This window comes from Miscanthus floridulus, chromosome 15 (genome assembly GCF_019320115.1).
Source record: "Miscanthus floridulus cultivar M001 chromosome 15, ASM1932011v1, whole genome shotgun sequence".
Taxonomy (NCBI): domain Eukaryota; kingdom Viridiplantae; phylum Streptophyta; class Magnoliopsida; order Poales; family Poaceae; genus Miscanthus; species Miscanthus floridulus.
The window spans coordinates 80,253,075-80,323,102 of NC_089594.1; the positions used below are offsets into that span (position 1 = coordinate 80,253,075).

General features: G+C 48.2%; 3 protein-coding genes, 1 long non-coding RNA gene and 2 pseudogenes across 4 annotated transcripts; 2 read left to right on the plus strand and 4 right to left on the minus strand.

Annotated features, from left to right (window-relative positions):
* Positions 1 to 1,268: 1,268 nt before the first annotated feature.
* LOC136507754 (uncharacterized) lies at positions 1,269 to 16,408 on the minus strand (annotated as a pseudogene).
* On the minus strand, positions 4,422 to 5,471 carry LOC136509399 (phospholipase A1-Igamma1, chloroplastic-like). Its single transcript, XM_066504208.1, has one exon. It carries the CDS (start codon positions 5,469 to 5,471, stop codon positions 4,422 to 4,424), a length of 1,050 nt encoding a protein of 349 aa, XP_066360305.1.
* Positions 16,409 to 18,760: 2,352 nt separating the features above from the next.
* On the minus strand, positions 18,761 to 19,810 carry LOC136507755 (phospholipase A1-Igamma1, chloroplastic-like). The gene has a single exon (XM_066502379.1). The coding sequence runs from the start codon at positions 19,808 to 19,810 to the stop codon at positions 18,761 to 18,763; it is 1,050 nt and encodes a 349-aa protein (XP_066358476.1).
* A 6,002-nt stretch (positions 19,811 to 25,812) lies between these two features.
* On the minus strand, positions 25,813 to 27,148 carry LOC136506667 (uncharacterized). Its single transcript, XR_010771693.1, has 3 exons — positions 27,038 to 27,148; positions 26,727 to 26,839; positions 25,813 to 26,284 (listed from the first exon to the last, which is right to left on the minus strand). It is a non-coding gene; the product is annotated as an uncharacterized lncRNA (long non-coding RNA).
* A 10,027-nt stretch (positions 27,149 to 37,175) lies between these two features.
* LOC136507756 (tyrosine decarboxylase-like) lies at positions 37,176 to 46,463 on the plus strand (annotated as a pseudogene).
* Positions 46,464 to 63,466: 17,003 nt separating this feature from the next.
* LOC136509431 (uncharacterized) lies at positions 63,467 to 66,540 on the plus strand. The gene is made up of 3 exons (XM_066504233.1): positions 63,467 to 64,200; positions 64,281 to 65,517; positions 65,605 to 66,540. The coding sequence occupies exons 1-3, from the start codon at positions 63,872 to 63,874 to the stop codon at positions 65,779 to 65,781; spliced, it is 1,743 nt and encodes a 580-aa protein (XP_066360330.1). The 5' UTR covers positions 63,467 to 63,871; the 3' UTR covers positions 65,782 to 66,540.
* Positions 66,541 to 70,028: the final 3,488 nt, after the last annotated feature.

Consider the following 70,028-nt stretch of genomic DNA (forward strand, 5'->3'; position numbering starts at 1 on the left):
GTGGGTTCACACTTGCTACTCTCTATTCACTAATGAGGTCCTTAATCTTGGATTCTCAAATCTCAATCACCTCACTAGGCTCTTGCTCTCCCTTGCACTCCAAATGTGTTACTCAGTTGAACAAATGGGCAAGAGACCTCCCTTAGACGAGTGTAGTAAGTATTTATACCCCCTCATTCAAAACATAACGTTTGGAGGCTGAGTCATCACTTTACGGGCTGACCAGATGCACCGGTCAAGGTGACCAGATGCTCTGGTCAGTTATACCTGCCACTGTGTCAGAAAGAGCCATTAAGTTCTAACCGGACTCTGACCAGCGTCCGATCAGCATCAACCGGACGTGTCCGGTCAAGAAAAAACCTTTGTGGAACCTTACTGGAGTTGACCGGACGCAGGCACCCCAGCGTCCGGTTAGTACCCCCTGGACGCATCTGGTCAAGCAAAAGCCTCTCCAGAACCTCTCTAGAGTTGATCGGACGTAGGTACCCCAGCGTCCGGTGCTGCTCCACTCAGCGTATGGTCTATACCAGATGACTGCAGTTGATAAAATGAACTGACCGGACTCACCATCCAGTGTTCGGTCACAACCAGACCAGTGTCCGGTCAGTCATTTGATCCTCCATTCACTTCTAACTCGAAATCCTATGTGAATGAAGTTGACTCCAATTGATCTTAGGGCTATTCCTGAGCTACCTAGTGCTAGATTTGACAAGTGTGAATCACACCTAACCCACTAGACTCACCTAGGTCAAGCTACTAGTCCATACCCCCTTTAATAATATGGCCAAAGGAAAACAAAGTCCTAAACTACTCTAAGTGTCTCTCCAACACCAACGACACTTAGAACTAGTCCGTCCTTAACCTTGTCGTCCATCCTTTGAAAACTAAAACGATTTCCATCCTCAGAGGCATGACAACCATGATTGCCCAATTAATTTCCATTACCATGACCTAACTCAAATTGCCTCTACAAAATACACGTTAGTCATAGTAATCTCGTGTCATCATTAATCACCGAAACCCAACTAGGGGCCTAGATGCTTTCACATTTCATGTGTTGTGCGTATTGAATTATGTAATGCACTACTTAGTTAGGTTTTATTTGCAGTACATGAACTAGTTTCACTAACTCCGCAACATTAAACTGAATATTATGACCACAAATAATGAAAACAACAAAATAATGAAAAGTCCAATACTAGGGATCAGTAAACAATACAATAATACTAGAAGTGCATACCGACAAACTAAATAACACAGTACATGACCTAAGTACGTCCATACTTAAAGTGCATTACACGACAACACAATGAAAAGCATAGAACTAGCAAGTCGTGGAGACTACTAAGTGCAACGAGGCCACTTTCCCTTCCTCAGGGCATCGGGATTCTCCTTCATCGCTTCTTTCGCTCGGCGCGCATGCTCAAGCTTCTTCTTCCTCTCCTCCCTATACACAGCAACACGCGTCCTTTCTTCCTTTCTTTGTGCTCCTTTTCTGTAGCCTCCTCTCTGCGTCTCTTCTCCATCATCTCATTGTCCTCAACCTCCCACTTTAACAGTTTCTACATCCACTCCTTCTCTTCTTGCTTGATCTTATTGTCGATTCACTGCTCAAAATTACAGAGCGGTGAAGGGATCTGCAATACATTCAAATGTTACACACCAAATAAACTACGCATAACTACATATGACACAAAATAATTATTACACATCAATTTCTCACCATCTTGTTAATGTGGCGCTGACGAAGTGTAGGATCAAACACAAAATTGGCACACATTCAATACCTCTGCCTATACATGTCCTCTTCATCGGACTTGGCTACCTTGCAGGACTCACCGCAAAAGGACATGGGCACCGGAACACCACTAGGCAGAGGCAATGGGTTGAAGACATTTCTAGTCATCTGGCCATAACTACAATTCAACCAATTTCGTTCTAAAAACCGAAAGCAATAAACATTAAACCCTAAACCTAGGGTTTTCCATTTGATGGACAACAATGAACCCATAATATATCAAGATGCGCTGAGGTTACCTTGGCTTGCTAGTTTTTTCACGTCTTGGCATCCTACGGTTGAATAATACAAATATTAAAAATTACATAAAACCCTAAGTAATGACGATTCTTCGGTTGCAAAATACAACTAATATATACCGAATCGATGCGAAAAAAATTAGGAGGGGAGCGAGGATACCTTGCTCTCGAAGATCTATGGATCAAATGTAAGTTTCCAAGGTCCAATATATCGATTATTGAGGTAGGGCGAAGTGGGGAGAGTAAAAACCCGAGAGGGAGGAGGAAGAAAAGGAAGAAGCCTCGGCTAGGAAAGGGGGCACTGGTTTTAAACAGCATAACGGCGCCATAGATCTTGGCGCCATGCTCAGCACCAAAGGCTACGACGCCAAGCTCGGTGCCAAAGTCTACGACGTCGTTGTGGCTGCCATGTCACCGCCACGTCTACGTCGACGTCGACGTGGCCCCAAGACCTAGGCGCCAATTACAATAGCGCCGAGGTGAGGGTCTAGATTTTGAAAGCATATCTCCATATGCATATTTGTGAAAAACTTTCAAAAAAGGGCCAAAAAAACAAAAAAGATGACCAGACGCACCACCTATGCAGCTCGTCGCGGAACGCACCACACGACCGATGATGTCGCGGTGCCCAGATAGGCTCGATGGTGGCAGGCGACGTAGTCGACCGAGTGCCGCTGGCCCTTTTCTAAATACATAACTTTTGCTATGTCATTTTGATGATAAGTGGTAGATAGTAGCTATTTGCTAATAACTACTCCATCCATTTCAATTTAGATGTCATTTTAGCTTTTCTAAATACGTAACTTTTACTATGTATATAGACATATTACATATTTAGGTGCATAATAAAACTATGTATCTGAAAAAGCCAAAATAACCTATAATTTGAAACAGAGAGTTGTATCTCTTTTGAATCTAAACATATATAAATAGTAGACTAATTAATTATTAGTCAGACCTTTAGATAATAACTATCTCACTGGTTGAGTCAGATAATAACAGCTAATATGTGTAGAAATAACTAACACCCTCCCACTCCCACCACTATCATCATCTTTTTTAATGGTACACATAGGTAAAACCCTCCCCCTTCTCTTCCCCAACCTTCTCATCGCTGGCGCATGACGAGCTCTTATGCGGCTGCAACGACGGCAGCATCCAGGAGATCGACCTGGCGAGCGGCAGGCTGGGCGCGCATGATCCAGCTGTTCAGCCCGGCAGCAAACCGATCCTGGGCAAGGCGAGCTCCGTCTACGCGCTGCAGAGTGCAGACCCACGACGGGCTGCTCTACACCGGCAGCACGCCGTCGTCGTCCGTGGACGGTGGCGCGTCCGTCAAGGTGTGGAGCTGCGCCAACTACGGCCTCGTCGGCAACGACGGTGGAGGCGCGGTCACTGGTTGTCAGCGCGGACCTCGTCTACATCGCCTCCAGGGCCGTCGCCGTGGTCATCTGGTCCAGGGACAAGCTCGCCAGGATAGGCACACTGCAGGGGGCGTCCCCGGGTGCCACTCCCAGTGCATGGCAGTCGACGCCGATGGTGATGTCCTCGTCGCCGGGACATCGGACGATAGGATCGCAATATCCGGTGCACACAAATTCTTGCATTTGGTTCGTGCTCAACTGAACTAACAAACGTCGATCGGTAGTTCGGTACTCACATTGGCATTTTTCTAGTTTGTGCTACAGGCGACGCATAAGAATTATTGGGTATACGGTATACCTTGTAGAGAATAATGAATCCAAACACCCTCCAACTAATAGATAGTTAATTATTAGCTAACTAACTGTTAGCAGATAATAATGAATCTAAACAGGCCCTAAAGTTTGCCAGCCGATAGCTGGGGGGCCGCCCGGCCTGCCTACAAGGTAGGTCCGCCCCTGCTTCATCGTGATATTAGTGGAGATGAGATATCCAAACTTGTGCCGGCCTGATACTAGTAATTGAAAGCACATAGCTAACTCCCGTTGACATCGTCTTGATTCGCTGTTTAACCATGTTGGCCGCATATATATGTTGACTTTTTTTTCCGAAGCAGTTGATGTTTGTTTTTTATGGCAAGTGTGTGCATTAATATATTCCTGCTGTCTTCCATGATCTGTTGTGTTTGTTCATAAATTCCACCAGCTATTTCTACAGAAGTCAAGTCGCAAGTACTCCCACAGATCTTATAAAAACTTTCGATTATTACTGTCATCAAGGGACTTAATTGAAATTCACACAAGATTACACACCGGATTTCGGAGGAGGATAAAAAAGGGAAATAATTCAATGAAGAACGCATGGGATGCAAGCCCAGAAAATTAAACAAATCGGCCGGATTTAACACTCAAACACGAATAAAATGAACCACTGCATTTCGCGATCGACGGTCAAGATCGTCGCTAGCTCGGAAGAGTCAAATTCAGCTGGTGATCGAGCTCGGCCTCAGGGAGCGGGAGGAACTGGTCGGCCGGCACCGGCGGCGGGTCCTGCACCTGCACCTGCACCGGCCTCTCATGGTAGTCCGAGTCTAGGATACGCAGGTACTCCTTGAGGCTGTGGAAATGCCACGAGACGAGCAATGTAAGGAATGGTACGGGAACGACGCGCTCTGAATGAAGCAGGCGCACGTCGCTGCCGGCGTCCGCGTACCCAAAGGAAGTCGGCGGCAGCGACGGCACGACGTCCCGATCGACGATGACGCGGTGCACCTTGACGCCGCGCGGCCCGACGAGCTCGTCGCAGAACGCCTGGTTGCCCACGCGGGGGGCACCGAAGGTCACGGCTCTGACGACCACCCCGGCCAGCGCCTCGTGGGCGGCGGCGTCCCACGCGGTGAGCGTGGCCAGCGCGCCGCCGAGGCTGTGACCGGTGGCTGTCACGTGGATCTTGTCACCGGGGCACTTGTTTCTCAAGTACGTCACCAGCCGCCTGAGCTCGGCGAGGACATGGTCTTTCGCGCTGCCATGGTTATTCTTGCACGCGTCGGAGTCGCAGCTGGTCGCGTACAAGCTCTGGATCCCGTTCTCCACCAGCACCAGCTTGTTGCTTTCCTCGCCATGGATCGGTTGGAGGTTCACCTCCAAGTCCTTGAACAGCTCGTCCAGTGCCGAGGTGCCGCGCCACACGACCACGATCTCCCGGTACTGGTAGCCGAGGACGCGGTCGCGCTCGGCCTTATCGGCGACCGCGACGTAGCCGATCCAGTGCTGCTGGTGCTCGACGGGAACGATGTTGACGGCGGCGTAGAGGAATGCGGTGGCAACGTAGCCGTGGTCTCCGAGGCCGAGGGCGGGCAGCATGCGGTCGACGGAATAGCGGCACCTGCCATGGTCGTAGGCGTCGTAGGCAGCCTTGGCGAGGTAGCAGTACTTGAGGTCCGTATCTTGTGTGCCTGCTGGACCGGACGTGTTTAGATGCTCGCGTTGGCAAGCTAAGCGGGCGGCAAACATGCTGTGTGTGTTTGTGTGAAGGTCTAACTAGCTACGACTAGTGCATGCAACAACTTTGCATTGGTGAATGGTGCACTGCGCAGCGCCTGCCGCCTAGCTATTTATGCACTGCTGCTGCACCACATGCATGACTCCGATCCATTGATGAGAGACAGGCGGGATGCATTCGATCCATTCTCAAATTGAGATAGTTTAAAGCTCCGTTCGGTCAGAGCCGTTCCAGGTCGTTCCGGGCCGGAACTGTTCCCATGTTACGCACTGGCGGAGACATGAATTATATATAGCAGGGCCGGACAATCAAATACATATAATATAACATAAATTTCAATATATCTATATATGCATATAGAGTTCGATCATATATTGAAACACCAAAATCTCTATTAAATAAATAATTATACATGTTGCGACAATTTTGTGATGAAAAATATAACTATAAGCATGAATGGTTAAAGGAACTAACATGTTTCATTTAAGTTTTGTTCTGCGCGTCTGAATCACATCGAAAGTCATCAATAAGAGTTTCATTTAAACATTAGCTACGCCTGTTCGGCTGATCAGATTTTCGATGATTTCGAATGATTCAATAGTATTTTATGAGAAAGAATAAGCTGAAACGAGCTGAGAACTGAGCAGCCGAATGGAGGTGCCTTTACGGCCTGGCGGCGGGGCGGGTGTGGCGGCAGGATCGTGAATCGCAAATCGTGATCGGCCCTCGGATGGCCAGACTTTAGACGGTTGGGCTATCTAGTCTTTACCGTATACGTACATACACCAGTACATGGGCTTGGACGTTTTTTTGGGCCATATGCAGCACAGAAGTACTAGTTTTTGGCACCAAACATTGGGTGGGGCCATGGCCCCCGCCTGCCTCCGCCACTGATTGTTACGTAAATTACCGAAGGAAGACTCTGGCTGGGAATTGTTCTGAACGAACCGAACGTGGCCGAAGGGATATGAGCTAGCTATTTCAATTCAACATGATTTACACATATGTGTGTGGTCATATTAATTAAAAATTGCATAAAATAAATAGTATTTGATGTAAAATTTGGTACTCAAAATAAGTTACAGACAATATATATAAGCTTTCAAAGGTAATTGCAAAACGGATGAATACAACGTAGCCTGCGAGAGGGAGAGATGCAGGAACGATTAGAGAGGTGGCCGAGACTTAGGGTTAGGGAGTTAGGATAGGAGAGGGCGTAGGTGTTTGGGCCTAGCAAGTTTTCAGCCCCAAAAAAGGAACGAAGTGTTTGGGCTGGCAGTGACGTGGCTCCATCTGGAAGAGTCACCGATAACATTGGCCATTATCAGTGACGCGTCTAGTTGGGAGGAGTCTTTGATAATTTATCATTAAAGACGTGTTTTGTTTCCTGGCCATTGGCAACAACTAACCAGTGACGCGTTTTGTTTACCCACGTCAGTAATGTTACATCAGTGACACATGTCAATTGCGAGTCACTAATTAATGTGTGTCCTTTGTGCTATTTTGGCATAGTGCAACAAGATATTAATATAAAATATCCTTCGTAAATATCTAGTTCAAATCCAAATGGTCACATTAGAAGATATATTTTCTATCATGGCTTGGCTCATTTGCAATCTATAAATAGCTCTTCATTGTTTTGATCCCCAAGAAGCAGGAATCATGGCTCGGTGGTAGAAACCACTCCTACAGATGGACCATCTGGTGGCCCTATTCAAATCGGGAATCTGTGCCATTCATCCGTTTTGATCAAATTCGGGCCATTCATCCATTCATAGCCCTAGCCACTCAGCGCCAGGTAAAAACCATTGGCCCTACCGTTGCCTATGTTCCACCTTTGAGTTCGATCTCTCTCCATCAACAATGACTTCTGCCTTTGCATTCCCCTTGTTGCATGCCTTCCTACACCACTGGCCTGTAGTAACACGCCCTCCCAGCTCAGTGTCTTTGCATCCATGCACCTTCGCCTTGCTATTGTTAGCATCATCGCTGAAGAGCTACCCCTCCATTAGCACTGCCCCTCCTTCCTCAACTTCAATGGTCAGAAGTTGTTACTTGTTGAGCCTAATTTGATTCATGATCATGACCCTATGACTCCTTTTCATGCTCTTGGTCAATTTCCCAAACCCTAGAATCATTCTAATATGAATTTGACTTGGTGACCGTCCTTGGTGGAGTTCATGTGAGGTGGCTCCAGAAGTTATACATGATCTTGAAAACCCATCATGTTGAAGTGGCAAACGGGTATTCACTAGTAGATGGGGAGCTTAACCAAGTCTTGGTGACTCTTGGTGCTCCAACATGGAGTAGTGGTTGTGGCAACAACCCGATTTCATGGGAAAACGTCCGGTTGTCTTATTGTCTTTTTACTTACTTGATTTACATTTGAATTGATTGCAAGTTTATTATGTGATAATTAGGATTCTTATTGTGCTTAGCTTAGGTTTCATACCTGTATATCTAAGGACCTTACTCTTAGTGTGATTCTTAGTTAAGGATGTGATGAGTGTGATGGCCCTAAGGACTCATTAGATTGTTTTCTGTAGAAGAACTTATGAGCCAAGGTGCTATGGGTTAAGGGTTTCCATAGGCTAAGGTTGTTATGGTTTTTTGAAACCCAATTCACCTTCATATGAGCCACTGGGTCCTACTGTGCTATAAGTCCTTGTAAGACCATTAAGAAGTTTCTTCTATCGATCTTGTGTCTAAATTACATTACAACATTGATTGTTTCCTAGAATTGATAGTATTATACCGCCACATTAGATGCGGCGCCCCCAAGGTGCGGTGCGGCCGGCATGAACGCGCGGCCAGCCCCCAGGCACAGCGGGGTATGTCCTCTTCTAGGAATCGTCCTTACACATGTTGTGTTATATATATAGCAGTATAGCACACTCGATTAAACCAATTCTAGACAGCCTTACTTGCAATAGGTTATCCCAGTGCCTGCAATAAAATAAAATAAGACATAATGTAGCTAGCACTGCATGTGCCAGTGGTAGCGTAGTACTCAAGTGTCCCATAACATACCTCCCCACCAATAATACGAAGGCCGTGGACCTCGACTAATCCAAAGCATTCTTTAGGTTAAAGGTACGGTATGGTGAACTAATTGATGCCGTCCTAAAAATATAGGATCCAAAAATGTATTATTCACAACTTTTATCCAGTGCTAGATAAATTTCACATATGAGGAATCCACTAGTTTATTGCTATTCACTACCATAGAACATGCCATCGCTGCTGAACTATCATTGCCGGTTGCTTTGAACCGACAATGATAATGTGCACTGTCTGTTCGTGGCTTCAATAGTCAATTAATAGATAGATTTAACTGTCAGTTCGTAGCTTCAATCGATAGTGATAGACTGTTTTGCATAAAGAATTCATATCTTTTTCACACGAGGTTAGATCAAGATAAACTTTAAACCTAAATTGTAGAGTTCAAAGAGATCTAAAACTTTTTAGTTAACAACCTTTTAATTTGAGATGGCTTTCATGTCCAAAATATTGAATATATGTTCTTAGATCGGATTTGAGATGGTTAGCAATATCGAATGAAGATAAAGTCAACATCAAATCATCGTAGTACTCGACGAGATCTACAACCTGCAATTAACAACTTTTTCATTTGAAATAGTTTAGAGTTTTATGTAATATAAGATTCAAAATTACGCACATGAAAGAATAACATCATTTGTATAATCACAAGTGTTCCATAGCTCAGCTGGTGTGGATGTTTTTGAGAGAATGTTGAGGTGTTGAGTTTGAATGTTGAAACATATATTTTGTGCATTTTTTTATCACTTATCACTGGGTGATGTTGTAGTCCGGCGTAGTGATTATCAAAAATACCACTTCTTCTATACTTATTATGAGTCATGCGGTGCGAATTGAGCATAGCTCAATTGGTTAGGATACCTATGGTGTAACCTGTGCATGTAGGTTCAAGTTCTCGACTTACACGGCTACTCCTTCACTTGCAATGTGTTATCCCATTGGCCACATTAAAAATAAAATTAAAACGTAATCTAGCTAGTACTGCATGTGCAGCAGTACTTAAGTTTCCCATAATAAACTTCCCGGCCAAGCAATAGGAAGGATGTGGACCATGACTAATCCAGTTTCGCGCGTTAGGTTAGTGGTACGGTACGATGAACTACTTGATACCGTCCTCACAAGTGTATTTTTCTCAACTTGGTCAGTGCCAGATAGACTTCAAATATATACGAATCCACCAGTTCAGTTATGCCCTCGAAAACACCATTATTTCTTCAGTATTATTGTAGTCCATCCATGCGACTTTAATTTGATTGGCAAGGAGGAGGATAGGTGATACATAGGTGGTGGCGCTTTATGCGTGGCAGAGAGGAGGCTGGTATGACTGAGGGATTATATAGAGTTAGTAGGAGGAATCAGTCTGGATCCATCATTTTCTTTTGCTTGTCAGTACAATGATGATGAGATTCCTATGTTTGATGCAATTTGGCCATGTGTCAAGCAAGCTTTAATCAGAAATTATCAACAACTTGGCAAAGGTTAAACATGTGTCTGCTCCTGTGTGATTACAGTGCAGTATGACGCACTTGATGGTTGATGCTCCCTCCAGCAGCTGGAAATTAACATTCAGATTTTAAACAGGAGTAAACTGTCATCATTTCGATTTTGTATACCGCGTGTTATTTGTAGGAGCATTCTGTTTTGTTGCTAGTAGGAGCTGTCCAAGACCAAGAGTACTCAATTGAGCGCATCGTGTATATATGTAAAGATGATATCAACGACACGTTGGTATTAGTACACCAGCTTAATAATAATTTACTTGTTGGTTTAGCTTGAAGTGGATCTGCTGCATGCTTCACTCGCTGCCGAAAATACAGAACAGTTTTGTAGACAGTCGGACCCTTCTTTCTATAGCGGCTCTAATTATGGCCGCCCGTGGACCTGAAGATGGATTGGGCCTTCTCAGGACATGGCCACCTGTGAAAATATGCTCCTGCGGCCAATTGCATCAAAGCTACCAAACCCACCCAGACGTGTTAGTGAATTACTTCTATAATATGGATGCTCATGTAATAAGAAATATTCCTTTGAGTTCATGTCGGCAAGATGATTTTTGGGCATGGCACTACGAAAGATGTGGTATATTTTCTGTTAAATCTGCTTACAGAATGCTTGTTCATCGATAGGAATCAAATACAAGATTGGCTTGATGAAAGAGTAGAGAGCTCGGACACTGAAGGTGCTAAAAGGAGATGGAAATTATTCTGGAAGGTCAAGGTACCATAAAAAATTCATATTTTTGCTTGGAGATTAGCCCATAATTCTTTTAACAACTGGTGAAGTCCTTAAAGAAAGGTCAATGAGTGAACAAAGTGGGTGCAAATTATGTGGTGCTACCATTGACTCGTGGCGTCATGCTCTTTTCTATTGTACAATGTCAAGATGCGTTTGAGCTCTAGTAGATGAGGATCTAACTGAACATATTGCAGCAACTGAATTGATAATCCAAAGACATGGCTTTTTTATGCAGGAAACTTTACCTGCAAAAGAATTTCAAAAACTTCTAATCATATGTTGGGCAATCTTGGGGGCCCGGAGAAAGGCGTTACATGAGGATATATTCCAAAGCCCATTATCAATATTCAGCTTTATTACAAAAATATCTTGAAGATCTTAAACTGGCTGGATTGATTGAGGACAATGAAACAACCAAGTTAACAAGAAACAAGCAACCGGCTTCTAAATGGATATCTCCACCTGAAGCTTTCTTGAAGTTTAATGTTGATGGTGTGGTGGCGCGATCTGGAGATAAGGGGACTGTTGGAATCATTTGTCGGGATAGTGTGGGGAATTATGTTGCTGCAAGTGCTATGGTCATTGATGGTTTAACTGATCCGTCGTCTTTAGAAGCTCTGGCTTGTAATGAAGCAACTTCCTTGCCATGGACATGGATGTGCGCAAATGTGTAATAGCTTTAGATTGCCTAGAAGTGATTATGAATCTTCAGAAGCAAAATTTGTGCGCTTATTCCTCGGTCTTGAAGGAAATTAAAACCAGGAGCACTTTGTTTCAGGAAGTCGTTTTCAAGCACGAAGGTAGAGAATCAAATTGTGAGACCTGTGGCAGAACCATCTAATCTAATGCCTCCCAGAAGTGCTTGCCTTTTATTAGACACTAAGCACTCGAAGAAGAACATTAAATTACTCGGTTCCGTCGGGCGCACCCCAGGGGAGAACCCAAAAATCCACATTTTTGCCATCAGGATCATAAATGAGAGAATAAAGCTTACATCATTCTGAACCATTTCTTACATCACTTTTAAAATAACATCAGAGTATAACATTTATTAATATAACAGCGGAATGAAATCATATTATCAGAGTTATGAATAATTTAATTGAACAGCGAAATATAAATATGTGATCAGAATTACTGCGGAAATGAATATCTAATCATGACACGATGAAGTATTGATATATAAACTACGACAACAGATTATGAAACTTTCATTTATAAAAGCATTTGGTGAGAGTGATAAATAACAACTACGATCGCAGCGTAAAGGAATCATCGCTGAGCCCACCAGGAGGTATCCACACACAAGGGTCAGCTCTAGCATCTACCTGTCACATGCAACAGGGGGAATAAAACTCTGAGTACTCAATTGTACTCAGCAAGACTTATCTGACAGGAGGAAAGAAAAGACTCCAAGGATATGCAAGGCTATCTGGCTTGTGGGTTTATTACATTTGCAGGAAGCATTACTAAGCGTGTGTCCTTATATTCGTTTTTTATTAATAGCCGCATTGGTTCGTTAACTAACCATTCTATGTAAGCACATGTGCTACTTTCAAGCAGGTGGTAAGCAATCAGATTTCCTTTTTCCATATTTCCTCTTCAGTTCTTACTACGATGCTAAACCGTAGACAAGCCGTATCGGATTTTTCGGCGATTCGCGAATCAATGCGTCCAGCTGGGTACCCCAAAAACACACGCCCCGTTTGAACCCCAGGCACAAACAGGACCAACCCATCACTCTCCTGTCCCAGGTGTCCAAGTCCCCGTCCAAACTAGGACTCCAAGCCCCCGCCCCTGAGTCCCGAACTCAGTGCGGTGCAAGGACCTCCTCCACCAAAAAGAAACCCTAACAGTCGGTCCGGAAAGAGCCGGATCCGCGTCAAGAGAGCAACAAGTCTTCCAAGCGCCCATACACAAGTATGTGCTCGGGATAATAAGTCTGTGACCTGCCTAGAGTCTTATGCAACGATCGGTCCTTAACCGACCAGACAGGGAAAACAGTGTAACCAAGCTATGCCCCGCGTCTACGGCAACACAACCTCTTACACCCACCAATACCCAAACCATATCCCAGTCCGGTCACCATTTTTCCTTTCCACCATTTATATTTTTCAAGTGATAGTAATATATTTTCTATATCTCGCGAGTGACAGGCAATCACTCGACTTCTACCGGGGTCCTGTAGCATAGCAATCTACACGATCCTATCATACTTGTAAGACTCATAGGATAAAGATATATTATATATATGCAGGTGGGTTTCATTCAACTCCTTAAAACTTAATGCACAAATATAATTTAAACCGTAGAAAAGTAGGGATTATGCATCGGGGCTTGCCTGGGTAAGATATTAAAAAGTTAGTGTCTGCATCTTCAGATCATCCACCATCAGCTAAATAACAAGCTCATTGCATCATCTCCTGGAGAGAATACCAGTACACCACCTTCGGATTCCCAATCATACTTCAATTGATCCGTTGACCCATCATCGTACCTATATGATATGCATTGATGCAAATGCATAGATGTAAATAATCAACGATAGCCGAAATGTTTAGAAATCCGATCACGCCTCACCAGCTAACGAACTCGCTCTAACAACGTACGTACTTAGGCTACATATCCATGTTGTCACATCAGGCGTTATTTCCCAGAAATATTTTAGTTACATAAACCTAAGTTATTTCTTTATTCTATTCTATCAATTTAATCTTTATTTGCAATAGGACATCATTATCTATTTAGCAAATTAATTATTTCAGAGCTACAAAATTACAGTGAGTACCTAATATTGCTAGGAGCCTACTGTACAAATTTTAATTCAACAATATTACCGATCTATCACAACAAATCCTACCAGTTTTTACTTTTACATATTAAGTACCTTAAATTAATTATATAACTTCTAAGAAATATAAACTATAAACAAATCACTAACAGGTAGCTCATAATTTTAGGAACTCAACAAAGCTGGTTTGAAATTTTTATGATTTTTCAACACTTTATTTTCATTTCTGAAAGGCACTGAATTAATAAAACCAAAACAAGCACAGACAAGCTTGGCGGCACTCGGCCCGTAGGCATGCGTGGGCCCTCAGCAGCTAGGCACGCCCAGTCCATCACTAGTCTGGACCAGGCGAACGCGCACAGCGGCCCACGCGCAGGGTGAGCGCCCAACGCGAGCGCACCCTACCGCCCAAGCGGGCGGCACCAGACCAGCTCAGCGCGGCGCAACGGTCCAGCGGACCGCGTCCATGGCGGGGCACTGAGCAGGCCAGCCCAAGCGCGCGGACATGGTGTCCCAGCAACGCCCGTCCCACGTGGCCAAACATGGGCAGCCGTCTTTTGTGTGAACCCCTACATTTTCCTCAAAATTACTCCCCAAGATAGAGATGCACTATTCACTTGAGTCTCGTAGTTTAGCAATAAGACCCTGTATAAAACTGCATCTTGGATTTAACCCTTTTCCACCTCATCTTCTTCTTTCGATATAGAGCAAGGCAGAGGAGCTCCGGCCGGCGACCAATCCGAGTAACAAGCACAAACTCTCACTTGACCAAGACAAGCCTGATGAGAAAGGTGGGTTCACACTTGCTACTCTCTATTCACTAATGAGGTCCTTAATCTTGGATTCTCAAATCTCAATCACCTCACTAGGCTCTTGCTCTCCCTTGCACTCCAAATGTGTTACTCAGTTGAACAAATGGGCAAGAGACCTCCCTTAGACGAGTGTAGTAAGTATTTATACCCCCTCATTCAAAACATAACGTTTGGAGGCTGAGTCATCACTTTACGGGCTGACCAGATGCACCGGTCAAGGTGACCAGATGCTCTGGTCAGTTATACCTGCCACTGTGTCAGAAAGAGCCATTAAGTTCTAACCGGACTCTGACCAGCGTCCGATCAGCATCAACCGGACGTGTCCGGTCAAGAAAAAACCTTTGTGGAACCTTACTGGAGTTGACCGGACGCAGGCACCCCAGCGTCCGGTTAGTACCCCCTGGACGCATCTGGTCAAGCAAAAGCCTCTCCAGAACCTCTCTAGAGTTGATCGGACGTAGGTACCCCAGCGTCCGGTGCTGCTCCACTCAGCGTATGGTCTATACCAGATGACTGCAGTTGATAAAATGAACTGACCGGACTCACCATCCAGTGTTCGGTCACAACCAGACCAGTGTCCGGTCAGTCATTTGATCCTCCATTCACTTCTAACTCGAAATCCTATGTGAATGAAGTTGACTCCAATTGATCTTAGGGCTATTCCTGAGCTACCTAGTGCTAGATTTGACAAGTGTGAATCACACCTAACCCACTAGACTCACCTAGGTCAAGCTACTAGTCCATACCCCCTTTAATAATATGGCCAAAGGAAAACAAAGTCCTAAACTACTCTAAGTGTCTCTCCAACACCAACGACACTTAGAACTAGTCCGTCCTTAACCTTGTCGTCCATCCTTTGAAAACTAAAACGATTTCCATCCTCAGAGGCATGACAACCATGATTGCCCAATTAATTTCCATTACCATGACCTAACTCAAATTGCCTCTACAAAATACACGTTAGTCATAGTAATCTCGTGTCATCATTAATCACCGAAACCCAACTAGGGGCCTAGATGCTTTCACATTTCATGTGTTGTGCGTATTGAATTATGTAATGCACTACTTAGTTAGGTTTTATTTGCAGTACATGAACTAGTTTCACTAACTCCGCAACATTAAACTGAATATTATGACCACAAATAATGAAAACAACAAAATAATGAAAAGTCCAATACTAGGGATCAGTAAACAATACAATAATACTAGAAGTGCATACCGACAAACTAAATAACACAGTACATGACCTAAGTACGTCCATACTTAAAGTGCATTACACGACAACACAATGAAAAGCATAGAACTAGCAAGTCGTGGAGACTACTAAGTGCAACGAGGCCACTTTCCCTTCCTCAGGGCATCGGGATTCTCCTTCATCGCTTCTTTCGCTCGGCGCGCATGCTCAAGCTTCTTCTTCCTCTCCTCCCTATACACAGCAACACGCGTCCTTTCTTCCTTTTCTTTGTGCTCCTTTTCTGTAGCCTCCTCTCTGCGTCTCTTCTCCATCATCTCATTGTCCTCAACCTCCCACTTTAACAGTTTCTACATCCACTCCTTCTCTTCTTGCTTGATCTTATTGTCGATTCACTGCTCAAAATTACAGAGCGGTGAAGGGATCTGCAATACATTCAAATGTTACACACCAAATAAACTACGCATAACTACATATGACACAAAATAATTATTACAACATCAATTTCTCACCATCTTGTTAATGTGGCGCTGACGAAGTGTAGGATCAAACACAAAATTGGCACACATTCAATACCTCTGCCTATACATGTCCTCTTCATCGGACTTGGCTACCTTGCAGGACTCACCGCAAAAGGACATGGGCACCGGAACACCACTAGGCAGAGGCAATGGGTTGAAGACATTTCTAGTCATCTGGCCATAACTACAATTCAACCAATTTCGTTCTAAAAACCGAAAGCAATAAACATTAAACCCTAAACCTAGGGTTTTCCATTTGATGGACAACAATGAACCCATAATATATCAAGATGCGCTGAGGTTACCTTGGCTTGCTAGTTTTTTCACGTCTTGGCATCCTACGGTTGAATAATACAAATATTAAAAATTACATAAAACCCTAAGTAATGACGATTCTTCGGTTGCAAAATACAACTAATATATACCGAATCGATGCGAAAAAAATTAGGAGGGGAGCGAGGATACCTTGCTCTCGAAGATCTATGGATCAAATGTAAGTTTCCAAGGTCCAATATATCGATTATTGAGGTAGGGCGAAGTGGGGAGAGTAAAAACCCGAGAGGGAGGAGGAAGAAAAGGAAGAAGCCTCGGCTAGGAAAGGGGGCACTGGTTTTAAACAGCATAACGGCGCCATAGATCTTGGCGCCATGCTCAGCACCAAAGGCTACGACGCCAAGCTCGGTGCCAAAGTCTACGACGTCGTTGTGGCTGCCATGTCACCGCCACGTCTACGTCGACGTCGACGTGGCCCCAAGACCTAGGCGCCAATTACAATAGCGCCGAGGTGAGGGTCTAGATTTTGAAAGCATATCTCCATATGCATATTTGTGAAAAACTTTCAAAAAAGGGCCAAAAAAACAAAAAAGATGACCAGACGCACCACCTATGCAGCTCGTCGCGGAACGCACCACACGACCGATGATGTCGCGGTGCCCAGATAGGCTCGATGGTGGCAGGCGACGTAGTCGACCGAGTGCCGCTGGCCCTTTTCTAAATACATAACTTTTGCTATGTCATTTTGATGATAAGTGGTAGATAGTAGCTATTTGCTAATAACTACTCCATCCATTTCAATTTAGATGTCATTTTAGCTTTTCTAAATACGTAACTTTTACTATGTATATAGACATATTACATATTTAGGTGCATAATAAAACTATGTATCTGAAAAAGCCAAAATAACCTATAATTTGAAACAGAGAGTTGTATCTCTTTTGAATCTAAACATATATAAATAGTAGACTAATTAATTATTAGTCAGACCTTTAGATAATAACTATCTCACTGGTTGAGTCAGATAATAACAGCTAATATGTGTAGAAATAACTAACACCCTCCCACTCCCACCACTATCATCATCTTTTTTAATGGTACACATAGGTAAAACCCTCCCCCTTCTCTTCCCCAACCTTCTCATCGCTGGCGCATGACGAGCTCTTATGCGGCTGCAACGACGGCAGCATCCAGGAGATCGACCTGGCGAGCGGCAGGCTGGGCGCGCATGATCCAGCTGTTCAGCCCGGCAGCAAACCGATCCTGGGCAAGGCGAGCTCCGTCTACGCGCTGCAGAGTGCAGACCCACGACGGGCTGCTCTACACCGGCAGCACGCCGTCGTCGTCCGTGGACGGTGGCGCGTCCGTCAAGGTGTGGAGCTGCGCCAACTACGGCCTCGTCGGCAACGACGGTGGAGGCGCGGTCACTGGTTGTCAGCGCGGACCTCGTCTACATCGCCTCCAGGGCCGTCGCCGTGGTCATCTGGTCCAGGGACAAGCTCGCCAGGATAGGCACACTGCAGGGGGCGTCCCCGGGTGCCACTCCCAGTGCATGGCAGTCGACGCCGATGGTGATGTCCTCGTCGCCGGGACATCGGACGATAGGATCGCAATATCCGGTGCACACAAATTCTTGCATTTGGTTCGTGCTCAACTGAACTAACAAACGTCGATCGGTAGTTCGGTACTCACATTGGCATTTTTCTAGTTTGTGCTACAGGCGACGCATAAGAATTATTGGGTATACGGTATACCTTGTAGAGAATAATGAATCCAAACACCCTCCAACTAATAGATAGTTAATTATTAGCTAACTAACTGTTAGCAGATAATAATGAATCTAAACAGGCCCTAAAGTTTGCCAGCCGATAGCTGGGGGGCCGCCCGGCCTGCCTACAAGGTAGGTCCGCCCCTGCTTCATCGTGATATTAGTGGAGATGAGATATCCAAACTTGTGCCGGCCTGATACTAGTAATTGAAAGCACATAGCTAACTCCCGTTGACATCGTCTTGATTCGCTGTTTAACCATGTTGGCCGCATATATATGTTGACTTTTTTTTCCGAAGCAGTTGATGTTTGTTTTTTATGGCAAGTGTGTGCATTAATATATTCCTGCTGTCTTCCATGATCTGTTGTGTTTGTTCATAAATTCCACCAGCTATTTCTACAGAAGTCAAGTCGCAAGTACTCCCACAGATCTTATAAAAACTTTCGATTATTACTGTCATCAAGGGACTTAATTGAAATTCACACAAGATTACACACCGGATTTCGGAGGAGGATAAAAAAGGGAAATAATTCAATGAAGAACGCATGGGATGCAAGCCCAGAAAATTAAACAAATCGGCCGGATTTAACACTCAAACACGAATAAAATGAACCACTGCATTTCGCGATCGACGGTCAAGATCGTCGCTAGCTCGGAAGAGTCAAATTCAGCTGGTGATCGAGCTCGGCCTCAGGGAGCGGGAGGAACTGGTCGGCCGGCACCGGCGGCGGGTCCTGCACCTGCACCTGCACCGGCCTCTCATGGTAGTCCGAGTCTAGGATACGCAGGTACTCCTTGAGGCTGTGGAAATGCCACGAGACGAGCAATGTAAGGAATGGTACGGGAACGACGCGCTCTGAATGAAGCAGGCGCACGTCGCTGCCGGCGTCCGCGTACCCAAAGGAAGTCGGCGGCAGCGACGGCACGACGTCCCGATCGACGATGACGCGGTGCACCTTGACGCCGCGCGGCCCGACGAGCTCGTCGCAGAACGCCTGGTTGCCCACGCGGGGGGCACCGAAGGTCACGGCTCTGACGACCACCCCGGCCAGCGCCTCGTGGGCGGCGGCGTCCCACGCGGTGAGCGTGGCCAGCGCGCCGCCGAGGCTGTGACCGGTGGCTGTCACGTGGATCTTGTCACCGGGGCACTTGTTTCTCAAGTACGTCACCAGCCGCCTGAGCTCGGCGAGGACATGGTCTTTCGCGCTGCCATGGTTATTCTTGCACGCGTCGGAGTCGCAGCTGGTCGCGTACAAGCTCTGGATCCCGTTCTCCACCAGCACCAGCTTGTTGCTTTCCTCGCCATGGATCGGTTGGAGGTTCACCTCCAAGTCCTTGAACAGCTCGTCCAGTGCCGAGGTGCCGCGCCACACGACCACGATCTCCCGGTACTGGTAGCCGAGGACGCGGTCGCGCTCGGCCTTATCGGCGACCGCGACGTAGCCGATCCAGTGCTGCTGGTGCTCGACGGGAACGATGTTGACGGCGGCGTAGAGGAATGCGGTGGCAACGTAGCCGTGGTCTCCGAGGCCGAGGGCGGGCAGCATGCGGTCGACGGAATAGCGGCACCTGCCATGGTCGTAGGCGTCGTAGGCAGCCTTGGCGAGGTAGCAGTACTTGAGGTCCGTATCTTGTGTGCCTGCTGGACCGGACGTGTTTAGATGCTCGCGTTGGCAAGCTAAGCGGGCGGCAAACATGCTGTGTGTGTTTGTGTGAAGGTCTAACTAGCTACGACTAGTGCATGCAACAACTTTGCATTGGTGAATGGTGCACTGCGCAGCGCCTGCCGCCTAGCTATTTATGCACTGCTGCTGCACCACATGCATGACTCCGATCCATTGATGAGAGACAGGCGGGATGCATTCGATCCATTCTCAAATTGAGATAGTTTAAAGCTCCGTTCGGTCAGAGCCGTTCCAGGTCGTTCCGGGCCGGAACTGTTCCCATGTTACGCACTGGCGGAGACATGAATTATATATAGCAGGGCCGGACAATCAAATACATATAATATAACATAAATTTCAATATATCTATATATGCATATAGAGTTCGATCATATATTGAAACACCAAAATCTCTATTAAATAAATAATTATACATGTTGCGACAATTTTGTGATGAAAAATATAACTATAAGCATGAATGGTTAAAGGAACTAACATGTTTCATTTAAGTTTTGTTCTGCGCGTCTGAATCACATCGAAAGTCATCAATAAGAGTTTCATTTAAACATTAGCTACGCCTGTTCGGCTGATCAGATTTTCGATGATTTCGAATGATTCAATAGTATTTTATGAGAAAGAATAAGCTGAAACGAGCTGAGAACTGAGCAGCCGAATGGAGGTGCCTTTACGGCCTGGCGGCGGGGCGGGTGTGGCGGCAGGATCGTGAATCGCAAATCGTGATCGGCCCTCGGATGGCCAGACTTTAGACGGTTGGGCTATCTAGTCTTTACCGTATACGTACATACACCAGTACATGGGCTTGGACGTTTTTTTGGGCCATATGCAGCACAGAAGTACTAGTTTTTGGCACCAAACATTGGGTGGGGCCATGGCCCCCGCCTGCCTCCGCCACTGATTGTTACGTAAATTACCGAAGGAAGACTCTGGCTGGGAATTGTTCTGAACGAACCGAACGTGGCCGAAGGGATATGAGCTAGCTATTTCAATTCAACATGATTTACACATATGTGTGTGGTCATATTAATTAAAAATTGCATAAAATAAATAGTATTTGATGTAAAATTTGGTACTCAAAATAAGTTACAGACAATATATATAAGCTTTCAAAGGTAATTGCAAAACGGATGAATACAACGTAGCCTGCGAGAGGGAGAGATGCAGGAACGATTAGAGAGGTGGCCGAGACTTAGGGTTAGGGAGTTAGGATAGGAGAGGGCGTAGGTGTTTGGGCCTAGCAAGTTTTCAGCCCCAAAAAAGGAACGAAGTGTTTGGGCTGGCAGTGACGTGGCTCCATCTGGAAGAGTCACCGATAACATTGGCCATTATCAGTGACGCGTCTAGTTGGGAGGAGTCTTTGATAATTTATCATTAAAGACGTGTTTTCACTACTGGACGCAGGGTCTTTGCCGAGGGCCTGAAGCCCTCGGCAAAGGCTCTTCAGCCGTCGGCGAAGGATTTGCCGAGGGCAGCCCTCGGTGAAGAACCCTCGGGAAAAAAAACGTCGGCGAAGGACTCTTTGCCGAGGGCCTTTTTTCGGGCACTCGGCATAGTATTTGCCGAGGGCTAACGGCGGCCCTCGGCAAAGTAAAGTAGTCGTTAGGTTCACGGTTATTTTCCACGGTATCTTTGCCGAGGGCTGACATAGAGGCCCTCGGCAAAGAGCTATTTTCTTTTTTTTTTCTCGGAATTTCTTTGCCGAGAGCTATATCGAAGGCCCTCGGCAAAGACCTACGTTTTTATTTTTGTCTCGGAATTTCTTTACCGAGGGCTGTGTTCAAAACCCTCGGCAAAGACCTACTTTTTAATTTTTCCTGGGAATTTCTTTGCCGAGGGCTATGGTTAAGGCCCTCGGCAAAGACCTGTTTTTAATTTTTCCTGGGATTTTCTTTGCCGAGGGCTATGGTCAAGGCCCTCGGCAAAGACCAGTGAAAATTTTCAACATTCCACCTGTTTCTTGCTTTGCATGCAGACAAAATATATATATATATATATATTCAACAGCAGAAATATCCCACAAATATCACAATCATCACATATATCTCACAAATATCACATATATCTCACAGATATCACATGTATCATCACAAGTCCAAATTCAACAATTCCATAAGTCCACAATCTAACTCAAGTGTCAAGTCCACAAGTTCAAATCCGACTGAGGCTGGCCAACCTCTCCAACCGTCTGGCCTCTGCGTCACCAACCTTCCCAACCGTCTGGCCTCTGCGTCGAGGGTGGTGTAACGAAGCCTCCAGAATCAGGTGACGCACGAGGGGGGTTATTGGAACCCGCCGACTGAGGCTGCACAAACAATTATATGCTTATGTGAGATTGCAGTAATTATTCTAGGACTACAGTTTTAGTATTTAGACAGAAACCTATCAAATTTTTTATAGCTAGTGTTGTCTGGGTTTCTATGTCATACAAGCAAATCAGTAGCTAGTGTTCTCTGGGTTTCTATGTCACACAAGCGAGAAGTGAACTTTAACGCTTACAGGAGTAGCTGCAAACGCGTGCGGCACCTGAGGCGGAGGAGCTGACATCTGCACAGGCACACCCGTCTTCTGCCCAAGAGCTTGCATGATTCGCATCATTTCTGCAATCCTGACCTCCTGGGCCTCCCGAGCGGCCTGCTCAGCCTCCAGCCGAGCAGTGAGGGCCGTGATCTGCGCCGTCTTCTCGTTGTTCTAGGCCTGCAATATTGCACTCCAATATTTCAGTAATGCAAAACTAACTCAAGTGTGAGAATATTAATTTACGACGAGTAAAACAAGAATTACCTCGAGCGCATCGACCCGCTGCAGTGTCGGAGTAGGCCGTGAGCGTATGGGCTGGCTGGAACTCGTGCTCTGTGCTCGGAGCTGGCTCAGAGTGGGAACAGTGGTGGGGTCGATGGCGGCGTTCGCAATCCACGTCCGGCCGTGCTTCCTGCCGCCACCGAGCCTCATGATGGCCTCGACATCAATGGGCTCGGTGCGGACGTCGTACTCTGGCCCGTGTCGCTGCTGTACCACCGACGTGTACTCCTGGACTTTAGTGTACACGTTAGGGTCGGAGTATGCCTCGCGAGGGGCAGCCGGGTCCCAGGTGACGTCGCCGGCCACCCTGGTCTGGTGGGACATAGCCCACGCCGTGAACATCGAGACATCCTCGTCCGGGTGCGCAGCCTCCTGCGAGAAAGGCGGCAGGTGGTGAGCAATCAGGCATACGTTAAGCGTGAAACTAAATAGAAGAAAAATCACTTACATATACCGATTTGAATCCGGGGAGACTCCTGCTGCCTTGATGGTGAGTGGCAGCTGGCCTGAGCATACGCAGTGCCCGCTGAGACTCGTGCTTCTCTATGTAGGCCGGCGTGAACCACCTAGCCACGATCATTGTCCAGGCGTCGGCATGCGCTCGGCACCACCAGGGAATCACCTACATGTCAACGAGTGTTTGACATATATGAAGATGAAATTGAACATATTTAATTAAAAAACAAAACAATATCAATGTTATTCATGTACCTCAAGGTACTGCTCCTGGGTCAGCGTCATCTGTCGAGCCTCCCTCTTGGTGACTGTCATTCTACGAGCCGACGCGTAGTAGTCTATGTGGGCCTGGACGCGCGCCTCGTGAAACATGTCGGTGACATACTTCCTACAGGCTGCATGCGCCACACGATCAGCGAGGCCCTCGGTTCCTTCTTCGGCTCAAACATGATAGATCGTTATATTCGAATATCGAATGTACAAGCTAAATTGGACATTACCTTTCGTTTAAACCAAGAAATGAAATCAGGCCTATCCGCTCCCGCGCCCCGCGATAGAAGGGTGTCTTGTTCCTGCGGGGTAGGATCCCTAGGTTCATGCCAGGATTCACAAACAAATTCCCTGTTGGAGCGAGAATCAATAGGGTTGGACGTTGAATAGTAACGACGTATTGAAACAAGATCATTGAGAACTTACTTGATGAAAGGTTGCACCTCAGTAAGGTTATTCAACACGTATAACATGATACTGCGCCACTCTTTATTTGTCAAGATCATAACGGTCGATCCACTTGTGCTACCGAGTTGTCCTTGGAAAAGGCCGAGGATCGATTCATTTTCATCAGCATTGTAACGAGGGAGTGGATTTTGATTGCTAGGAAGGTTCGGCTTGTAGTACAGCGTTGTGAAGTTTGCCACCTCCTCCCGCAGGTATGCCTCTACAACGGAAGCCTCAATTCTGGCTTTATTTGTACATTTCTTGCGAACAGTCTTTAGTCCTCTCTCGACTGGAAAGCACCAACGAAACTGCACAGGCCCCCCCAAACGTACTTCAGTGGGAAGGTGCACGATCAGATGCTGCATCGGCAAGAAAAAGCCGGGTGGGAAGATCTTCTCCAGCTTACAGACCAACACAGGTGCCACCTTTTCCAATTCCATAGCGATGTTCCGAGATATCTCCTTAGCACACAGCAGGCGAAAGAAATAGCTCAACTCTGCCAACACTTTCCAGACATGCTCAGGGACGTAGCCTCGGACCATTGCAGGGAGAAGCCGCTCAATCCATATATGGTAGTCATGACTCTTCATCCCGTTGACTCGCAAAGTGCCTAAGTTCACTCCCCTGCTCAGATTAGCGGCATAGCCATCTGGGAACATCAAGTTCTTGATCCATTGAAGTACTTCCCTCCTGGCATCTATTTTCAAGACGAAATCCACCTTAGGCTTTTTCCACTTCTTGTTTCGACCACTAGGAGGTTGCATCTCTTGTTTTTTCCTATCGCACAACGTCGCCAGGTCCACTCTAGCCTTAACATTGTCCTTAGATTTCTCTGTATTCATGAGAGTTGCCCAAAGTGCCTCGGCGATATTCTTTTCGGTGTGCATTACATCAATGTTATGTGGCAGAAGAAGGTCATCGAAATAGGGTAGCCTGGTCAAGCCGGACTTATGAGTCCACATATGTTCCTCACCATAACCCACAAAACCACCTCCTTTGTTGGGCACGAGAGCATCTATCTGAGCATGAACCTCGGCACCACTCCTAATGTGGGGTTTAGGGTCTGTCACTGCAACACCTTTTGTAAAGTTCTTGATGTCTTGTCTGAATGGATGTTCAGAAGGGAGGAATTGACGATGCTTGTCGAACGACGAATACTTGCCACCCTTTTTCAACCAAATAAACCTCACAACTTTCTTGCATACTGGGCACGGGAACTTCCCGTGAACACACCAGGCGCAGAATAACCCATACGCCAGGAAATCATGCAGAGAGTAGTGATACCAAACGTACATTTTGAAGCTTGACCTTGTAGCTCGGTCGTATGTCCATACCCCTCCCCAAGCTTTTATCAATTCGTCAATCACAGGCTCCATGAACACTCCCATATTACTTCCTGGGTGTCCAGGAATTATCAACGACAAAAATACGTTTTGTCGTTGGAAGGCGATGCCAGGGGGGAGGTTGAGAGGGATAGTGAACACAGGCCAACATGTGTATGGGGAAGACATCAATCCATAAGGATTGAATCCATCTGTTGCGAAGGCGACACGTACATTCCGAGCCTCAGCTGCTTTCTCAGGATGTCGATCATTAAAGTACTGCCATGCTTCAGCATCGGATGGATGAACCATCTTGTCTGGATTGTACCGCTTGCCATTCTTGTGCCATGTCATCTGTTTCGCAGTTTCCTCGGTCATGAAAAGTCGTTGGATCCTCGCTATGAAAGGAAGGTGACGTAAGACTCTCGCGGGGATCGTAAGCTGCACCTTTTGGCCATCACCAGATACTACCTCTAGGTATCTAGAGGATCCACACTTCGGACAGTACTTTGCATGCTCGTGTTCTTTCCAAAATAGGACACACCCTTTTGGACAACAATGTATCTTATCATATGGCATCTTGAGCGCACGAAGGAGTTTTTCTGACTCGTACAAGTTGGGGGGCAGAATGTGGTTCTTCGGTAGCATGGTGCCAAACACAGTCAACATCTTATCGAAGCCTTCTCGACTTAGGTTTAACTCGGCCTTCAGCCCCATCACACGCCCAATGGCATCCAGCTGAGAAATATTTGTATGCTCGTGAAGGGGTTTAGACGCCGAGTCCAACATTTTGTAGAAGGCTTCTACGTTTGCCTCCATCTCCTCCTTGTCACGTCCTTCAGCGAACTGAGCTTGGTGAGCGTCATCTATCATGTCTGCTACCCCAGCATCATCATCAAAAGGCTCGAGACGTGGTCTCACCACCTCCTCTCTGATACGATCGGCTTCACCATGGTAGATCCACCGGTGGTAGCCCGGCGTATAACCATGGTACACAAGATGTTTACCCATGGTCTGCTTGTCCACCCTTCTCCTGTTGTCACAGTGGCTGCACGGACACCAAACTAGAGAATGCCCTTTAGCTACACCCTCGCCAAATGCATGTTTCAAGAAGTCATCTGTCCTCTTCACCCAATCCACGTCGTAATCGTTTCGACTTCTTCGCCCCGTGTACATCCACTGACGGTCCTCCATCCTTTGACAAATACATCACCGAGTAACGTAACCATCAACTGCACCTAGCCGGTGTTCCTACTGTCTAATAGGTGAGGATAGATCCTAATCCCACCCGCGTATGCGTAGATGAGGTCAGTTTCCATGCTCCGCTCCTATCCGAGACAGAATTTCGGCAGCACCTCTCCGATGTTCTCCCAATACACGTCCTGCAAAGAAGTTTGTGTATTCGGAGAACAATGGGGAGGTGCTGCCGAAATTCTGGCTCGGATCGGAGCGGAGCATGGAAACTGACCCCATCTACGCATACGCGGGCTGTCCAAAAAACGTGGACAATCCAAAACAGATACGGTCAGATACACACAGTGATCTGCATGCCTCCAACCGTATCTCTTTCGGACGGGAGACGCCTAACTGGTTTACGCAGTCTACGACAAAGATACAGGAGTAGAGGTTGTTTATACCTAAGGTGGCGGTGGAGACAGGGTAGCGGGGCAGTGGCGAGTCGGGGCAGTGGAGAGTCGCAGCGCCGACGAGGACAATCGACTACTCTGAAGCTCCTTTGACGTCCTTTGCTCTGCAAAAAAAAAGGGTATAAGTTAAAAATTTCGGCAGAACCTCCCCTGTACGGGGAGGTTTCCAAAACCTGCAAAAAAAATCGGCTCGATGGCCAACACCCACATTAACGGCACAAAGGCCGACACATCAACAATGGGAGGCACGAAGGCCATCCACATCAAAAAACGGCGCGATGGCCGACAACCCATGGTTTTACCTTCTACTCGACCGAGGGACGGGGAAGTGAAGGTGACGGCAAGGTCGTCCAGACGAGGCCGTTATCCAGAACCACCTGCATTGCATGCCCAAGTAATTGCTTCAAAACATGACCCGCTTAGACAGTGAATAAAACAAGTGCAACTGCAGAAAAGTACTGAACCAGTAAATCCTAAATTTACACGCTCTACTAGATCGATGCTGATTAATAATCAGTATGTACTTAGTAGCTTAATGATTAGTCAGTGGTGGGTCCACGACGACTAACTGTCAGTAGCCCTAACGGTGGAATCATTGCAAGGGGGCGACCTGCTAGCTAGCTCGGAGCAGAGGGCTCACATCACATGCACGGTTCCGGGGCTGCCTGGCATGCAAGACTGGCCACATGTGCAATGTGTTCATCAGCGTACTTTCATTTCGTTAATTATCATGCCAATAATCAAACACCTACTTGTAACGGTTAGCTAGATTAATCATGCATATATATAGAGTTGTACTGTTACAACTAATTAAGGTGCAGTTTTTTTTTTATAATTTCAAAACATGATACAAACATAGACACGTACTTGTACAGATATACATACTGATGCACAACCGTTATATCCTGTAAGTATTTCCGAAAGACTGACATTGTGGTGGATTAACCGTAAACATCATGGTCTACCACTGAATGAAATGATAACGGCACCGAACCTTCAGGTCAAGACTGACAGGAGAGGAGGAAACGGGGGGCGACGGGGGAGCGGCGGCGGCGGCCTGCGCGGCGTCGGCGGGCGAGCGCGCGGCGGCCTGCGCGGCGGCGGCCGAGCGCGCCGTGGCGTGCGCGGCGGCGGCGGCGGCTGACCAGCGGCTCGGGCGGGCGCGGCTTGGGATAAGGCCGCCCGCCCGGCCGTTCCCTTTTTTATATGGGGTCCCCTCTTTGCCGAGGGCCTAGATCCAGAGCCCTCGGCAAAGAGTTTTTTTATTTTTTTATTTAATTTCTTTGCCGAGGGCCACATCCAAGGCCCTCGGCAAAGATGTTTTCTTTTTATTTCCGCCGGCGCCATCCCGTTCAAAATATTTGCCGAGGGCCTGTACAACGGGCCCTCGGCAAAGAGTTTTATTTTTTTTATTTCCAAATTCTTTGCAGAGGGCCTAACGACGAGCCCTCGGCAAAGGCTGACGGCCGGTGCCGCCGTCACGCTCGGCCGAGGTCGCCGAGAGGCGATACTGTGACGACGGCCCGACCCTCGGCAAAGGTGGGCCTTTGCCGTGGGTCGTTGATTGCCGAGGGTCCGGCCCTCGGCGAACGAGCTGTTGCCGAGGGCTAAGCTTCACCGAGGGCGGCCCTCGGCAAAGAAAGGATTTGCCGAGTGCCCGAAATCAGGCCCTCGGCAAAGTCTTTTGCCCTCGGCAACGTTGCTGTTTCCAGTTTGTTTCCTGGCCATTGGCAACAACTAACCAGTGACGCGTTTTGTTTACCCACGTCAGTAATGTTACATCAGTGACACATTTCAATTGCGAGTCACTAATTAATGTGTGTCCTTTGTGCTATTTTGGCATAGTGCAACAAGATATTAAATAAAATATCCTTCGTAAATATCTAGTTCAAATCCAAATGGGTCACATTAGAAGATATATTTCTATCATGGCTTGGCTCATTTGCAATCTATAAATAGCTCTTCATTGTTTTGATCCCCAAGAAGCAGGAATCATGGCTCGGTGGTAGAAACCACTCCTACGATGGACCATCTGGTGGCCCTATTCAAATCGGGAATCTGTGCCATTCACCCGTTTTGATCAAATTCGGGCCATTCATCCATTCATAGCCCTAGCCACTCAGCGCCAGGTAAAAACCATTGGCCTACCATTGCCTATGTTCCACCTTTGAGTTCGATCTCTCTCCATCAACAATGACTTCTGCCTTTGCATTCCCCTTGTTGCATGCCTTCCTACACCACTGGCCTGTAGTAACACGCCCTCCAGCTCAGTGTCTTTGCATCCATGCACCTTCGCCCTTGCTATTGTTAGCATCATCGCTGAAGAGCTACCACCTCCCTTAGCACCGCCCCTCCTTCCTCAACTTCAATGGTCAGAAAGTTGTTACTTGTTGAGCTAATTTGATTCATGATCATGACCCTATGACTCCTTTTCATGCTCTTGGTCAATTTCCCAAACCCTAGAATCATTCTAAATGAATTTGACTTGGTGACCGTCCTTGGTGGAGTTCATGTGAGGTGGCTCCAGAAGTTATACATGATCTTATGAGCCAAGGTGCTATGGGTTAAGGGTTTCCATAGGCTAAGGTTGTTATGGTTTTTTGAAACCCAATTCACCTTCATATTGAGCCACTGGGTCCTTACTGTGCTATAAGTTCTTGTAAGACCATTAAGAAGTTTTTTCTATCGATGCTTGTGTCTAAATTACATTAGAACATTGATTGTTTCTAGACTTGATAGTATTATACCGCCACATTAGATGCGGCGCCCCCAAGGTGCGGTGCGGCCGGCATGAACGCGTGGCCAACCCCCAGGCACAGTGGGGTATGTCCTCTCTAGGAATCGTCCTTACACATGTTGTGTTATATATATAGCAGTATAGCACACTCGATTAAACAATTCTAGACAGCCTTACCTTGCAATAGGTTATCCCAGTGCCTGCAATAAAAATAAAAATAAGACATAATGTAGCTAGCACTGCATGTGCAGTGGTAGCGTAGTACTCAAGTGTCCCATAACATACTTCCCCACCAATAATACGAAGGCCGTGGACCTCGACTAATCCAAAGCATTCTTTAGGTTAAAGGTACGGTATGGTGAACTAATTGATGCAGTCCTAAAAATATAGGATCCAAAAATGTATTATTCACAACTTTTATCAGTGCTAGATAAATTTCACATATGAGGAATCCACTAGTTTATTGCTATTCACTACCATAGAACATGCCATCGCTGCTGAACTATCATTGCCGGTTGCTTTGGAACCGACAATGATAATGTATCACTGTCGGTTCGTGGCTTCAATAGTCAATAATAGATAGATTATAACTGTCAGTTCGTAGCTTCAATCGATAGTGATAGACTGTTTTGCATAAAGAATTCATATCTTTTTCACACGAGGTTAGATCAAGATAAACTTTAAACCTAAATTGTAGAGTTCAAAGAGATCTAAAATTTTTTAGTTAACAACCTTTTAATTTGAGATGGCTTTCATGTCCAAATATTGAATATATGTTCTTAGATCGGATTTGAGATGGTTAACAATATCGAATGAAGATAAAGTCAACATCAAAATCATCGTAGTACTCGACGAGATCTACAACCTTGCAATTAACAACTTTTTTCATTTGAAATAGTTTAGAGTTTTATGTAATATAAGATTCGAAATTACGCACATGAAAGAACAACATCATTTGTATAATCACAAGTGTTCCATAGCTCAGCTGGTGTGGATGTCTTTGAGAGAATGTTGAGGTGTTGAGTTTGAATGTTGAAACATATATTTTGTGCATTTTTTTATCACTTATCACTGGGTGATGTTGTAGTCCGGCGTAGTGATTATCAAAAATACCACTTCTTCTATACTTATTATGAGTCATGCGGTGCGAATTGAGCATAGCTCAATTGGTTATGATACCTATGGTGTAACCTGTGCATGTAGGTTCAAGTTCTCGACTTACACGGCTACTCCTTCACTTGCAATGTGTTATCCCATTGGCCACATTAAAAATAAAATTAAAACGTAATCTAGCTAGTACTGCATGTGCAGCAGTACTTAAGTTTCCCATAATAAACTTCCCGGCCAAGCAATAGGAAGGGTGTGGACCATGACTAATCCAGTTTCGCGCGTTAGGTTAGTGGTACGGTACGATGAACTACTTGATACCGTCCTCACAAGTGTATTTTTCTCAACTTGGTCAGTGCCAGATAGACTTCAAATATATACGAATCCACCAGTTCAGTTATGCCCTCGAAAACACCATTATTTCTTCAGTATTATTGTGGTCTATCCATGCGACTTTAATTTGATTGGCAAGGAGGAGGATAGATGATACATAGGTGGTGGCGCTTTATGCGTGGCAGAGAGGAGGATGGTATGACTGAGGGATTATATAGAGTGAGTTAGTAGGAGGAATCAGTCTGGATCCATCATTTTCTTTTGCTTGTCAGTACAATGATGATGAGATTCCTATGTTTGATGCAATTTGGCCATGTGTCAAGCAAGCTTTAATCAGAAATTATCAACAACTTGGCAAAGGTTAAACATGTGTCTGCTCCTGTGTGATTACAGTGCAGTATGACGCACTTGATGGTTGATGCTCCCTCCAGCAGCTGGAAATTAACATTCAGATTTTAAACAGGAGTAAACTGTCATCATTTCGATTTTGTATACCGCGTGCCAATTCGCTAATGATATAATATGACAACCTAGTGACGCAATTCGCTAAGAGTAATTCCAAAAGACTCCCTCTTTATATCCTTCATAATTTATAGGAATAGAGATTTTGGTGAAAAATGCCCTCCAATAACCTCTTTAATTGGATCCCCAAATATAGATATCCTTTATTTCGAATCTCCGGATTTCTCACTAGCTAAAGATGGAGAGCGAGAATGGCTCTCTAGAGTGCCTACAAGATATAAAAAACTACTAGAATGTACAAAGATATAGAAACACGATTTTCAATCAAATAACTCTCCAAATGATAATTTAGAGAGTAAATTCTAGAAAAAAATATTGGAGATGCTCTAAGGATACAATTCACGAACATTGATCTAGGTCTATACAAAAATAGTCATTGCCAAGGTCTTCATAAGCATAGTAGTTTCTTGCTGAGATTCAGAAGAAAGAGCTATAGTCCCTCTTGGATGAGTACTTGAGCTTAAGAGATTGCTACTATTTGATAGTGTTCTATATAATAATATATTATATATGTATATATACTTGGTATTTCTACAATTTTTTTGGGGGTACAGCTGTACCCCCATGCACCTGTACTACATCCGCCACTGAGGCATGCAGGACGTGGTGGAGGTGGAAACGCTGCAGCCAGCAGCGTCCAGGACGGCGAGTCGGCGACGGCGTGACGCTCGGCATGGGAGCGGCGAGCCGGCGACGATGCGGCACTCGGCGAGGGGATGGCAACGGCGCCGTTCTCCATGACGGGATCGACGGTGCGGTTCTCCACGACAGGATGGCGACTGTGTGGCTCTCCACGACGGGATGGCGACGGCACGGCAGGCGGCGACGATTTTCTCTATTCATGGGAACCTCTCGGCAGGACCTGTGGGCTATGATGGGCCTTGCCTTTGTGCAGCCCATGTCACTTTGGCAGAGCTATCGTCCGATCCGCAGCTGACGGTCCTGATGCTTTGACTGTACTCTGGCATCGTCGAGGGTGAAGTTAGAGGATCTGATTCCGGTTAACTGATGGATAAACAGATGATTTTACCTTGATTACTTCTCTATCTCTCCTTCCACTAAAAAAAACTTCTCTATCTATCCTATTATTTTCTCTCGGCCTCTCCCCACATGGCCCATATTGTCTTCTCCATCCCCATCGCTCTTCTCTTTCCCTCTCCTCTTCTCCAGATGGTTGGAGAGGGCACTACACTTGGGCTGGCAGGAAGATTAGGCAGGTGTGGACAACAGTTGGCCCGGCACCGTCCACCTGACACCCTACTCTTGCTCACCACGTGAAAAACGTTTTGTAGGGGGTGGCTGCAGATCGTTTGTAGAGGCGGCTCAGCCAGCCGTCCCTACCATACCGTCTCTACAAATCATGTATTTGTATGGGCGGTTCCCAAATCGTCCTTACAAATCGATTTATATGAGCGGCTGGTGTTACTGGCCACCCCTACAAATCGATTTGTAAGAGCGGTTGGTACTGTAGCCGTCCCTACAAATCGATTTGCAGAGGCGGCTGGTAACACCAGCCGCCTCTGCAAATCGATTTGTAGGGACGACTACAGTACCAACCGTCCCTACAGTATATTTTTCCGCTAAAAAAATTCAAATTCGACCAGAAAACACACACACACACACACACACACACACACATATATATATATATATATATATATATATATATATATATATATATATATATATATATATATAGGACGAGGCTAAAATGCACTTGGGTGCATTCTGTGAAGCGAGTGCACCCGACACGCGAGCGCGAGCGGCGAGCACGAGGTGAGTCCACGCTCCTGCATGCAAACAACCAGCCAGCCGTTCTTACGTGATGCCACCTAACACGCTCTTGCAGCAGGGAATCTTTTGTTGATTCCAAACGAAAAAAATATGATATCTTCTAAACCATATATCCGATTTTAGTTCTGTTTGAAGTAGGTTATTGAAAAAAACATGCTTAACAAAACGAGATCCATGAAGACTATATTTGATAAAGTTTTTTTTTCAAATACATAATTGCAATATGTTGTACTATGAGTTGCAAGCACTTCTATAACACAATTTCAACTTGGCTGTAGCGTATTTAGCACTGGTTGCAATGAAGACTGTATTTGATGAAGTTTTTTTTTTCAAATACGTAGTTGCAATATGTTGTACTATGAGTTGCAAGCACTTCTACAACACAATTGCAGCTTGGTTGTAGCGTATTTAGCACTGGTTGCAATGAAGGCTGTATTTGATAAAGTTTTTTTTTTCAAATACGTAATTGCAATATGTTGTACTATGAGTTGCAAGCACTTCTACAACATAATTGCAACTTGGCTGTAGCGTATTTAGCACTGGTTGCAACTCGTTACTACACAATTACTACTGGTTGCAACTCGTTACTACACAATTACTACTGGTTGCAACAAAGTTACTACCCGATTGCAAACCAATTACTACTGATTGCAACTAGTTACTACTCAATTACAACACAGTTGCTACTCAGATATGATTGCAACTCAGAATTGCAACTTGACGTGATTATAGTGACCAGATGCATATAATACACATTGTTATAACTAGTTGCAACTAGGTGGTAGACAGAGTTGCAATCGGTAGTACATTGACATGCAACTCGCTTAAAGGATAAAAAATATATCCATATTGGATCTAGTTTTGCTCAGAATATTTTTTTGAGTCGGGTGCAACAAACGGTTTATCAATCGGGGTTACGGTTTAGGAGAAAATTTGTTTCAAAGATTCAAACCAACAAAAAATTCCATGCATGCATGTATTCGCTTGGGCACGCTGGTTGCTCCAAGTTGGTGCGCCCACCGGCCTGGGTGCATTCTATATACAAGATGCACCCAGATGTATTATATATATATATATATATATATATATATATATATATATATATATATATATAATTCAAATCTGACCAGAATCAGGCATACTGACAATCTACAAGTGCCATCACAACTTGTTATATAATTCAAATCAGGCATACTATAATAATAACCTCAAAAAGCGCGTGAGTAATTTTTATTTTTCGAAGTGAAATTGAGTTCTAACGCTGTAACTGAAGGCCTGATGACACCAGCCGGCAACCGTGGATGCCATGTCTGATGTCTCGTACTCCTACCGTCTACCAACTGAACCATGGCAGCATCCTCCGGCCGGCTACAGAGTGCCGAGGCAGCGCCAGTGATCCTCCGTGAAGGCCGCGTCGCGGTGGCGGAACGTGGCCTCGGCAGACACGAGCTGCTGAAGCGCCGTGATTTTGTCCCCCAGCTTCTGGCTCCTCTTACATGGTGCCTGCACAAAGTATATAATAACCAAAAAAAAGGAAAAAAAAACATTCAGAATACAGAACGTTCAGGTGATGTTGATGTCCGGGACCAGGCAGGCATCGAAGCCAGCCTGCTGTGCATACAAACGGGGTTTACATGCGAACAAAACAACCTCGGTTACCTTCATCATAGACTGATTTCTTGTTGGTTTCGGATTGCACCGTTGGCCGTGCTGTGGACCTTGTGCTGTCGCTGGCGTCGTTGTCTTGAGCCTCTTTGATCCCCTGAGACGGCTGCCATCACCGGTCACCGTCTCCCCCGCTGCCGTCTATTCCATCGAGTAGTGCTGACAGAAACAGGCATGTCCAAGACGCAAGCTTAATACTAGAACCATTAGCATGATACTAGAAGGTTTCAACTTGAACATGTGAAGAGAATCACAAGTGCATACTGACAATCTACAAGTGCCGTCACAACTTGTTATTTCTCGTGAGAACGTGGTCCAAGTAATCAGGCATCCCAGAAGACATTCAAACATGAATAGTTGCATTGCAAGATAAAGAATAGGCCTGGAAAAGCTAGAAAAGTACATATAAACCAATCTCAACAAAGAAGATCCTAAATTTGATCACTATATATTATATAGGCATAGAAGACAATGAGGACAAATTGAAAATACAGAAGCAATATGTCAGTATCTCAAATGAGAGAATCATAGAATTGGCAAGAGATTGTGCCCATTTCATAGAATAGAGAAGAGTATGTTACAGGAACAAACTCATATATACATATGCTAGATGCTACTGATGATCTTCCAATCTAAGTTACTTATGTCAAATACAATAATTCCAGTTTAGCATCTATGCAACTGGAATTTGTCCAGGCTCAAAACTAAGGACCTATGATGCATATGAAGCCATTAGCCATTATGTTCAAATGCAAAACAAACAGGGACTTGGAAAAATGGGAAAAATCAATATGGGCAAGATCTTAATTGAGTTTCAAAATATTCGAATTTGTGTAGAGACAGTGGTATGTCCTTAAAACTCTGGTGTTACTTTACGCAGGCTTTTTATGCAAGTATATATGCATTTTTAAGAAAGTATATTAGCCATTTTATCAGAGCTCATACGAAAAAAATCATACATGGTGCTAACCTGCTAAACAGAGGAAATAGAGCTGTCCCTTAGCAGCCAATGGATCTCTGGAATGGAACTAACTAATCAATAAGATAAATCCCAGGAAAATGCACAGTCAGCTGAGACATAGAAAAGCAAGCGAAAAGTTCAACTCTAAACTAAATGCCCATAGCTACAACCTCTATCATTATGTGTACCCAGCCCCTATCATATTGGATCTCCCAACAGGAATGTAATGTTAGTTGGTAGGTAGCAAACAGATATAACCATGAAGGGCAAAGTTCTGATAGGCTATACTTGCAACAGTTGCACAAAGTGGGAAGATTAGACAAATGTATGCATCGATATATGTATGTACCATGTAACGCGATCGAAATGCTCTGGTTTTATGTTGCGTTCCTGTTGTCCTGAGGTAAGATAAGTTTTATATTGGTACCAACAATAATCGTATATCTGTTACAAATTGATAAATAAAGGGTTAGAGTATTTAGATTAACAAAATTCAAATTAACATTATGTAGCATTGCAAAATTTAAACTACTTGTTGTGCAATACGAACACAATATGAAATCACATGTATATATTCAAAGTAACATTAACAGACATATTAAACAACTTCACTAGGAATATAAGCATTTGACGAAACTTCATCAAGTCATCAAAATCGACGTATCACGCACTAGTAAGTACCGACATTTGAAAACTAGTATCTATACCCAAAATCCCTAACTAAATAACTAACTATAAACTAAATAATAATTACTTAATCAATCCTTAAACTCAAAATCCTAACTATACTACAACACACAACCTCAAACCTAAAAATTACCTACCTATCTTAAACCACTAACTATCATAAATCACTAACTATCATAAATCAATAACAATCATAAAACCCTAATTACCCTAAATCACTAATTATTCTAAATCAATAATAATCAAAATAGCATGAAATCGAGAGGGAGGTACCTTGGTAGGAGCGGGCGGCCTTGACGCGCCGGCGTTCGTGGCGCGGCCCCCACGGGCGCTGCACGATGGGAGTGGGCGGCCGCGGCCAGCGCGGGCGGGCGGGCTCCCTCGCGATATTTATCTAGCCCTGCCGCGCCATGCGCCGTGGCGCGGCAGGCCCTGCCACTTCAACCGTTAGCCTTTCCGGTCATCACCACGTCAGCCCCCTGCCGCGCCACCATGCAAGGCGCGGCACAGGCTTTTGGCCGCGCCATGGCAATAGGCGTGGTCAAAAGTGTTAGTTTAAAAAAACAGAGAGTGTTAGATTTAAAATTTATTTTGAAAAAGTGTTAAAATTAAAAAAAATCGTTATCGACCCTTCATGGCGGGATATTATGCTCGCATGGAACACTACTCGGTTTGCCCAAGAGTGGCCCCCGGTGCCCTGCGCAGGCAGCTATCGTCAGCGGCACCTTCACGACCGGAGCCCCATGCACTTACGGCGGCGCTAAAAGACATCCACGACCTTATTCTCCCGGGCCTCAGGCACTAGCAGAGCCCTCGCCACATGGCTCACTTCCCGGCGTCGAGCAGCAGCATCGGCGCCCTCGGTGAAGCCCTCACGGTGGGCATCAACGTTGTGCCTTTTACACCGGCCGCCACCGAGCTCGAGATGGTGGTGGTGGACTGGCTCGGCAAGGCGCTCCACCTGCCCGATCGCTTCCTGTTTGCTGGAGGCGGCGGCGGCACGCTTCTAGGCACCTCATGTGAAGCCATTCTCTGCACCCTCATCACCGCCAGGGACCGCAAGCTCACCGAGATCGGCGAGAGCAGGATGGGCGACCTCGTCGTCTACTGCTCGGACCAGACCCACTTTGCCTTCCACAAGGCGGCCCACGTCGCCGGCATCCGCAAGGTCAACCTGCGCCAGATACCGACGTGCCGTGAGGATATGTTCGCGCTCTCACCGACGACGCTTACGGCCGCCATACAGGCGAACGCCAACTCTGGGCTGGTTCCTCTCTTCCTCTGCGTGTCGGTCGAGACCACCCGACAACCGCCATCGATCCTGTCCCGGAGCTCTACGTGGTGGCAGCGGCGCATGGCGTCTGGGTCCACGTCGAGGCCGCCTATGCTGGCTCCACCTTCATCTGCCCTGAGTTCCGGCACCTGACAGAGGGCGTAGATCGGGGTAAACATCTTACTTAGATGTAGTTACTCATTCCTCTATTTTGCCTTGGCGTAGTTGCGCTATAGCAGCATGGACGCCGGTGTCGTGGGAGCTTGGCGCGGTGGAGTCCAGCGTAGTGGTGGCGATGCAGAGGTGATGGTGACGCGAGGTGCCGCTGTCCGGTGGTGACGGCGAAGTCAGTGGGTCTTCCCATCGCTAGCAGCACTTTCTTTAGATCAGATTAGGTTTAGCTGTTGGTGGGTCACGGTGGCTCCGGTCAACCTCGTAGTTAGAGCTCTGATCCTCACCTCTCTTTTATAGTGCTGTGCGACAGGGCCCACCAATCATATTAGGGTTGGACGCCCCTGATCAGGGCACAGATCCAAGGGCACAATAGGCCATTGGGCCTATTGGTGGAGATCAACTAACATTCTCCCCCTTGATCTCACTACCATCTTTCAATTTTATATCATTTACTTTTGTTTATTCCATTACAGATTAGCACATAGAGCATGTTTCATCGTCACGGTCAATTGTTGATAGATTTAACAGCTACGACACACCACTCTATTCTAAAAATAGATACTTAACTTTGGGCCTTCTTTTGTCCAGAAATTTTAGGCTTTCCCTTAAATCCATGCTAGCTACATGTTCTCTAAACACGTTGGGTGATAAGCCTTTTGTAAGCGGATCCGCGAACATCTTTTCGGTACTTATATGCTCAAGACTTATGACATGATCCCGGACTTTATCTTTCACAACATAATACTTTATGTCAATGTGTTTGGTAGCACCACTTGACTTATTGTTGTGAGCATACTGTACTGCTGAATTATTATCGTAGTATAACTTAAGTGGTCTATAGATATCGTCAACCACCTTCAAATCGGGTATGAATTTCTTTAGACAGTTCACCTGCCACGTTGTCTCATAACACGCTACAAACTCGGCATACATTATGGACGATGTATTGACAGTTTAAAAGGTCCTAATGGCTAGAGGGAGGGTGAATAGCCTAATAAAAATTTCTACAACAACACTTAACAAAACGGTTAGACAATTATGAGGCGAAGCAAGTGTTGTGCTAGCCTACTCAAAAAGAAAGCCACCTATCACAATTCTAGTTTAGATAGTATCTATTCACACAATAGCTATGATACTACTCTATGTTAGTGTGCTCTCAAAGGCTAACTAAAGAGCCACACCAACCAAGCGAGCAAGCTCTCACAACTAGCTACACTAAAGAGCTTATAAACTAGTTTGCGGTAACGTAAAGAGAGTGATCAAGAAGGTTATACCGCCGTGTAGATGAAGGAACTAATTAATCACAAGGATGAATAACAATGAATACCAATCACCTCAGAATCAATGATGAACACAATGATTTTTTATCGAGGTTCACTTGCTTGCCGGCAAGCTAGTCCTCGTTATGGCGATTCACTCACTTGGAGGTTCATACGCTAATTGGCTTCACACGCCAAACCCTTAATAGGGTGTCGCACAACCAACACAAGATGAGGATCACACAAGCCACGAGCAATCCACTAGAGTACCTTTTGGCTCTCCGCTGGGAAAAGGTCAAGAACCCCTCACAATCACCACGATCGGAGCCGAAGACAATCACCAACCTCCGCTCGATGATCCTCGCTGCTCCAAGCCGTCTAGGTAGCGGCAACCACCAAGAGTAATAAGCGAATCCTGCAGCAAAACACGAACACCAAGTACCTCTAGATGCAATCACTCAAGTAATGCACTTGGATTCTCTCCCAATCTCACAAAGATGATGAATCAATGATGGAGATGAGTGGGAGGGCTTTGGCTATGCTCACAAGGTTGCTATGTTAATGCAAATGTCCAAGAGTGTGAGCTTCAACCGGTCATGGTGCTTAAATAGAAGCCTCCACGAAATAGAGTCGTTGTACCCCTTCACTGGGCACAACGCGGGGAGACCAAACGCTCCGGTCCAATTGACCAGACGCTGGACCTCAGCGTCCGGTCACGTGATTCACGCCACGTGTCCCCTGCTTCAAATATTGTTCGTTAGATTTCAACGGTCATCAGCTGACCAGACGCTACGCACAAACTGACCGGACGCTCATCCTCCAGCGTCCGGTCGTTTCCAGTAAGGTTCCAGAAACGATTTTCTTTGACCGGACCCTTCCAGCGTCCGGTCACTCAGTGACATTTCTCTGCGCTGCACGACAATAGGACCGGACCTTGGACCTCAGCATCTGGTCAGTCCAAGACCCAACGTTCGATCAGAGACCAGCACTGGCATCTTCACTGCCACACTTGACCGGACGTGTCGGTCCCTCTGAGACCAGCGTCCGGTCACCATGTGACCAGCGAGACTAACTCCTTTTCACCTCTAACTTCACCCTTGCTCAAATGTGCCAACCACCAAGTGTATCACTTTGTGCACATGTGTTAGCATATTTTCACAAATATTTTCAAGGGTGTTAGCATTCTACTAGGTCCTAAATGCATATGCAATGAGTTAGACCATCTAGTGGGACTTTGATAACCGTATTCCGATATGAGTTTCATCCCTCTTAATAGTACGGCTATCAAACCTAAATATGATCACACTCTCTAAGTGTCTTGATCACCAAAACAAAATAGCTCATATGGTTTATACCTTTGCCTTGAGCTTTTTGTTTTTCTCTTTCTTCTTTCCAAGTCCAAGCACTTGATCATCACCATGGCATTATCTTCATCATGCTATGATCTTCATTTGCTTCACAACTTGGAGTGTGCCACCTATCTCATTATCACTTGATAAACTAGGTTAGCACTTAGGGTTTTATCAATTCACCAAAACCAAACTAGAGCTTTCACGGTTTGCTTTGAGCTTTTTCATGAAATAGCTCCCTCTGCGAGAGTGAATACATATCCAGACGTGGATTTTCTATCATCTCCCGCATAATCAGAATCAGAATATCCCACTATATGGAGTGAATATGATCTTCTATACGTCATCATGAGGCTTTTCGTTCCTTGCAAATAATGTAAGACTTTCTTTACTATTTTCTAGTGTTCTGTTCTAGGATTGCTCTGAAATCTGCCAAGTAACCCGGTAATAAATGCTAAGTCAGGGCGCGTACATACTTGAGCATATTGCAAGCTTCCGACAGCTGAAGCATACGAAACCATTTTCATTTGATCGATCTCATACTAGTTTCTAGGGCATTGAAAATCCCCATATATGTCGCCCTTGACTATAGGAGTAGGGGAGGGACTACATTTGTGCATACTAAACTTCTTTAAGATCTTTTCTATATATGCCTTTTGTGACAGTCCTAATACCCCTTTACTTCTATCTTGGTGAATCTTGATCCCTAGAACAAACGAAGCTTCACCAAGATCTTTCATATCAAATTTTGAGGACAAAAACTTCTTTGTCTCCAGTAGTAGACTAACATCACTACTAGCAAGTAAGATATCATCCACATACAGGACAAGGAATATAAATTTCCCATTCTTAAACTTTGTATAGACATAATTGTCCTCTACATTCTCTTTAAACCCAAAATTCCTTATTGTCTGATCAAACTTCAAGTACCACTGTCTTGAAGCTTATTTTAATCCATAAATAGATTTCTTTAGGTGGCATCTCATTCATTCTTTTCCTTCCATGACAACCTTTCGGTTGTGCCATGTAAACATTTTCCTCCAAGTCCCCATTGAGAAATGCCGTCTTTACATCCATCTGATGTAATTCTAAATCATAATGTGCCACTAATGCCATTATGATTATGAAGGAATCCTTACATGGGACTAGAGAAAACGTCTTATTGTAATCAATGCCTTCTCTTTGCGTAAAGCCTTTTGCCACAAGTCACACTTTATATCTCCCTATATTTCATTGAGAGTCAAGTTTTGTTTTGTAGACCCATTTACAGCCTACTATTTTGGCTCCTTTAGGAATTATTTCCAAGTCCCAAACTTTATTGGCATTCATAGATTTCATTTCATCTTCCATAGCCTCAAGCCACTTTGATGAATGATCACTTCTCATGGCTTCTTCAAATAAGGTGGGATCATTCTCCATTTGAAATTTTTAGTGTTGTATACTTCATAGTCAGCAGGAATAACTGATTTTCTAACTCTTTGAGACCTTCTAGGGGCCTCCACATTTGGCACATCTTCTTTTTGAGGCTGTTGTTGCTCCCCCTCATGTTTGGTAATAGATTCTATAGGATCCTGAAGAAAATGTTCCTCATCGTTATTCATTGTTGCCATAGGCGGAATAACAACAGGTGCTGACACCACAGTATCTTGCACTGTCGGTGGAGCGACAGCAGGTAGTGAGAAAAATAGCTCATGAATCATCAGAGTGGGCGCATACACCCGCTTCTCTTCAAGGTCAATTTCTCGAGCTACCATGCTCCTCCTCATTATTTCATCCTCTAGGAAGACAACGTGTCTCGTTTCCACAAACTTTGTATGTCTCTCTAGACAGTAGAAACGAAAACCTTTTGACTTTTTTGGGTAGCCAATGAAATGGCAACTTACTATTTTGGGATCTAGCTTCCCAATGTTTCGGTTAAATACTTTAGCCTCAGCAAGACTCCCCTACACACATAAGTAGTTTAGTGAGGGTACTCTTCCTGTCCACAACTCATACGGTGTTTTGGGCACCGACTTACTTGGTACTCTATTGAGAATATGAATGGTAGTTTTTAACGCCTCCATCCATAGGCTCAACGGTAAGGTGGAGTAACTTATCATACTACACACCATATCCATCAGGGTATGATTGCGTCTTTCAGCTACTCCATTCTGCTGAGGTTCGCCCGGTGTAGAATACTGGGCTGCTATGCCATTCTACTGTAAGAACCTTAGAAAAGGTCCAGGACTTGGCCATATGGGGTATGCCGACCGTAGTACTCCCCCCACGGTCGGATCTGACTATCTTAATCTTTAAATTATGTTGATTTTCAACTTCTGCCTTAAATATCTTAAATTTATCCAATGCTTCTGTTCTTTCTTTGATTGGATAAATGTAGCCATAACGGGAGTAATAATCTGTGAATGTTATGAACGAATCATAACCATCCACACTCTTTACAGGAAACAGACCATAGATGTCTGTGTGAATAATCTGTAAAATTCCTACGCTTTGTTTGGTATATTTCTTAATTTTCTTTACATACTTTCCTTTTATGCATTCCCTGTATTATTCTAAATATTAAGACTCTAATGGAGGAAGAATATCATTCTTAACTAGTTTTTCTATTCTCCCCCTCTAAATATGGCCTAAACAACAGTGCCATAATTTCGACGACGCATCGTGAGCTCTCTTTTGTTTTCTGTTTACATCCGCATACGAGGATATATTCTCATTATCGTACGCAACGTTCCCATCACCGCATACAACATTCACATTATCACGTAGTGATAACGAATAATATGTGCTCTCTTATGCCACCATTTCTAGAGTACATCTCTGTCACCAGCTGCTTTATCAGTTGGGTAGCATATGTCTTTGAAGAGCTAGTGAACTGACTCTTTATTCTATCAAGGTACTCGGTTACCGTGTCATACTCTAGGATTGAGCCCATAATTGCAGACTCAATCATGTTCTTTATCACAGCCAAACATTTCTTGTTGGCAGTGACCCACTTTCTATGCTCAAGATCATAGAACATTTTTTAGATTCAAAATCCCTCTCTTTAGTTGCCCAAGCGGCATCAACCTCGTTTGTCTCCCTCACCGGTGCCTCAGGCTCAGTGGGACATAGTGAGGTGACTACCCAGTCCACCTCAGCCAAGATAAAGGTCATGTCAATCTTTTCCTTCTACTCCGTATAGTTGTCACATTTGAGAGTGGAGATCTCTTTGATACAATCCATCAAGTTGTATCCACCTGGCAACACAATTCATATAGAGTGAGAACATAAATAATAACAACAATTGCATGCCTTGATTCCAACGTTGGTCAAAATTAAAACATACAACTGTTGTTATACACTAATTCTACATCACCGTTAGACAGAAATAGAATTAATGCATAAAATCATTAAAATTATGGTATTGTTATTAACAACGTTGGTTAGAAAATAACAACATCATAATCATGTCAAAATCTCTTTTTCTCTAATTAAATATCACGTTGGTTCAAAATAACTGGAGACTAAACTATTTCTTTAGCAGCGGAAAAACTAATTCAATTTAATGAATTTTGCCCACAGGAAAAATCTCTTTTCTATTTTCTTTGAGCCATTTATCCATTTTCTAAGAAATAAAAATTTTACTGGAAAAAGGAAAACAAAAAAACTGACTCATTTCTTTCACTGTCTTCGGCCCAACCGGCAAAGCGGCCCACGACCCACGACCGCGCGCACGCTCTCCCTCATGCTCCCCCGCACCCAGGCCACAACCTAGGCCTAGGCCAGGAAAGTGGCCCAGCGCTCGCGACCGCCTGGGCCAAAAGCCGGTCCGGCTGTTCGCAGCCGCTCGATCAAGATCGACGGCTCAACTTCTTTCTCGCATGAACAAAACCGTCGCCGCGACCATCTCACCTAAAACCCTAGCTCACTCGCCCCTCCCTCTTCTCTCTCTACGCCCGCGCTCCTTCTCCCTCAACACAGCAGCAGCGAGCAGCGACCGGAGCCGAGAGAGAGAGATGGCGTCGTCGTTCACGGCAGCGAGACCTCGCTCCCCCTCGCGGTCAGCCCCCGTTAACCCTAGTCCATTTCTTCTCTCGCCCTCTCTCTCTTTCGTGCAGCAGCTCATAGCTCAGCGCAACGAGCAGCAGCGGTGACCGAGCAAGCATGGTGCCGTTGCTGGCCCCCTCGCCAGCACGTGCGGATAGCACGCCACCGTCGAGCGGACTAGCAGTGGCGCCCTTGGCCAGAGCTCGCGCAAGCCCGAGGAGCAGCGCTGGCTTGGCTTCTCCCCGCTCGCCGACGAAGAGTCTGGTAGGTGGTGACATGCGGCAGAAGAGTCCGATAGGTCCTCCTCTCCTTCGTCCGATCTATTTCTTGGGTGAGGGTTTCTAGGGTTTGGATTTGATCCGATTTGAATCATCTCCTTCTTCAATCTATTCAATTTCTTCCCCTACGGGTTAGGGTTCGGTTGAACTCTCTGCATCTCGGTTTCTTTCCTGATTAGGGTTAGGGTTTAACTCACTGGAGTCACTATTCATCTTCCCCAGGGAGTGCTTCATGGGTTAGGGTTCGGCTTCGCATGCCGAGACCCCTTTCTCTTCTCTTCTCAGATCCGAACGGGGTCTGTTCTTTTCTTGCCATGTGCCGGCGAAGACGGCGGTGCGACACCTTTCCCCGTGCGGTGGCGGTGGTGACCAGTAGTCAGTGACGCCCACCACCCTCCCAGTCTCTTTTCTATTTTCTTTTACCCGGTTAGGGTTAGGGTTTTAATCCAAAATGGATCAAACCCTTGTTCTTTCTTTGATTTCTTTTCAATTCTCTACCCTATACTAGATCTACACACTGTTAACCCGGCTCTGGTACCATTGTTATGGAAACACAGTGCCTCTAAAACGTACATCGGAGGGTAAACATCTTACTTAGATGTAGAAACTCATTCCTCTATTTCGCCCTGGCGTAGTTGCGCCGTAGCCGCATGGACGCCGGTGTCGTGGGAGCTCGGCGCGGTGGAGTCCAGCGTAGTGGTGGCAATGCAGAGGCGACGGTGACGCGAGGTGCCGCTGTCTGGTGGTGACGGTGAAGTCAGTGGGTCTTTCCGTCGCTGGCAGCGCTCTATTTAGATCGGATTAGGTTTAGCTGTTGGTGGGTCACGGCGGCTTCGGTCAACTTCGTAGTTAGAGCCCTGATCGGAGGCGTCCAACCCTAATATGGTTGGTGGGCCCCTGTCGTACAGGGTGTAGATCTAAGGGTCCAATAGACTATTAGGCCTATTGGTGGAGATCAACTGACAGAACCCTCACAAGTGGCCTCTGGCAAACAACGACTGCTGCGCCCTGTGGCTCAAGGAACCGTCGGCGCTCGTCGCGGCGCTAGGAACGGACCACGACGTCATCCTCAAGGACGTTGTCGCGGACGGGAGCGACGACGTGGTGGACTACAAGGACTGGTCCATCATGCTGACCCGAAGGTTCCACGCGCTCAAGATGTGGCTCGTGCTCCGCTGCTACGGCACCGAGCTCCTGCGCGACGTCGTGCGCCACCATTTGCGCATGGCCGCGCTCTTCGAGGCGATGGTCCGCGCGGACGTGCGCTTCGAGGTCATGGCACCAAGGCGGTTCGCGCTTGTCTGCTTCCGGCTCCGGCCACCGTCCACGCCGCGAGACAAGGCGGCGGTCAACGACCTGAACAAGAAACTTCTGGAGGCGGTGAACGCCAACAGCCGCGGCCCGTACATGAGCTCCGCCATGGTGGGCGGCGACTACTTGCTCCGCTGCGCCGTGGGGAGCACGCTCACGGAGGAGCGCCACGTCCGTGACGCCTGGAAGGTCACCCAGGATCATGGCGCAGCCGTACTTAACGAAATTCATTCGAATGACGATTTTGATTGATGACAATAAACACATGTCTCGCTTCTAAAGAAGTAAGCTTTTAAGTTTGACTAGAAATATAAAAAATAGTATCACCGATACTTGTATATCTAAATAAATTTATTATCAAAGTATATTTCATGCTCTATCTAATTATACTTATTATTATGCATCTAGATATATTGGCATATTTTTATATTAATTTGGTTAAACTTTAAAAAGTTTGACTTCTCATAAAACAAAATGTGTATTTATTCCAAGACCAAGGGAGTACGTGCATTCTCTCTTCTCTTTCAATAAAATCTTTTGGTTATAAAATAAATGGCGCCACTTATTTACTACCAGGAACCCCATGCGTTGCTACGGACGTAACACGACAAGTTCAAAAAAAAAAAAGAACCAAGTCATACATTACTTGGATGGATGTATTTCCACTTCAATCCACGTGTGTTAGCTAGGCTCCCCTGCAATTGGCCTCATCGACTGCTGCGTGCAGTCGGTGCAACTGTGCTGTTAGCTGCCATCAAAGGACCATATTAGCCAGGCTACCACACGAAGGCAGTCCAGCAGCCCATCTAAAGCCCGCGACGCGCGACGCTTGAGCACGCTGTCTTCCTCGCCGCCGCTGCCGTCTTCCTTGTCGTTGTCATGTATCCTCCTCGGCGACTCGTTCCTTCCCCACGACTGCTGTCACGCGTCCCGGGATCTAAATCCCTGATGGCCTCATGCGACGTCGGCTGCGGCGTGGCCAGCTACCTGTTCGAGCGCGACGCACTGACCATGTCGTTCGCGCCCAAGGACGAGCACGAGAGGCGCAGGTGCAGATGGCGCTGGACGGCTGGAGCGCGGGATCCCGGCCATCTCCGCCGTCATGGGCTCCAAGGCCCTGCCTTTCCCCAGCAAGTCTCGTTCGACCTCGTCCACTGCGCGCGGCGCCGCGTCCCATGGCACGCTCCATGACCTTGCCGTGTTGTATATATCTCCTCGCCCGCGTGGATCCAAAGACCGCCAACCGGCGGGCGGCGGCGCTAGGAGCGGTTGCACTTTGCAGCGTCGTCCTCGAGGTTGAGGACGCGCGTCGCGTCTTTGTGGAGGGGCGCAGTTGTTGAAAGTTTGGTACAAGCTGGGCGCTTGGATGCCAGTGGACGGCAAGGATCGACTGACTTCAGAGGCTATGGTGTGCTGTGCTTTTGATGGAGCTAGCTAAAGTAGGAGGCGTGCATGTACAGTGTTGTAGGCGCAGTGTTGTACGTACTTCTGTACCTGTACGTATATACGGAGTACATACATACTGTATATATGAAATCAAATGCCTAGTGCACTGCATGCGTCGTCGTGTCTGTTACGGCCTGACGCATGCAGAGTCCATGTGCTGGTCTTCCTTTTCCTTCGACGATCCAAGTGTAGCGGTAGCAGTGGTACGAACCAGCGGCCTGTTTGTTTGGTGTAAACGATCGTAAATTTCTGAACAGTATTTTTTTATCACATGATCGTAAATTTCTGAACAGTATTTTTCTATCCTACCAAATCAGTCCACGATCCTATACGATCATTTTAGCTCAGCCGAACAGGCCATAGGCTCGAAGGTATACCGAATCTACAGCAACCCGAACACCAACACCAAGCGCATTCACATCTCGCGCGATGCGGCGCTCGATGAAGCACAGGCATGGAACTGGGACGAGCAGGGAAGCGGCTCTGGCACGGCGGAATCAGAGCTGTTCCACCTCGAGTTTACGACGGTGTCAACCGGTCGTGAGGAACCAGAGGTGCCGCATGAGGACGACAAAATTTCCGCTGCAACGAGCGAGATATCATCTAATTTTTTTTTGTAAAGTATAAACATATACATCATATATACACGCAATTGGACCAAACATTGGTGAAAACTTAGCGAGGTTCCTACTGCCGCACGTGAATGAATAAAAAGTGCGGAACAACAGCATATTGTCGTCTCGTGGTTTCTCGTCGTCTCGTGGATCTTCTTCTCCATTGCCTAGGCCAGTACTAGCAAGCTAGCCATGTTTCTCGCCATTGAAAGCTCCAACATTTTTGACTCGATTCACTAACACAGGACAAGTTTCACAGAAGGTAGTGACTTGGTGTCCACGCATTTTACGCAGCCGTACGTCCTCCCGTGTCATAATATATATACGCTAGCTGCTACCTCTTTGCTGCCCGTAAACCACTCGTAGACATCGCAACGCCCTATATATGTCAACAACACACACGATGGATGAATGCAATGTATGTATACACTTTTTCTAAATAATTAAATCACGATATGTAGTACTTACATATATTCTAAAATAATAAAGGACATCACAATGTGGCCACTAATGCAACATCCCCCCACATGCATATGCATCACCCAGTATTCAAATTAAACTCAAAACTACATATACATACACTTCGTATTAAGGCCTCATTTTGTAAGGTTCCTCTCCGGCTAAACCTGTCGTTGGATATTCGAATCCATTCCCCAAATTCATACCCGTCTGATTCGGGTCGGGTCGGGTATGGATAAATCTCCTGCTACCCGATGGATTAAGGGTAGGGTACGGATATCCCCGTGACCCATAATTCCATCTCCTTCCTTGCGCCCTTCGCCCCTTCCGCCCATGAACACTGCGGCGACTGCTTGCTTTGCTTGCGTGCGCCCGTCCGTCTGCGGACACCGTGGCAGCTTCTGGCACCAGCAGTAGGTGGAAGGTGGCCCGACCGTGGAGCGGGCTAGAGGTTCGTCGCCGGCGCCGCCGCGAATACCGCGTCAGCTAGCAGCATGCGCTCCTTGTCTCCTGGCCGGCGTTGTCGCCGCTTCCCCACACTGCTCCGTCCGTTCTCTGCGGCTGCAAGGTGCGAGACTCCTCCAGGCATGCCGGCATGGGCCTCACTCTGCGTATTGATTTTGGTTTCCATCGCTAATTTAATTGATTCAAGCACGCGAATGTAAACAGTCGAAGCGCATGTTCCTGGTTTAGATGTATCAGGTTATTATTACCCAATGGGTATGGGGAATTACGGGGAGGATAAGAATGGATAATTTCACAAATGAATTTGGGGATGGGTAAGCCCGGGTATGTCCGTACCCTCCGCAACGACAGGATTATCTCCGGCTCCTGAGGCCTACCAAGCGGTTTAGCGTACAAGTCGTTTGGAGTCATTTTTTGCAGTAAAAAAAAGAAAGAAACCGGAGCCATTTTTTTAAGCCACCCATAATTTGTGGCTCCTCCAAAACAACTCTTACTCCTTCAAAAGAGCTCTTGAGGAGGAGCCCTACCAAATATGGCCTACCTAGCTGCTAGTCCAATTTTCTCTCATGACTAAATATATATGAGAGCGTAAAGCCAACTTTTGTTGGATCTTTCAACAAAAAATAGAAAATAAAAAAGGGGCTAGCTAGTTTGTCAGCCATGTGAGCATGTCTGTACCTGACCATGCATGCAAGTCACCTAATAATAATAAGATATATATATATATATATATATATATAGTTCCAGGTTAAACTAAACTAAAGGCTTCAGTTAACTAAAGTAGAACAGGTACGTCGTTTCTTTAAGTAAGGAAAAGAAAAATACAGAGATAAAGAGACATGCAACAGGCTCATCTAAAGTTTCAGAAGATTCCTCTAGTTTAATTAATTAGAGACAAATTGCGACGCTTTGCTTAATGCATGCAGCTAGCGTCCTTAATTAGGTAATGAAACCTGGGCACCGCGCCCGGACTGTCCCCCTACTACAGCCCAGCGCGAATATTGGTGTGCTTGTTGTGGCAGCTGCCCTGCAGCCTGCAGGCAAGTTCCTCGCACTCCAGATTCTCCAGCTTCCTTGGGCTCTGGACTCTGGTCACAACTCGATCACAATGCAAGCAAGTCTGAAACTCTGAACTCTGAACCAAGACACGCTAGCTAGCTCCTGACAACAAGTACTCCGTGATTAGTTTAGTTCCTGCTGGTGAACTTGCTCTCTGGTCATATAGTGAATCTTCAAGATAGGAGTACTATACAATGCAAGGGTTCATGAGTCATTTGCAAAGGCATGCAGACTGCACTACTGCAGGCATATACTCCTATAATAGTGAAGACTATCTGAGGAAGTGATTCAGGCAAGTATCAGTGCATGTGAGCATTTCTTCTAAACGACGTTCCACTGATGACTAAAGATGTTGTCCTTACTCGATCTGATGACCATATATTTCTTCTAAGTAGTACTATGTGCTACTAATTAGTTAATCTGGCTCAACAACAACCTGCAGTGTGGTCCCATGCATGTCTTTGCCTGCTGGTCGTGTGTGTTATCATCAAATTCCAAGCAATAAAGTGTATTATTATGTTGAAGCAGCAGAAAAGAGAAACTTACACTAGCGCCAAGTGTCGTACGTGGCCGGGGGAATGCGACTCTCTTGTTCTTTTATTTATGCAATCATAAAAGGGGAATTAGCATGTGTGTGTTAGTACTCAGATTAGCAGGAGAAAGGACAGTAGTATTTTAATCCTGTCGGGGCTCTTTCGTTGAGCCACTGAACCACTGTCCCACTCGGCCGTGTTCAACATAAACTGGATGCAGAGACTAATTGAATCTCAATGATTGATACTACTTACTCTACTTTGTAACCGATGGGCATCATCATATTCACTATTCAGCATGTTCATGCATGCATGCATCAGTATACATGCATGATTTAATTAAATTACTACTGTCATGAAGTCATGGTCATCACCTCCTGATCATCATGGTGATCCGCTTGGCTTCAGAATTTGTCTGCCACTGTGTGTTGTAGGAGTATATCAGTGGAAGAGAGCAGTAGTCTCTTCTTTGGAGGCAGGCAACAAGGCATGCAAAGTGTAGGAGTATCAGGTTGGGATCAGGATGGTGATCTTGTGCGCTATATATACTAATTAATTGCATATGGATATAACCCATGATCTCTGCATGATTCGGGAAAAAAAAAGAGCCCTAGCTAGCTAGCTTACTAATTACTATACCGCTAGCTATTATGCCCTTGATGTGGCCTTGAAAGCCGCTAGCTAGCTATACTTCCATTGCCACTGCTTCTAGATAGAGATCACGCTTGCTAATCAGCCAGTACTACTAGAAGGTAGGTAGGCACCCACATGCCATGATCTCTCTCGCCGTTGCATTTTGACTCCGCCGACGGCTTCACGGTAGCCTCCACGCAGTTTACGCGACGCCGTACGTCCTTGCCTTCAAAACAAAACACACACCGTACTCGATCGCCTCTCTCTCTCTCTACAAACACTTGCATTGGCTCATCTGAAAGCAAACACGAGACGACGATTGGCAGCTAACCTAGCTAGCTTTGTGGACACTGCTCTAGCTAGCCAGCTAGCACACACGCACACCACTGCACTGCACTGCACTGATGAATCCATCAGTAAAATAAACGAGGTCCCAGGATGCGGCCACGAACGCGACATCTAATTCTAGCTAATCGCACAACCATATCCAAAGAAATTCAACACTGCGTACTACTGCTACCGGTGCAAGGACAGACTATTATATTATATATTAATTAGCCATTTAATTAGTCCATTTTATCTATTTAATTTTCGAGGTGTGTGTTAGTGCTAGTTCCATACGTGCAAGCAGAAACCATTTATCAAAAGTTCACATTGCTGTTTGACAAAACACGTACTTGCAGTTTTTCTCTTCTTCTTTTGAACCATACGTACGTACTTGCAGTATATATTAGTAAGAGTAGTAGTTTGTGTGTGTGTGAGCCATGTGGGCATGTCTGTACCTGATGGCCATGCAAAGCTAGCCCCTCCTAAGTCCTAACACCCAATTAAACTAGCTAGGCAAATTAAAGCAGAGGAGAACAAGCTACTTTTCTTCTTCTTCTTCTTCTTCTTAAAAGAGAGAGAGAGAGAGAGAGAGAGAGAGAGAGAGAGAGAGAGAGAGAGAGAGTTGCAAGGACAAACTAGCAGAGAGCAGGCTCAGTATCATATATACTCCTATTATTGCTTCAGAAGATTCCTCAAATATAAATTTCGATTATGTTAGAACAAACTGTGATGCGTTGCTTAATCTAATGAACTAATAATGATGTAGGGTTCTTAGGTGATGAGGAGTAGACATGGCCTCTGCGCCGCGCTGGCTTGTCTGTTCTGTTCCCCAACCAAGCCGGCACCAATATTGCCGTGCCTCTGCCCTGCAGAGCCCCTGACCGGCCGTGAGCTTCTCTCAAAGTCTCAAGATTCTCCAGGTTCCTTGGCTCTGATCTTCTTGATGCATGCAAGGTGACAAAGCAAGCATTAGACCGTAGGCTATCTTTGCATGTGATGCGTTGATCTCTCTGGATGCAGGTGCTGCTACGTATACGTACAAAGATCGATCGCCTTATTAGGTTAAAGAAACGCTAGCAGGTTCTAGTGCTTCGGAGTGACGGCAAACAGTCATGTAGTGGCGATCTGATGAACATTTGTTTATCATTAGTAGTCGTCTATGTCAGCTGGTGATGACTCACTTGGGGATGATACTCGTTGCCTGATCTGAGTATTAATCTCTTCTCTTGTCGAAGAAACAAATATATATGCCGTAGTGGTGGTCCATGTGTCTGGTCGTGTGCTAATAAGCAAATTCAGAAACAAGCAGCCGTGTCATGCCGTAAGCTATAATGTCAACTAATACAGAAGTAGTATAGATGTTAAAACTAATGGGCCATCATGTCAGAAGATTCAGTTGTTGTTTTCAAAACTTTGCTAGCTTCGATCGGATTTTCTTATTACGTATGCTCTGCTTCTAAACTACTCGTAATACAGCATACTCTCCGCGTCCTAAAATATAGCGTATTTTTATTTGTTCTATTCTAAGTCAACCCAACGCATGTTTGACTAAAATTATAGATGAATGTATTAACTTCTACAGCATCAAAAAGGTAAGTTTTAAAAAATACATTCCATAATGTCTTTTTCTTTATTACATATGCTCTGCTTGTAAAGTGGACCCTTGCACTGGTTTACCATTCTGCCTGAACTTGCTTTTGCGTCCTCTACCTACCAGAACTGGCTTCTTGTTCAGCCACTGGGCCATGGGCCCAACCAGCATGCATTATTTAACCGTTTGTTCATCATCACAAATAATTGAATCCCAATTATATTACCACTACTAGCAGACAATTGAATCCCAAAATGCTGCATGTTTCACCACTGCACTAGTACTAGTACTCTGGTAGCCTGTGCTCATCAGTACTCCATCAACTTCATATCATGTACTACCTGAATCGAGCTGTTGCTTTCCCGTATAAAAAATCTTTGCTTTGCTGATTATAGTCCATCATGTTCCTTCTCGGATGCACCCAAATGGCCAAATATGCATGAAAGGTAGCGAGTGTGGAGATCGACATGGTGATCTGTGACATCCAGCATGTTCGCTCGTTGGTTTTAGCCGAGGCTTATCAGCCAGCTAACAGTGTTTTTCTCTCACAACAAATCAGTACTAGTCGAACTTATCAGTCCAGAAACCAACCAACGAATAAGCTAATCATTGCAAACGGATAACCGTACCAATGATCTCTCTCTGTGTGGGTGTGTTCGAGAAAAGGGAACCACACTAGTGTGTTCATTGTAAAGAACTGGAGTGAAAGAAATGAAAAAAGAGAGAGAAAGAAATGTTAACATGAGGAGCCGGTGATGAGTCGTCCTTGGCGCGACGTGGTGCGTGTACTTGCTCCTGATTTTGGTTTCCGTTTAGGCAGACAGATTATCCTGTCAAGTCTCCATTGAACGGCCAACTCAGATTAAACTAAGTAATTAGTATCAAGTGCATGCAGGTAGCCAGCAGTCCTATCGGTTTGACAGTACTGCTTTTGCCTATATCTCAGGTGCCTCTTTTTTTTTTTGTTACTGCTGTTCAGAGAATAAATAATTTTGTCATTGTTTGAACATATACAAAAAAATGATGAATTATCTGTTGTGAGTTGCCTTTTTAATATACTAGTTGGTTGTATAAGTTTATATCTCATAAAACCATCTTAAAATTCAGAAATCTAAAATGTAGCAACGAACTCCCATTATATTTTTCGTGGTTTGTCATTTGATTTTTGTGTGTTGCTGCCATTAATTCGTCAGTGTGGACAGCGGAGGAGCAGTGGTACGTACATACTAGCTGTAGCTCCATCCCTCAAGTTCGGTGAAAAAAAAAATCATAAAAAGTCGAGTTTTTCTGTTAAACTTTGGTTTGATGATACGATACGATACCTTCCACCAGCATTTGCAAGAAGAGTTAATTTTCTGTTTGTAATTCTAATGCAGTTTAATTAGTTAACAGTTTCTGTTCGTTTGAACTTATCAGTCGTATCGTTTCAGTAAAATAATAGTGTTTTTTTTCTCGTAACAAATCAGCATCAGCCATTTTTCTAGCAGCGGAACAGAGCCGTACCCATGTGTGGAGCGCGCGCGCGTGCTGGTCGATGCGTGCGCGGTGCGTGCATTCTCGTGGCGGCAGGCGGTAGCGTCGTCGCCGGCCGGAGGCAGCGCGCGGAGACACCGCCGACGCCGCGCACATGCATGCATGCCGAGACCGCGCGGCGCCGGCGGCGTGCGTCGTCAACGACAGCCGTGGACGACGGCGGACACGCCGGCCTGAGGGGGCGTACTGGCTGCAACGAGCCCCATGCATGTCTCACCGGACACGCGAACGCGACCGCCGCTGCCGCGCCTTCGCAGAATCGCAGGGTTTAGTGAGCACGTGAGAGACAGCGCTGATGTGAACCGCTGACGATGATGAAATCGGGTTAGATTAATGCTCGTGTGGGAGCTGTTTTCTTGTTCCTCCGATCCGATCCATCCCTGTCAGGCCTTTATTTTCGTTTCATCCCTAAATTTATCTTATCCCCTTTGTTTAGAGATGAAACGAACAAGGCCTCAGCTATAGTAGATTATTTTAGCGTTTGTTATAATCTAATAAAGTGTTTATATCTATAACATTCATGCAAAAGATGCAGAATAACTAAATTTCAAAAAGTAACAGTTTTGCGTTGGGCTTTTTCGAATGGTATTGATGACTTGATTTCACAGCTTGATCATGCCAGACTCTGGCCTCAAAGTTATCACGACAGAATAGCCTTTTTTTTAAAAAAAAAGATTGTTAGAAACATGGTGACGCCACGAAATCTGCTTGCACAGTTGCACCTCAACAAATATGGAAGAAAATCATCATTTTTTGACCCAACAACTGTCTGTCCAAATGCTAAAGCAACATATTTTTTTAAGACAAATTTTGAATCCTAAACTGTCAAGTTTTTCTTTAGACATTAGGAACTGGAAGTGGGGTACTGAAAGCTATCCCTCCGTTCCAGAAAGAATATAAATCTCACTTTTCGATATAAGATTAGTGTAGGTGTTAAATTACTTATTTACCCCGACTCTATCCTTCTAGAAACTAAAAACAATGGTTACATTCTGGAATGTTCTTCCCATGGATGAATAAAATATGATAGTTTTTAGACATGTAGTGGTATTTTTAATGGATGGGTCATATTAGAAAAATTAATTTCAAATCTACATTTACATTCTTTTTTAGACAAGATTTGAAACCAAGCATTACATTTTCTTTTTTAGGGATAGAAAGAGCAGAACTGTAAAAGATTCAAACAGACCCTAGTCCCTGACAGTGTATGCGACCTGTGATTTGCCAGTTAGCCACTGTGCTCCCGTTGACTCGTGAGACCTTTTGGTCCGTACGTGCGTGGAGTACGTGTCTGCTTTCAGTTCAGCTCCCATCTGTCGGGTTGTACGTGCACCATATTACTACACGGTGTAGTACTACCGCTGGACCGTTGCCAGCACTGCACTGCACATCGTACGAGCAGTGCAGCGCACAACGTGTCTTTGTAACGTGCACGTACGTACGTGCCATGCCATCGCTGCTAGCAGTATGGTATGTACGTACTAGCAGTAACACACCGGCTGACCGGCCGGCCGCCGGACAAGAAGTGAAGACGACGACGATGCATGCCATGTCAGCGAAATGGCGCGCCGACCGGCACGGGCCAACGCATGACGTCCTCTTTGCCGATGCTGGTGGTTAGGAGCTTCGGTCAAATACTCATGACTCGTAGAGTTGTCCTAAGTCAATTGTTTTATTCGATCAATTTTTTTTATTAAAAAAATCAATATCTATAGCAACTTAAAATATATAATATGAAAAAATATTTCATGTTATATCTAACCATATTTTATAAAATTAAGTTAAACTAAAAAAAGTTTGGCTTAGAATACCTCTAAAATTTAATGTATTCATGGATGGAGAAATTGGTGAAGCTGAGTTTGAGGATGTCAGTAAGCGTAGCAAACATGACCTTTACTTGATTGGCAGAGCCTTAGCTCCCAGATATCAATGATTTTTTCCTTGGTGCTATAGCAATTCTATTTTTAGAAATCAATGGAGCGTTATTCTCCCTGCCTTCAGAGTGGACAGTAGTGTAATCAGGTAGCCGAGCAGCACGCGCCTGCAAATTTAACGCCAGTGATCATGGCTCTTGTCCGTTTCGCTGAAAAGTCAAGCTGAAAAGTATTGTTTACTGATTTTATTTAGAGAAAAATACTATCAGCCTGTTCGCTTGTTGGTTTCAGCCAGCCCAAACCAACCAGCCAGCCAACAGTGTTTTCCTCTCATAATAAACCAGCACCAACTAATTCAAACCAGCCCAGAAACCAACCATGGAACGGGCATATATCATGGCTGATAAAACTGCTCCCTGTACGTATAATCAACGCTTCTCTTGCTTAGAGCTTGTTTAGTTCCACCCCAAATTCCCAAAAAGTACTACAGTACCTATCACATCGAATGTTTGCGGCCCGTGCATGGAGCATTAAATGTAGACAAAAAAAAATTAATTACACAGTTTGGTGAGAAATTGCGAGACGAACGCTTTGAGCCTAATTAGTCCATGATTGAACACTAATTGCCAAATAAAAACGAAAATGCTACAGTAACCCTAAATTCCAACTTCCTGAAATTAAAACGGGTAGTAGCTTAAAAATCTACGAGTGCCCTGGAGAAGACAGGCACCAATCACATGCATCAATGCATGCATTTTTTTTTGTTTCTTTGACAATTTCTTGCACTATTATATTGGAGTCCTGGTTCTCCGTTTTAATTTTCAGCAGTACTGTACGTACTGGCAGAAGCATACTAGGCGCGGTATAAAAAAATGCGACGCTTTTGACCGACCCCTACGCCACCGTAAAAAGCGTAAGGGAATCGGGCGGTCGGGCCACGCAACGCTGCCTGCCTGCCTGCCTTCCTTCCTTGCGGTTCACTTCACTACTCACAAGTCACACAGCAGGGAGTGTGGACTTTTCTATTGCCGACAGCGTTGACGTGGTTGCCGTCCCCGACAAAGTTACCAGTTAGCTAACGATGCTAGAATAACCGATCACCTGTTTAGATCTTGTTTAGTTCTTCTCAAAAATTTATGTCCTGTCCCATTGAATGTTTAGACATATGTACGGAGGATTAAATATATACTAAAAATAACTAATTGTACAGATTGCGACTACTTTGCGAGACGAATCTTTTAAGCCTAATTAACCCATGTGTCGGTGTTTTGGAACCGGGGGTCCCTCAACCAACGAGTGAATTTGTACTGCGTGTCCCTAATCCCGGATGGTGATGCAAAGAGACACAAGGTTTATACTGGTTCGGGCAGTCGAGGCCCTACGTCCAGTCTGAGAGATTGATCTTGTATTCCTTGCACCAGAGTGCTCGTGGTAGGGGGTTACAAGCTGAGTGAGAGAGGGAGCTAGCCCCAGGTCTCGGCGAGGGTGGTGCGAACTGCTTGGGACGTTGCTCCCAAGCAGCGTGGAAGTGCGTGATTCTATCGGTGTGTTTGTCCTTCCTGCCCCCCCAGAAATGGCCCTGGCTACCTCCTTTTATAGTCACAAGGAGGAAGCGAGAGGTACATGAGAAGGCTACTATTTGCTGACGTATTCCGCTCCCTGAAGCAGTATGGCGTCGTGGGAGTTCCAGTCGATGTCTAGTCGGTATGGTCTTCAAGGCTGACGACATGCTGCGCTCTTGTACTTTTGTTGACTTGGTGAAATGCCGAGGCCTGGTGGCTGCTGTAGTAGGCTGTGTCGAGACCTATCGCGCTGAGGCCGAGACCCACTGTGCTGAGGCCTGCTGTGCCGAGGCCTTTAGCGGGTGGCAATGTGAGGTCTGGGCGGCCATCGCCGATAGTTGATTTGGGCGGAACAGTGCCGAACATGCGTCTACAGGATACGGTGCCCTGTATCGTCAGTAAGGGATGGTAAAAAGGCGATTTGACCGTTGTCCTGTCGCGGCATACTGCCGATCGTGACTTTCGTAGTGAGGGCAGCTGGGTGCATTAATTGGATGCGATAGCCTGCCAGAGTGGACTTTTGAGGTGGAGGTGACGAGATTGCGGGACGAGCCCAGCCTCGGGCGAGGCGGAGCATGGCCAGTTCGCCCGAGGCCCTACCGGGAGTCTCGGGCGAGGCGGAATCCGAGGCTCATCGGGGGTCTCGAGCGGGGCGGAGCGGTCGGTTCGCTGGCCCCGAGGTCACAGGAACCCGGTTCTGACTCCCCACGTCGTGTCCGTCCTTGGTGCAGGAGTTTAGGCAGCACAGTAGCCGGTAACCCTTGCACAGTCCCGTCGTGGATGGCAGGGTGCTGACGTGACGGACGTCTGGTCTGCCACGTCGCTGCACTGCGCCGTCGTGTGATTTGTCGGAGTGGTTGAGCGCCTCGATGGGACGTGCGGAAGTGACATGCTGGTCGTACTCGGTCTTGTGCGTCGTGGGGCTCCAGTACGGCTTGATGCAGGACATGGCGGGCGACGTGCGGGTTGCCGTGTAATGACGTCGTAGGGGGCAGCGGCTATGCCGAGGCCGAGCCATCGCGGGGGGCTCGGTGGTCATGGACCCTCAGGCTGCCGAGCCCGTGAAGCAAACTGTCGAGGTCCTTGGGGGGAGTTATTGGCCTTGGGTACTGATTCCGAGGCTACAGTAGCCCAGATGTGGCTCCCCACGCTGCATCGTCCTCGGTGCAGGAGTTGGCAGCATAGTGAGGCATGGGCGTCACGGTGGTTAGTACAGTGGCGGGTAACCCCTGCCCAGTCCTGCCTCCTGTCCCATCGGCCATTCTGCTGTACTGTGCCGGGCGTGCGGCTGTTGTCAGGGGCAGCAGTTGGCTGAGTTGTCGTGACACGACGTTTTGCCAGAGGGACGGGAGAAGGAAGAGGTGGCGGAGTGCTGCCGAGTCCGCCTTGCGCGAGACAGAGGGTCGGTGGCCCGGCCGAGGCCTTTGACGGGGAATCGGCCGAGGCCCGTGGTGAGGGGCCTCGGGCGAAGCGGAGGGTCGGCCGAGGCTCGCGGCGATGGGGCCTCGGGCGAGTCGGACAATTGGCCGAGGCCAGCAGCGTTTAGCTGGTTTCGATCTTTACGAAGTCTAAGCAGTCGTTTTTTGGATCTTGCTTAGGGTACCCCTTCTCACGGTATCCGACAGTAGCCCCCGAGCCTTGGGGGGAGTGGAGGCACTCCCCCTGAGGTTCTGACGAGAATTGGCTCTTGATAGTTCCTGTCGGGATGGTGTTTTGTCTTCGAGGTTTCGGTGGGTGCGCGCGAGCGCACCCGCCGGGTGTAGCCCCCGAGGCCCTGGAGGAGTGATTCCACTTCTCCAGGGGCTTTTTTCTCTTTCGAGTGGGGAGTTACATTGTGTTTGCCGGGCCCGTGGGTGCGAGTTCGGATCGCAGGGCCTCGACGATGCTGCGGGAAGAGCCCCTTAGCCTCCGCCTGGAGCGAGAGGGCCGTCAGGGGTTCACCCGGCTTTTTGTACGACCCTCGCGCTTCCTTTTCGCTCGGAAGGAGGGTTTGTATTGCCGAGCCCCCTCGTGTGTGAGCCCAAGTCGCTGGGTCCCGGCAAAGTGTCGCAGGAAGAGTCCCTTAGCCTCTGTGCGGAGCAAGAGGGCCGTCAGGGATTCTCCTGACTTTTTATTCGACCCTCGCGCTTCCTTTTCGCTCGGAAGGAGGGTTTGTTTTGCCGAGACCCCTCGTGTGCGAGTCTGAGCCGCTGGGTCTCGGCAAAGTGTCGCAGGAAGAGTCCCTTAGCCTCTGTGCGGAGCAAGAGGGCCGTCAGGGATTCTCCTGACTTTTTGTTCGACCCTCGCGCTTCCTTTTCGCTCGGAAGGAGGGGTGGAAGATGCCACGCTACCCTCGGTGGGCGCGAGCGACGGCATTTCCGGTGAGCTGTTATCGGGTAAGTCCGAGTGGAGGCCCGTACCCCGTTCGCTGGGGGTCGGCTAGCGGTCCTGAGACGCACTCCAAGAGTACCGGAGGGTTTCTCTAGTGGGTGCCGAGGCCGTTTGCTGGGCCTCGGTGGCTCGGTGCCTCCCTACGGTGGGATCCCATTCGGAGACCTCCCTGCCGGTCTCGGACACGATACAGGGCGCGCTCATACAGGCTTGCCCGTAGTCGTCCCTGACTCTTTTGCCCTGGGGCGGCTGTCGAAACCCCTGGGGGCCCAGCCTTCGAACCCCTGGACCGTAACGGGCTTGGGTCGCTTGTCTTTATCTCGGGTGCAGGAAGAGCCCCCGAGCCTCCGCACGGAGCGAGAGGGTGGTCAGGGGTCCTCCCGTCTTTTTTGCCCGTCCCCCGCCCGTCCTTTTCGCTCGGACGGGGGGGGGGGCTGTTTGCCGAGCCCACTCGTGTGCGAGCCTGAGCTGCTGGGTCTCGGCAAAGTTGCAGGAGGGCCCCCGAGTCTCTCGCGCGGAGCGAGAGAGCGGTCAGAGGTCCCCTGGCTTTTGGTTCGCCCCTCGCGTGTGAGGGTCTGACTGCCGAGCCCCCCTCGGGTGCGAGCCTAGGTCGCGGGGTCTCGGCGTCTTTTTGCAGAAGGAGCTCCCTAGCCTCTGCACGGAGCAAGAGGGCCGTCAGGAGTTCTTCCGGCTTTTTGAACGACCCTCGCGCTTCCTTTTCGCTTGGAAGGAGGGTTTGTATTGCCGAGCCCCCTCGTGTGCGAGCCCAAGTCGCTGGGATTCGGCAATGTGTCGCAGGAAGAGTCCCTTAGCCTCTGCACGGAGCAAGAGGGCCGTCAGGGATTCTCCTGACTTTTTGTTCGACCCTCGCGCTTCCTTTTCGCTCGGAAGGAGGGTTTGTATTGCCGAGTCCCCTCGTGTGCGAGCCCAGGTCGCTGGGACTCGGCAACGTTTTGCAGGAAGAGTCCCTTAGCCTCTGCGCGGAGCGAGAGGGCCGTCAGGGATTCTCCTGACTTTTTGTTCGACCCTCGCGCTTCCTTTTCGCTCGGAAGGAGGGGTGGAAGATGCCACGCTACCCTCGGTGGGCGCGAGCGACGGCATTTCCGGTGAGCTGTTATCGGGTAAGTCCGAGTGGAGGCCCGTACCCCGTTCGCTGGGGGTCGGCTAGCGGTCCGGAGACGCGCTCCAAGAGTACCGGAGGGTTTCTCTAGTGGGTGCCGAGGCCGTTCGCTGGGCCTCGGTGGCTCGGTGCCTCCCTACGGTGGGATCCCATTCGGAGACTTCCCTGCCGGTCTCGGACACGACACAGGGCATCCCAAGCGTCTCGCTTGCTTGGGCCTCGGCCTCGCATAGGCTCGCCCGTAGTCGCCCCTGACTCTGTTGTCCTGGGGCGGCTGTCGAAACCCCTGAGGGCCCAGCCTTCGAACCCCTGGACCGTAACGGGCTCGGTGCCTGGTTCCTTTGCCTGAAAGGAATCGGGTGGGGGTTACCTCTCTCCCTGCGGTTAGCAACGGCAGGCGCGCCTTTTGAGGCAGCTTTTTCGGGGAGGTGGAACGGCGCCTGCTGCTGCTGCGGTTGGGCGTGACGTGGCGTCAGTCGACGGGACGTAACTGCACGCGCAATTAATGAGGAGGGAGTGGGCGGTAAGACCGGATCTGGATAACCGCGCCGGATTTCCTGGGGGAAACTTCCCCGATTTCGTCGCCCGGTGGTTTCGATTCGTCCCTGCATAAATACGCAAACAGCCTCGCCCTCTCCCTCCTTACCTTTTCCGCGTTCGCTTTTGCTGCCTCCGTGCCGTCGCTGAGAGCATAGAGCGCCGGGGAAGAGAAGTGCGAGGGCGAGAGATCGAAAGAGAGAGGGAGAGAGATTACCGCCGTAGCAGCGTCCTCCGCCGCGCAATGGCTGGTGGTCCCGTCATCCTCCCGGCGGATCCCTGGGAGCGGTCCGACGTCACCGAGGAGAAGCTGCAGTCGCTCGTGGAGGCCGGTCTTCTTCGCCCGATCACCGACCCCGACGAGCCGGAGTGGATTGCTCCGGGGGACGAGTCGGAGCCGAGGCCGCGCGACGGTTACGTGGTGAGCTTCGTCGTCTTCCACGAGCGAGGCTTCGGGTCGCCGGCGGATAGCTTCATGCGGGCACTCCCGCACTACTATGGCGTGGAGCTGCACAATTTCAGCCCCAACTCCATCGCGCAGGCGGCCATCTTCGTCGCCGTCTGCGAGGGGTATCTGGGGATCGCTCCCCACTGGGAGTTGTGGCTCCATTTGTTCCGAGCGACGTTCACCTCCAAGCCGGGGGGAACGAGGGGGGCTCGGAAGGCGCAGAGGGCCGGCGGCTGCACCCTCCACGTGCGCCAAGACCGGCAGTCCCTCTACATCCCGGCCCAGCTGTCAACGTCCAACCGTCGTTGGTATGACGGCTGGTTCTACCTCCGCAACGACGGCGGAGGACTTCCCCCTTATACCGGGCGGGTTGTAGAGAGTCAACCGGAGAAATGGGGGTACGGCGTCATCAAGGTCGACCAGCCTAGGCTGGAACCGCTCTTGAGGGCCTTGGGGAAGCTGCGTGACTGCGGCCTTTCGGCGGCCGTGGTCGTGGCGGCCTTTCACCGCCGGAGGGTGTTGCCGCTAATGGCCCGGCGGCGGCGGCTGTTCGAGATGACGCCGAGCGACCCGGTCGCCGGTATCAAGATGTCCGCCTTCGCCCTTACCGATGACGAGACCCTGCGTCGGGTGAGGGAGGCGGTAGACGGGAAGCCGAGGCTCGATGACTTGACTGCCGTTCCCGATGCGCCCGTCGCGGGGGTATGTCTCGCTGGTAAGTTGGATGTTGTCGAGGCTTTCGCGTCCTTCTTGTTTTTCGCCTTTTTGGTCTGTTGTCTTACTTCGTCGTTCTCACAGGGGATAAGAGACGTGCGAGGCTCCCCGCCGCCCGTTCCTGAGGACGCCCGGCGGCGATCCGTGAACAGGGCGCGTGCCGAGGAGGAGAAGAAGAAGAAAGATGCCCAGGAGGCGAAGCGCACGAAGAAGATCCTCGCGCGCGAAAAGCTGGACGCCCGTCGCCGGCGCCAGAGGCTCGACGGTCTCCCTTTGGAGCCGTCTCCCTCGTCGTCGGTGTCGGATTCTTCGAGCGACGGCGGTGGGCGCGAGGTGGGGACGGCCTGCCTGGAACACCTCCCCGACATCAGGGAGATGGTTCCCGGGGCGCCGGCAAGGAGCCTGACGCCCCTAGGAGGAGGAGGAGGTGTCCCGGGGCCAGTGGTGGCCCGTCCCGGCGCCGAGGCCGGCACACCCGAGGCGCGGGTGTCGGAGGAGCGTGCCGTCGGCCCGATGGGTTCGACGGTGGAGGTTGAGCGGGTGACGGTGGGGGCGACCCCATTATCTCCGCGAAGGGTCGAGGAGGTGCCGGGGTCCGACGGGGACCAGCTGGCGCTGGTGGACACCGAGGCCGCGCTGCTGCCACCACCGCCGCCGTTGCAGAGGAGGCGGACGGTGTCGAAGCGGTTGCATCCCCGTTCGCGGTAAGCGTCTTTCCTGGCGGAGTCCGCTTCTTGTTTGCCCCTTGGTTGCATGCTGACCTTGGGAGTGTCTTTTCTTGCAGCCAGACGCTTCTGGTGGGAGACCCTCCCTTGGCGCCCCGTAAGGCGCTCAAGGTGAACGTTAGCTCTTCCGCCCATCAGGCAGCGGAGGCGCAGGCAGGCGTGCGACGCGGCGCGGCGTCGGGTGAGGCCGTTTCGGAGGAGGCGGCTGCCCAGGAACAGGGGGCCGAGGCGGCCGCGGAGCGAGTGGAGGAGGAGGCTGCCCAGGAACAGGGGGCCGAGGCGGCCGCGAAGGAGGCTGGGGCGTCTGCTATTGCCGAGGCCACTGAGGGCGAGGCCGGAGCCCCCAAGACCTCCGACGTCAGGGCGGTGGACGCCGAGGCCATCAAGGTAGAGATGGCGGAGGCCAGAGCCCTCGGGTCCGTCGAGACCGAGGCGATGGAGGTGGAGACGGGGCAAATTTTGGCGCCGCCCCTGGTTCAGACAATCTCGTCTGATGATTCCTCCCGAGGGAAGGAGGCGGCGGACGCCGAGGCGGCCAGTGCCGTGGAGCAGCAAGTCCCAGATCCTGCCGAGGGGAGTTCGGCCCTTGTCCCGCTACGGCCCGAGCCCCGTGGGTGGAACTTCCCGCGTGTTTTCTGGCGGGACCAGGCTGATCCCGAGGGGGAGCCTGTGTTCGCCCTTGAGGACGTCGCCGAGGGGGGGCGTTGGGATACCCTCGAGGAGTATCGCCAATTGGCAGTGCGGTCGCTGCAGACAGCGATGACCATTATGGGTCAGGACTTGCCCGGTGTCACGCGGGTAAGTACTTTCCCCTCTCGTGCCGCGTTGTTTTCTCTCCGAGCCCGCTCGCAGTGTTTTGACGTGTGTTTTTTGTTTTGCCTCCTTAGGAGCTCGAGACCCGATCCCTTGGGAAATCGGTGTTCCTGCGAAATGAGAGGGATATCTGGGACCAGCTCCGGCGCCAGAAGGGCTTGCTTGCCGATGCCCAGGGACTATTGTCGGCGCGGAGTGCGGAAGTGGAGGACCTCCGCCTTCGTTGTGCCGACATTCAGGCGGAGTTGGCCATGGCTAAGGAGCAGTCCGCCCCTCTGGTGGCCAAGATCAAGGAACTGGAGGAGGAGCGAGACTCCTTCAGGCTTCGGGCCCAAGAAGCGACGGCCTCTGCGAAGGCTACAGCCGGGCAGCTGGGTGCGGAGCAGAGCGAGCATCAGGCGACAAAAGTCGCCCTGGCAGAGGCTACCAAGGCGGCCGAGGCCTCTCGGGTCGAGGTCTCAGCCTGGAAGGGCAAGGCCGAGGGTAAGTTCCGCTGAACCATGTTCCTCGTTCCATTTGCTCTTTTTGTCCTGGTTCGCGCTTGACTCCTGACCCCTTGTTGCGACGTAGATCTGGAGAAAGAGGCCTCCCAGGCGGCTGAGGCCTCCGTCGCGGCGCAAGCAGCGCTGGATGTCGAGGTCCGGGAGCACGAGGCGCTGCGCAGCGCTGTCCGGTCTGCCTGCGAGGCTCTGGACGTCGAGGAGGTCCAATCAGCTAGCTCCCTTGGGAGCCGCCTCATCGCGTTGAGCGGCCACGTCCGCGAGAGACTCCGAGGGGCGTTGCACACGGGTGTCAAGCGCGCCCTGGCCGTCGTCTCCTCGCACTACGCCATCAACCTCGAGGCTGTCAGCGACGGCTACGTGTTGCCAGAAGATGACGAGGAGGCTGATGCAGAGGTCGTGAGGCTGTTGGAGGCGGCCGAGGCACCTGGCACCGCGTTGGCCAAGCTGTTCGAAGAAGAGGTGGTCCCTCCCGCGCCAGCCGCCGATCCTTGAGCTTTGACCTGGGCCAAAAGGGGCCATGTAACCGGATCGAGTTAGTTGCCGAATCGTGACGTTTTTTGTGGCCGTCGAGGCCCTTAAAGTATTTGCGTATGTGTGCTTCTTAACCGTTTTCCATTCTATTTCTAAGTTCGTGCCCTCTGTCTCGATCGCGAAGAAATCCCTCGGAACCTAAGCCGTCCTTCGGCGAAGGGCGGTGAGGGAGCTGCCGTAGCCCAGAGGCGTAGGCCGTTCTCACGACCCGGCCGGCCCTTTGGCCTCCAGACAGGCTTTTGGTCTTTGGGTTTCTTGCGAAGGTCCCGTCGGAGCGCGAGAGAGTTTGGCGTGGAAATTTTCGGAAAAACGGTTGAGAAATGGTGTCCGGGACTTAGGGGGGTTCCCCCTTTTTAGCCCCCGAGGGAGGCTCGACTTTGCAGAGGCAGAGCCGAGTCTCCCTTATTGCGTTATAGTGACGTCGAGCCCCTATCGATAGACAACCTCTCTGCAAAGAACTTCCTCGGAACCTAAGCTGTCCTTTGGGCGAAACGGTGGTGAGGGAGCTGTCCGTAGCCCAGAGGCATAGGCCGTTCTCACGACTCGGCCGGCCTTTTCGCCCTTGAGACGATCTTTCGGTCCTTGGGTTCTATACAGCCGATTTGTCTATAAGGGGGTTCCTCGAAAGATTATAACAACTAAAGAACGCTTCTTTATTTATTTCGAGAAACAATGTAAACAACGTTTGGAAATTTAAGGGTAGAAACGACGTAGCTGTTCTATGTTCCAAGCGTTGGTGAAGATTTCGCCCTTCTCGTTGGCTAACTTGTAGGTCCCGGGCTTCAGCACTTGAGCGACGATATACGGCCCCTCCCAGGGTGGGGTCAGCTTGTGGCGGCCCTTGTTGCTCTGCCTCAGTCTCAGCACTAGGTCGCCCACCTTCAGGTCCCGGCTTTGGACGCGCCGGGCTTGGTAGCGTCGTAGGGCTTGCTGATACCTGGCTGAGTGTAGTAGCGCGACGTCGCGGGCTTCCTCCAGTTGGTCGAGGGCGTCTTCGCGGGCAGTGCGGTTGCTTTGCTCGTTGTACGCCTGTAGCCTCGGGGAGCCGTATTCTAAGTCAGTGGGGAGGATGGCCTCGGCTCCATAGACCAGGAAGAACGGTGTGAATCCCGTGGCTCGGCTCGGGGTATTTCTTAGGCTCCAGATGACTGACGGGAGTTCGGCAAGCCATTTCTTGCCAAACTTCTTCAACTGGTTGAATATTCTTGGCTTAAGGCCTTGTAGGATCATGCCGTTGGCACGCTCTACTTGGCCATTCGTCCTTGGGTGCCCTACGGCCGCCCAGGCCACCCGGATGTGGTGGTCGTCGCAAAACGTTAGGAACTTGCGCCCGGTGAATTGTGTCCCATTGTCAGTGATGATGGTGTTAGGAACCCCGAACCTGTGGATGATATCCGTAAAGAACAGCACCGCTTGCTCGGATTTGATCTGAGCGATCGGACGAGCCTCGATCCATTTAGAGAATTTGTCGATAGCTACCAGCAGATGGGTATAGCCCCCGGGTGCCTTCTGCAGAGGCCCAACCATGTCCAGTCCCCACACAGCGAATGGCCATGTGATGGGGATGGTTTGGAGGGCTTGGGCCGGGAGGTGCGTCTGTCGAGCATAGTACTGGCATCCCTCGCAGGTGCGTACTAGCTTTGTGGCGTCGGCCACCGCTGTTGGCCAATAGAAACCTTGGCGGAAGGCGTTACCTACGAGCGTCCGAGGCGCCGCGTGGTGCCCGCAGACTCCCGCGTGTAAGTCCTGAAGTAAGGATTGGCCAGCCTCGGTGGTGATGCATCGTTGGAGAATACCAGATGGGCTGCGCCTATATAACTCGCCGTTGCAGAGGACGTAAGTCTTGGCGCGTCGCGCAAGCCGTCGGGCTTCGGTTCTGTCAGCAGGAAGCTCTCCTCGGACGAGGCGATCAAGGAGAGGGACTCGCCAGTCCGTTCCTTGGTCGATCTTGGGAGGCTCTTCGTCAATCGCCATCGCCTCGGGCTCGGCTGGCGGGGTCTCGGCGGCAGAGGGGGCCTCGAGCCCTGCGGTGGGCTCGGCCGATGGGTCCTCTTCCGTCGCCGAGGCGTAGTCGACGGACGGCTTGTGGAGGTCTCTGGCGAAGACGTTCGGAGGGGCCGGGGTCCGTGCCGACGCCATCTTTGCCAGTTCGTCCGCGGCCTCGTTGAACTTTCGTGCAACGTGGTTGAGTTCGAGACCGTCGAACTTGTTCTCCAGACGACGTACCATCGCGCAGTACGCCTTCATTTTGGGGTCGTGGCAGCTTGACTCTTTCATCACCTGATCGACGACGAGCTGCGAATCACCCCGTACGTCGAGACGTCGTACTCCAAGTTCGATGGCGATTTGCAGGCCGTTGACGAGGGCCTCGTATTCGGCGACATTGTTGGAGGCGGCGAAGTGAAGCCGGATCATGTAGCGCATGTGTATTCCGAGGGGCGAGACCAGGAGCAGGCCCGCGCCGGCCCCAGTCTTCATCAGAGACCCGTCGAAGTACATGGTCCAGCATTCTGATTGGATTTGAACGGGTGGCAGCTGTGTGTCGGTCCACTCGGCTACAAAGTCGGCCAGGACCTGTGATTTGATCGCTTTCCGAGGCGCGAAAGACAAGGTCTCCCCCATGAGTTCGACAGCCCATTTGGCTATTCTACCCGAGGCCTCCCGGTTTTGGATTATCTCTCCCAGAGGAAAAGACGACACCACAGTCACCGGGTGGGACTCGAAGTAGTGACGCAGCTTGCGTCGAGCCAAGACTATGGCGTAAACTAACTTCTGGATGTGCGGGTAACGTGTCTTAGTCTCGGAGAGCACTTCGCTGATGAAGTAGACAGGTCGCTGGATGGGCAGAGCGTGTCCCTTCTCCTGCCTCTCGACGACTACGGCCGCGCTGACCACTTGGGTCGTCGCGGCGACGTAGAGTAAGAGGTGTTCGCCCTCGGTGGGCGGAACCAGGACGGGGGGGTTGGTGAGCAGTGCTTTGAGCCTGGCGAGGGCTTCCTCGGCCTCGGCGGTCCAAGAAAAGCGCTCGGCCTTTCTCAAAAGGCGGTACAGGGGCAGGCCTTTTTCGCCGAGGCGGGAGATGAAGCGGCTCAGGGCCGCAAGGCATCCCATGACCCTCTGCACGCCTTTGAGGTCTCGGATCGGGCCCATGTTGGTCACGGCCGAGACCTTCTCCGGGTTGGCCTCGATCCCACGTTCCGAGACTATGAATCCTAAGAGCATGCCTCGGGGGACCCCGAAGACACACTTCTCGGGGTTGAGCTTGATGTCCTTCTTTCTGAGACATGTGAAGGCAACCTCCAGGTCGCCGACGAGATCGCCGGCCTTCCTGGACTTGACTACGATGTCATCCACATAGGCCTCAACGGTTCGTCCGATATGTTCGCCAAAGACTTGGATCATGCACCGTTGGTAAGTGGCCCCTGCGTTTCTGAGGCCAAACGGCATGGTTACGTAGCAGTACATGCCGAATGGAGTGATGAAAGAAGTCGCGAGCTGGTCGGACTCTTTCATCTTGATTTGGTGGTAACCGGAATACGCATCAAGGAAGGAGAGGGTTTCGCATCCTGCAGTGGAGTCGACGATTTGGTCAATTCGTGGTAGTGGGAATGGGACTTTCGGGCATGCTTTATTTAGACCAGTGTAGTCCACGCACATCCTCCACTTGCCACTTTTCTTCCTGACTAGTACAGGGTTAGCCAACCACTCTGGATGGGATACTTCCTTGATGAACCCGGCTGCCACGAGCTTCTGTACTTCTTCGCCGATGGCCCTGCGCTTCTCCTCGTCAAACCGGCGCAGGCGCTGCTTTGCCGGCCTGGAGCCTGGCCGGATATCTAAGGCGTGCTCGGCGACCTCCCTTGGTATGCCTGGCATGTCCGAGGGACTCCATGCGAACATATCGACGTTCGCACGGAGAAAGTCGACGAGCACGGCCTCCTATTTGCTGTCGAGGGTGGC

Coding starts and splice junctions, on each gene's coding strand:
- LOC136507755 (XM_066502379.1), bottom strand. CDS start 19,810: ATGTTTGCCGCCCGCTTAGCTTGCCAACGCGAGCATCTAAACACGTCC.
- LOC136509431 (XM_066504233.1), top strand. CDS start 63,872: ATGGTTCCCGGGGCGCCGGCAAGGAGCCTGACGCCCCTAGGAGGAGGA. Junction 64,201..64,280: donor CGGTTGCATCCCCGTTCGCG/GTAAGCGTCTTT, acceptor CTTTTCTTGCAG/CCAGACGCTTCTGGTGGGAG. Junction 65,518..65,604: donor CTGGAAGGGCAAGGCCGAGG/GTAAGTTCCGCT, acceptor GTTGCGACGTAG/ATCTGGAGAAAGAGGCCTCC.
- LOC136509399 (XM_066504208.1), bottom strand. CDS start 5,471: ATGTTTGCCGCCCGCTTAGCTTGCCAACGCGAGCATCTAAACACGTCC.